We start from the raw sequence: 68,742 nt of genomic DNA on the forward strand, positions 1-68,742 counted from the left end.
ATGTTGACATTTCGCGAGCTTGCTTATTTGTTACAGACGCTGTGTGAGAGATTTTTTTCAATTACTTTTACCACCCATAAGCCTGTATCAGACTACGGAGTGGGGATTGAGATTAAATTGAATTTAGCCAATCAGTGTAAAGTTAACTCAAGTTTAGTGAAATTTGGTGAATTCTACACTGATTAGTCAAATTTCAATTCAATCTCAATCNCCATAGTCTGATAAGGGCTTTACGCTTTAGTGATCCATCGTGAAACAGCTGGTCGCGTGCTTCTACGGGGAGAATTACTAGATTCATTTAATTCGAAAAAAACGATCCAATCCCGTGCCGCAGTTCAAACTCTGCTATAACTCCCTGCAGCCGCCACTAGCCGGGACGTAACACAAGCAAGCAATCCAACACGAAAACAAGCATCGTGTGCCGCTGGCTTTAAGCGAAATTCTTCGATATCGCAGTCGATGTTGAAAAATTGATTTACCGACGGGCGCTAATCGACGATTTGACTCGAATCGTCTTCATAGATTGTATCGATACAAATTGTGCCAGTGTGGAACCTTTTCCTTCTATGAGTGATGAACCAATCTATTAACCAGTGTCTGTAATTTTGTAAGTGCTTATTGTTTCAGCGTTTTAATGCGTCGATCCCTCAAATAGTAGTAAGCTGCATATACGAACGCTGCTGAAATAACCCCGACTTTTTTCTCGGTGAAACGCACTCGATACTCGAATGACACGCTGAGGTTAGGTTGTTGGTTATGAGTTTGTTCCGTCAAAACGTTTAATGATGTCTTATAGTCGTAATAACAAGAGCGCATATTAAGAAACATTTATGTCACAATGAATAATCAGTAATTAATTAATAATTACCCATAAAAAACGTCACTATTATTCTCATATTTTCGTTCATTCTTGTGTTTGACTAAACTCTTAGCGCAAAAACAATTATTTGTATCTACGCATTGCTGTTGGCAGAATTACCAAATTAACTTTTTCTTGTAAGAATAACAGTCACTAAATATGGATCATTTGTTTCAGGAAATTAATAAGGAAAGGCAATGGGTACAACACCGAGTCGCTATGAAGAACTCTCCAAAAATGTGCACTTGGAGAAATTTTGTGGAAAGCAGCGCATACTCTTAACTGATCCATTTTGGGAGACATTTCTGTCTTATAATATGCGTCCACCTATCACCAGGAATGATCAAATAGAACTTGACTCTCGTTTGGATATATCATGTCAGCAGTTACTCGTTAATAATTTGACTACTGGCAACTTTGGTATTTTGATTCAGTTTGCTCTTATGCGCATTAATGATTTGCTTGCTCCTGTTCATAATCAAAAGTAAGTTTTAGCTGTTTTATCATAACAAGTTGTAGTCATATGATTAAACACATATATATATATGTGTGTATATTTATGTATATATATATATATATATATTAGAAACATAGTCTTTTATTGTGCACCTCAGTTTATAGTGTATTTTTGACTGTACATCAATTGTCTTTTTCTCTCCAGTATAATATCGGCGTGGCAAACGTACAACGTATTATTTGCTGTACGATGCATTTTAAAGTATTTAGTCGAGACAGTCGGTGAAGAACAAATGCTGATCCATATCGAAGCGCCACAAAATGTTACAATGAATGAACAATCGATGATGTCTTCCGATAGACTGGAAGAATTTTTCGAAACTTTGATAGAACTCATTACGGATGTACCTTTATGGTGAGTGACATACCATACATATTTATATCCTATGACATGTGACATATGTATGTACGTTTGCTTTTACAGTGAATTTACGTACATCGTTCACTTGGAAGCAATTAATTGTTTACTCGTGTTACTCTCGGTGCAGCTATTTTCCCAAACTGCAGCCGAATATAGCGCTGTATATAGGATAGCAATGCATGCGCATTCGAGTACCTGCAGTCAACATGCACCAGCTGTGGTGTGCACATTGTTGCACAATTTCATTCAACAAGAACACGCTCCTCCGGGATTGCTGACGCAACAACCCGGTGGTGGCATTGTATTCAGTATTGCTGGTAAATGCGACAATAAGACGCGAGTCTCTTTTAAGGCGTTAACGCATAAATCTCACTGGTTTTCAGCTGGTTTGTGGAACGTCATAAGAATGGGTATGGGCAGTGGTTCGAAGAATATACAGATTGCACATAATGGCGCTACCGAGGACGAAGAGAAGAAGCGGGATACAGAAACTCCGCTCGCTAGTCAATCCTTGCTGTTACTATTGGTTCTGACGAATCATTGTACTTCTATGGAAAATCCATACAGAAACGCACTTTTTTCTTTTATAGATATGCAAGGCGAGTATCATGCTGATTAATTAGTTTTCAGATGCGGATCGTTTTCAGAAAGAGAGAAATATTCTCGCAGAAACGTCGAGACGTAGCTTACAATTTATCGTTTAATGCCCATACATTTTATCCGAGAGACGTTTTGTGAACGTCTTTAACACGTAAAAACGTATTCAGGACGTTTTTAGGACATCTTTGCTATATGGGTAATAACGAGTGTTTCTCTGTTTCCACAGAAGATTATAATATGACGCAAACGAAAAGAGCTGATGCCTTCAAGTTTAATCTGAATAAAATGTACAATACTATTTGTAAGATACCAAATACGGACGAAGTCACGCTCTTACTCTATATGCTGTTACATAGAAACTCAAGTGTGAAACAGGACATAATGAGAAGACCCGACATACAATTATTGGTGGGTAATCGCCGAGTTCTTTTTTTACGATTGATTGTACGAATATCGTATATTTGCGAGTGTCTCGCATTAACATTACGTTTCATTCACATATTCAGGTAACGCCGATATTGCAAATTCTGTACCATGCTCCAAATAACACATCGCATCATATTTACATGTCTCTTATCATCCTCCTGATTTTAAGCGAAGATGAAACATTCAACAAACGGATACATGAAATTGTAAGTGAAATTGTGGGGGTCTCGTGACTATTCGGTCGCACGTTCCAACATTATAGTGAATAATTTTCCGTTTTGCTTTTTGCCTTAAGATGCTCAAGGGTGTCACATGGTACACCGAGAGATCTATAAGTGAAATATCACTAGGTGGTCTCTTGATCCTCGTCGTTATTCGCACAATACAGTATAACATGTTTAAAATGAGAGTAAGTAGCACACCGGTTATATATAATGTGGTATATGTAATGCGTATGTTAATTTAGAAACACATACCGAATAAAATTTGAAATTATTTCTTTCTCTTTTTTTTTTTTTCTTATCAGGACAAATATCTCCATACAAACTGTCTAGCAGCCTTGGCGAACATGTCTGCCCAATTCACGTCGCTGCACCCTTATGTCAGTCAAAGATTGCTGAGTCTGTTTGAAACGCTTGCTAAGAAGCATGCGCGATTAGAAGCAAAAATTCGAACGCAGCCGGCAATTTCCACCGACAGCAGCAGCACCGTTGTAACTGTTAATGGAGCTGTCGCAAACACAGATTTGGTAATTATACATGAAATCATCGCAATTTCGATGCAACGCGCGCGCGTGCACATATATATGCATACACACGTAGTCATTGTGTGAAACATTCCAGATTCAAGACCTGACCATATTAGAAGAAGTCTTACGGATGGTGTTGGAAATTATCAACAGCTGTCTAACCCATAGACTCGCGCATAATCCTAATTTAATTTATACCCTTCTGTACAAGAAAGACGTCTTTCAACCATTCAGGACGCATTCCGCTTTTCAAGATATCGTGCAAAATATCGATTCTGTAAGTTGCGTTCGATCCGATGCGGACGACACTTCCGTAACGTGTCGCAATTTTGATTGACGCGTGAAATGATTTTTAGGTAATAAACTTCTTCTCTTATAAATTGGAGCAAAAGGATCAATCGCAACTCGGCGTTAGTCAGGTATTAGCCACTATACAGCAAGGAACTTTGGAGTGGCCACGAGATCGCTTGAGAGTATGTAAAAATCGTTCATTTGCCCTGAATCATGAAAAATCAACAGTGCGATGACATTAATACTGCCGTATATGCTTTTTTTCTGTTGCATAGAAATTTCCAGAATTAAAGTTCAAATATGTGGAAGAAGAACAACCGGAAGAATTCTTCATTCCTTATGTATGGAGCGTCGTTTGTCAAGGAGCGTTATTACATTGGAGTGCAGAAAATATAAAATTGTTTTCCCCTAACAATGGCGAGACAACGATTATTGTTTGCTGATACTGAGACGAAGGGTGCGCTGTGCTGTAACAAGTATTGCTGAGCGATAATGTGTTTGAGATGATACGATTTGTCGGATATGTTAAAGTATAAGTTACATCATCTTTTTGATGCGAGAAGATATGGGAATTTTCACAACACGACTAAAACAACGTGAGAATCGTCAACGTATACGGCATATGCACAAGGAGAATATTTAACAACCAATGTGATATTTCACACAAAGTTCTGCGTTCCCACCCGAGTGCACTCGAGAGTATAATTCGTAATACTATACTCTTGGATGCTGGGTGGCGCCTCAAGATGAATATCGTCACACAGAAAGATCGCTGTAATCTGAATATTCAAAACGACCATATCATCCAATCTTTTGTGTTATTACTATTTTAATATTTATTATGAAAATATGACAGAGAGAAAGAGAGAGAGAGAGAGAGAATGAAACATGTGAAAATATTTATGTTTATTATAAAGGAAGGAACCTTTTCACCTTCCATTTTTCCATTCATGTTATATACTTTGTTCGATAAGATGGATGGATGAAGGTATGACTCGTTGTATAAAAGATAATACATCACACGATAGAGATAATATTATGCCAATGAGAGTGTGCGATTCATCGACGGGACAGGAGTATTATTGTAACATTTTCCATTGCGAACGCTATCATATAAGGAACGATAGAAAATATTAATCGATTCGATCGAATCGAATTAATCAATTCTCTATTAATGTACACATGAACAATTACAATGTTCGTAAGTGTTACGCAATTTACAAACGTCTGCGTAACTTTGATGTTACAACCGTTTCTTTTAGGACTTTTAGAGGGTCTTCTCTCTCTGTATACACAATGTAATCCTTTGACTAGATATATATATATATATATATATATACTGTTATATATATATATGTATGTATGTATGTATACTGTTTCGACGTATCGCATATATAGAGAGAGGAGAATATATCGCGAGTCTAATTTCTCTCATAATAGCCTAATCGCAATTCCATATGTATCGCGTTTTTGCAAACGCACCACTGTTTGTAAATAACTGTCGAGGTAGGAATTATAGAAAAAATTTCCATCAGTCTGATTACAGACTTTGCAACATAAGCATGATGTATAGCCCCGCAATTTCTCGCGCGCTGTATGTATATGTGCAAATATTATTTCTATTTAATATATATCAAAAAGAAAATAAAAATACACTTCTCTGTAAGTTACTCTGATACTTTCTGATCTATGTATCCCACTTTCACTTGACATGATTTACAAAACGGAGACTGATATAAGGAAAGAGAATAATAATAATTCACCGACCGCACATTCTCAACCAACGAGCCAGTTATACAACGCACAAAATATCGCGCGCACAACTGGCGCCAATCACCTCTATGATATGATTATATATAACATAATCATCGAGACTGAACGACTCGTCGGCTAAATCTGAATGGTCGATTTGCTCGAATCTCCAATGTACATCTTTATTAAACAAATACAGTTGACGTCTTAATGTTACTTATAATGTCGTAGATGTTATAGATAATATTTCATTTTCCTAGCCTGTGCAGCGTGTATATGCGGCCGCGCGTGATCTTGTATTGTGTACGTGTGTATAATTATCATACTATTGCTAATATTTCAGTTTTGTTGAACAATCTTTCAGTTTGCAGAGTAACAAGGTAATTTGACATTTCTGTGCGTCGCGGTGCAGACGCGCCGAGTAACTCAGTGTGTCACGTTAAATTTCAGACTCGTTCGAGTCATTGGGCTTGAAACGTGTGTGTGCTTAGCATACAGATAGTACAATATGTCTTTTTTTTTGTTATTTATCCATAATAATTTGATTCCTTAACTGTACTATATTGTTACTTAATCTTATTAGTTAACACACAATCAATCGGGAGGGAATTTAGTCGGCACGTAATATATTATTTCATTACGGCCTAGCGCTAATCAGTAGTTGAATATTTCATTCGCCGTGCAATTTACCGCTCGCCTTTTCGCCAGAATCACGCATGCAATTGTTTTTTTATTAGGGCAATGCACATGTAATTGGAAATAATAACGACACCCTATGCAATGAACGCTCGTAAAACTCGTTCGAACGTGGTACCTTGTGTGTGTGTGTGTTACATTCTTCTATATTGTGTATAATGTTATACCTTACGTTATATATACTGGGTAATCTTTTTTTCATCCTTACCATGCTTTAAGCATTCAATCTTTGAATTTCACTATGATATTCGTATAAATAAATCGATCGATACGCTGAGTTACGTTAACAAATTCTATCGTTATAGAAATTTATCGATACAACCGATTAACTCAACTTTATGACATTACCAAGTATCGTGCTTTCACAACAAGATATATATATTTGTCGAATTTCGAAGAATGAATATTGATTTTCTACATTTCTACTAATTCGGCCCGTTAAAAAGGCAATCGAGCGAATGCTACGAGCGTTTGCTTCATGAAGCGTTACAATTTCTCAAATTACACACGCACGCAATTACGCACGCACGGTTTGCTGTCGTCGAATGCGTAAGAATGTGTGTGTGTGTGTGTGTGTACACGCGCATGTTCTGTGTGTATGAGCACGTGTATATAATGTGAAAATCTATACGCATTGATAACGGGCGTGTAATAGTCGTCGAGCAGACGATGCCTTTTTGCAAAAATTTAAAAATTTTAATTTGCGTGTTATACTATTTAACTTACGACACATTTCCGCGAGCTCTAGCGTTCTTCATCAAATTTAAAATATTTCTCTGACCGTTAGGCAAATGGTGTGTGTGTGTGTGTGTGTGTGTGGTTCGCGCGCGCGCGCGCGCGCATGTAAGTGAGACGAGGGTGAGGAAGAGAAATATATATATTTATATACGTAACATACATACACGAGGGTACCTGTGCATATATATACGTACACGCTAGCTGCCTACAAAATACAATAGTACATTACAAATTCATACTGTCCTTTTTCTCTCTCTCTTCCTTCTTTTCCCTTATATCACTTGCAAACAGCTCATATTTTGTATGTATGTGTGTGTGTGTGTGTGTGTGTGTGTGTGTGTGTGTGTGTGTGTGTGTGTGTGTGTGTGTNATATATATATTATATATTATAGTATCATCTAGTTGGTTTGCATAGTTCTTTCCTTTCCCATTAATTAGTAATTAAGTACCTCTTTAGAACAAGTGCCACCCGATTACGTCTTATTATTTCTCAATTATCGGTCGACAGAGATTTTTTCACAATTTCTGTGTCACGATACGATAGCGAAGAAATATTCGCGTCAAGAGAACACTCTCCTTATTTTACATCATTTAAACATGTTGACACGTTTCATCGAGATATTTTCAATTCCAAACCATGATATCGTTTACTCGCGACCGAATAATTTTCTGATATCAAAATAAGCGTGAAAACGAAAGAGATGGCTATCAATTGTTGATGGCTATCAATTGTTGATCAATTGGGATCTTCTAGTAGTCGAGTTGTTTTCTACGAGATCCGTTGCGCTATCTTAATGTGCTCAACTTTAGCGCGCTCTCCCAACCCCTTTTTGTTCAACATCCGACATCGCGTTGGGTACTTACAAAAAAAGATGGGTAGGTAAGTAGATACGTCACAATGTCGCATATATCATTAAACGTCACGATATCAGGCAACGATCCAACAAATACTCACATATCTCACGAATTGCACGATTCATCACCTCGTGTGTGCTCACGCGCGAATGCTTATACTCGAAGAATAAGCGTACAAACGCGTGTGTACATCGACGTAAGCTAATTTAGACACACTGGCCAGATCCTTCGTTCGATCCAACTACTACCGAATTTCACGCCTCATTCAAGTCATTCTCTTGATTGATCGATCTACTACCTTCACTCTGCTGTGCTGCACGACGCTTATAAAATACGAGATTACAAGATTTAAATACAAGATTTGCTTTGCAATATAAATTTAGCGTCGGAGAAAACGCTACAGAGAAAAATGGTACAAAAGCAAGCGATATCAAGTGTATATTGATGTATTATATGATGGTGTCGAACGAATGATCGCCTCCCTCTATGTGTGCCTTTTCCTTACAAGGTTATATATAGTGTTGTCAACCTCTGTGTGATTCTTCGCGGACGATCAAAGCGTTTGTTTTTTCACGCGGGTCGGAGAAATAGATAAAAAGTATGTATATCGTTACAACGGTTTTCTTTCGAACGAAAGTAATTGAAGGAAAATAATAAGGAAATCATTTCTCGAGAATCGATGTGGGAAAAATTTTGCCCACTGTGGCGCAAGTAGTTTCGCGAGAGAGCACGGATGGTCATACGATGGTCATCGTTGACGAAAAGTTTCCGTTTCCGACAGACACCTTATAAAAATGATATGATATGCTCATTGAAAAAATAAATTTATAGTTTCCTATGAATATTATAGATATCCGTACGCAAGAGCTCTCGGTACTAAAGTGCCTCCGCCGAATAAACGGTCGGATTCGGTATAATTCTAGATACGCAGGACATACAGCAGCAGACATACAGCAGGCAGGCAGTCAGACACGCGCGCACACACACACACACACATCCACACGCACGCACGCATACACGCACACACACGAGGATCCGTTCATTACTTCGCGGCGAGTGACAGCGAATGCGCGCAGTTGTCGTGTCACCATTTCACGAGAGAGAGTGAGTGAAAGAGGAAGGAAGGGAGGGAGGAAAGAAGGGATGAAGGGAGAGAGAATGAGTGAGCGTGAATGACACCCTCCTAAGGGATCATTGCACGTATGTGACGAGCGCTTTTCCGACGACGAAGCTAGGCATCGACAGGCATTGTCGAGCAGGCTCGCGTGACAGCTTTCGTGTATCCCGCGACATTGCCCGATCGATTCTCAACTTCTAAAGCTGCTAACGGTTGATATCTATGATACATGTCTTGAATTGAACTTTTTGCAATAGAGAGCGCGCGCAACGTATCAAACGGCGTAAACGATGCTTCGAAATAGATTGTCATTCAACAGACATCACCGTATGTTTCGTTTGCAGTACGCTATTGCAAAAAGTTTCTAATAACGATACAGAGCCTGTTTAGCTCGATGTCGAGGTTAACGGGAAACGACGAAAACCGCAGCCTGTGAGAAATTCGCTATTAAAATATATGCATACGAGTGACGGGAATGCAACATACTACAGCTTAAAAGGCACGTAAAAATCAGTTTCTCCGTGAAAAGAGCGATTTACATACAGGGGGAAACAGAGGAGAAGCGCGCGATCCATCCACTGCGCACATATTGGGCATATACTTAGAATATAATAATCGCCACTACTCGAGACTCTCACCACGAAATAACGAATGGACGATATTGTATATATGCGTACGTAGAGCACATGTGTAGCGCGCACATATAACCGCGTAATATGCGCGATACCTATCGTTAATCTGCGCAAATATTTGTGGAGAATCGACGACAAATATCCCCATCGTTCATGTTTCGCATGCCGAATTGTTGGAAAAAAGAAATGCTCCTTTGTCAAATATTTCATTTTCAGTAAGAGCTTATTAACGACCGCTGATAGCGGCCGATTGCATCGCACGCATGCACGCACGCACACATATATACGGATATAACGCTACACCGGTGCTATATTACTGTTTCAACGATGAAGCGCTATCGTAAGCGATGATGCGACGTAGCAATGTCCACATCATCCTGCTATCCTTTTATTTTCTGCAGATTCATCGTGAAGGAACATTGTGCATAAAACGATCCGAGTAAAAAACAAAATTGGAAATATGAGCTAGTGTCTTAAATCTCCAGATTCGCGACAATAGCTTTCGCGACTCGATGTATTTGACACGCTACGCGCGCGTTCTGCCGGCACTGGTCAACGCCGGGGTATGTATTGGCTCGAGTGTTTTTCATACGAAAGACACGATTATTGCGACAGAATATATTTATGAAATCAAATGTGTGTGGGTAAAAGTTCAATCGAAAACAAGGAAGAGATTGATTCGTGTCGTATTTAAAACTACGTTTTACCATCCTACTTAACAATAAAACGTAAAACTAATTATTATTGCGATAAAGTGGTGAATAATAGTCGTAGTAGCATTTCGATCAAAATAGCGTTAATTATAGAATAGCGATAGAAAGGCGGATAAATAGTTAAAAGTATAAAAAGAAAAAAATAAGAGAAGGGAGAAAGAAAAAGAGAGTTTCCTATTATACTACTAGTGGTGTGTGTGTGTGTGTGTGTTGTGTGTGTGTGTGCGTGCGTGCGTGTGTGTGTATGTGTGTGTGTGTCAAAAGTATAAATTAACAACTACCGTAAATAGATATCTCCGGCGAGAAGCACTTCCCGGCGAAGCTTAAGTATCCCTTGCGTATATCCGATTCTACTAAACATCAACGCGACGTATTCGTAGGTAGAAAGATTGCAACTATTCGATAAAGCATCCCGCACTCTGTGTTACAGGCTCTTCTGGCGGCGCTCAAGACGAGTACTAACTGAATGCCGTTGTTGTTACTCGATCGTTGTGTACCGACATCGTACATCTACAGATGAGGGAACGGATGTAAATATAATAACGCACGCTTTCCCTCTCTCTCTCTCTCTCTCTCTCTCTCTCTCTCTCGCTCTTTCTCTTTCTCACGCAGTAAACGAAATAGTTGTTGAGAGAATCGAGAAGGCGATCGAGCGAGCAGTGTTCGGAGCAGCTTAAAATTTTATTACTCTATCAAGATTCGAGAACGCTGTAAATTTTCTAATCTCTCTCTCTCTCTCTCTCTCTCTCTCTCTCTCTCTCTCTCTCTTAATGACGTCAATCCAGCACGATAGTCGAGATGCGCGCGACAGATTTGAGTTTTCGCGGACGCTCGCGGACCGCTTTCCGCGGGATCGTTCGAAACGGAATCACGTTCGCCGATGAGATGATCGGTCGTATGGATAAATTTTGCAAAAAGAAGAAGCAGCACGAGCCAGTACTCCTCTCAACGCCACGTCAAGAAAGAGGGGCGAATGCAGCAACGCGAGGATCAAAAGCAACTTAAACATCGCGATGATCCCATTCCAAATCGTGCGGCGAATTGTGGCGACGGTGCCGGCCATTGCTGAGTTCGCAATCATTTTCGCAGTCGGAACTGTCGAGGTCGTCGTCTCTGAACGAGCCGTCCTCGGAGTCGGAACTGCCAGAGTCGTCGACGTCCTCGTCTCTCTCTCGACTCTGATGATGCTGGTCGGCCGTCAGCCTGTCCATCGGGTTCACGGTGATGGCGAGGGCCGAGTCGTCCCACGCCATCTCCGTTTCAGCGGCGAGCTCATCACCGGCGGATCGTCGTCGTTTAGCCGCTCCGCGAACCCGCGCAGCACCCACCACTCCCATCAGCAGCAGGAAGCCCATGCAGGCGGCGACGACGATGGTTACGGCGTGGCTGCGGCCGGCACCGCCGCCGATGGTCTTGCCGCCCTCGCGAAGCGCGGTGGTAGCGTACTCGTCCGTCAGATCGGCGTGATGCGGCGAGAGCTGCGCGTGACCCGGCGCCGGCTCGACGATTCTCGCAATGGGCGGTTGTTCTCCTTCGGGCGTTGTGTGCGGCGGAACAGTAGTCTTCTCCTTGGGATGAATCACAGCCAACGTTTGCACGTACTCGTTGCTGGCGAAACGGCCGCTCAACTCGGAACAGGTCAGCTTGAAAACGCGATCGAGATAGTAAGCCGGTTTGCGATTCGTGTACATGATGAGGCGAATGAGCTGCTGATAATTGTAAGGCGAATCCGCGCCCGAAAGGACGACGCCGTCGCGGTCGACGCGAGCGGAGATATCGTGGAAGGCTAGCAAGGCGTCGCCGGGTAATCCCAGGCTCTCGTGATCGGGATTGAGGCTCGGATAAACGCTAACGGCGCAGGCGTCCAGTCTGGCGGCCGAACCAGCGGTGACGCGCGCGTCCGGGAACACGCGAACACCCAGCCGGAAATCGGCGTACTCTCTGGCGACGTAGCCGGTACCGTTGACGGTGATACCCGGCCGAGGAGGTGGCAATACGGTGACGTATGACTGTACGGTCGGTACCGGCAGAGGCGTGCTCTCGCTACCCTCGCAGACGATCGTAGTGTCGAGACGGAAATTGCGACGGCCAGGTGTCGGGAATCGCCGAGAATTGGAGTAGCCGATGCGACGCAACAGGGTCTCGACGTTGGTACGATTGTCACCGTCGATACGCACTTCGGTCAGGTCAGAGTTGGTCAGCAGTTGGGTTCCTGGTTGCAGCAGGTCCATAGGCGGCACGTGAATACCCTCTTGGCAACGTCGCAGGCACGACAACACTTCCGGCTTCTCGTTGCGACCGACTAGGACGGAGAGGCCGGCAAGGTAGCCGCGGAAATGGTGTTTAGTCTTGTTCTCGGAGCCCTGCCAACATGCACCGACCACCAGGGTAGTGTTGACACCCTTGGCCGGGTGCAGAGGCCAATCGTCGATAACCTCGGGGTTCTTCTCGTCAGCGCGCCACTCCTCGCCGTCGACGTATAAACTGACATGCGGAAAGTCAACCTGGATCGCGTAGTGATGCCATTTGTCATCGCACACCTGACCGAGTTTCCAACGCCACTCGGCCGCGCGGAAAATGTTGGGGTCGCCTTCGGAGAAGTCGCGTCGCAGGAGCAGAATCAATCTGCAGTTCCTTATGAACAAGGCGTAGTGGTGTCTATTCATCTCTGTAATTGAAACGTGACGTTATTAGTTGCATCTTCTTCGACGTCTAATAGACGAATGTCATTCCTACGATAAATGTGGAGAGCAGGAGGGAGCGAAAAAAAAGAAAGAGACTCACCCGCATCGTCGTTGAGAACGGAAAGATTTTAGACCGGTGGGATGTATAACTCTGCGAGAGCGAGCCGTATAAGCGCGACCTGATTTCTTGCCAAAATTCATTCCGTGGAAGGATTAAGCCGCTTTGTTCGAAACTTGACGATAATACCTCCCGAGCGAACGTGTATATCATAACGCCTGAGCGCGCGCACTTTCAACGGCGCAATGTATTCCCCGCTAACAATATCGTCCAATGTTTGAACGTCGAAACTTATCGAAAGCGTCTCTCTCTCTCTCTCTCTCTTTCTTTCTCTCCTAGGTATTGAGCAGTCTCTGCAACCACGTTATATGCGACGTGTCGCGCAAAGGAAATCGTAAGAAACTTACTGTGATCATCGGCGGCGCAGAGTATATGCTCCTTGACATGCGGATCCTGTCGCGGACGCGGCCGATGCTTCACCCAGACGCCGATGGTGAATTTCTGCGCCAGGCTATGCTCCAGCACGTCATTCGGCACGATCGCGGCCGAGTCGACGCCGTCAAATTCGAAGATCTCATCGGCCTCTCTACCCTCGTCTCTGGACAGGGACGCCGTCCAGGACGTTGTAGGTCCGGGTGTAGGTAGCAAATCCACGCTGTCTCGCGACGCGCCGCACAATTTGCGCTGACTGCGAACGCCGTACGTGTCGCGATCGCAACCTTTGCCGATGTGATCGGTAACAAGGGTCAGCGTGGCGCGCACGTTGCGCAGAATACAGGGCGCATCGCAGAGATCGAGTCGTGCCGATGGTAGCAAAGGCTGCGAACCAACGCCGGCGGCGTAGTCGACTCTCTCGGGAATGCCTCGCCATCCGGGAGCGCACACACGGTTCACCTTGACCGTCACCATCGCCGGCGCGGATTGCTTCATGCCGCAATCGTACGCGACCACGCTAAGAATGTAGTTGTGCGATCGCTCATAATCCAGGGGCTCGGTGTTCCGAATGGCGCCCTCGTTGTCGATGATGAACGGCTGGTCGGCGGTAAGGATCTCATACTTGCAGACGTCGCCGAATTTCGGTGTGCAATCCCGGTCGGAGGCTTCGACGCGGACAACCTCTTCGTAGAGACGTCCCTCGTCCACCGTGCTGACATACGCTGGCTGGAGGAACTGCGGCGCGTACTCGTTGACGTCGACCACGGTAATATGAACCGTTGCGCTGGAATGAAATTTGAGTTTGTGTGTGTGTGTGTGTGTGTATCAATTGCGCGGAGGAGCGTGTGGATATGCGCGCCGAGTCCTTCGAATTCCTTCGTATCACCGCTGCCATTCTATTAGAAAACACTCGCTCACCTTAACAATAAATAAGCTCGGACGGAGAGACCTTGCAAAATTTTTTTTTCAATATCGCGTAAAACGGCCATCTGACATGTAAGAAAAAAAAAAACTTGCTCGCTGTGTTATTTCTCTTCTTCCGGAAAGGATCGAAAATGTTCGTCCTTTGCTTCAAATGACATTCTCTCTGACATGTGTAACGTCATTTGTACAGTCACTTTGACAAGTCACGCACGAGTCGCGTAAGTAATGTTGAATAACTCTCATGCACTCTTATCTTTGCAATGAATTTAAGAGGTTTTGATGAAACTTTACATCAGTTATTATAAATGTAAAAAGCGTGATAATGAACGACGCCGGGTGGTGTAATCGTGAATTTTAGTACTTCCGCGCTGACATAACAAAGAAATGTATTATTTCATATATGTGTGAGGTAAATTTAAAAGAATCACGCGGAGCGAATACTGTCGATATACTTAATATAAAATATTTGTATGGCAGCTTTGGAGCGGTATCGGAAATTTAATATGTGGCATATAACGGAAAAGTCAATAAAACGATACCGCAGAGATCGTACGAGTGAAAAGGATTGAATTTCTACTCGTTACCGAAAACACGCGCAAACAACGGTCCACTTGAAATCTATTTACGTTGGAAATTTTAGACGAATCAGTGCGTCGAAAATCCGCCAAATAGGCATGTAATGATAAATAATCGTCGATGGACGAAACTTTCTATCAGAAGAATAAACACACGTTGATATCCTAATTACAAGTCGACGTGCATTATCAGCGAGAGAACACTATTTGACCGCGCAATGTTTGATTATCCGTCGACCAATATCGTAATACGACGTATCTCTATAGTTATCGTTCAAGAAAAATTACATCGTGGAATTGTTATATATGAAAGATTCGCGAGAAAGATCTTTTTGTGTAAAAACATCAACACATGTGTATCACGCATTTCTTCGCTATTGATTTGTTCGTTGGCGGTGATTCGGGAGGTGAAGAGATCCCAGGCGTTTGGATGCGATCGTCGCACGCTCATATATTGCATTCGGACAAATGTTATTCCGACAAAAAGTCTCTTTCCATCTCTTTACACCTAGCGCGTTCCTGCTACTTGTAATATTTTGTTAGCTTTCGTGTATAACGCGTACGGAGAATTGTTTATTTCGTAACGAAATGATCGAATGGACGGTCTCTGCTGTCGTTATCGCTTTTCGACGTCGGAAAGTCTGAGCGCAAGCTGGTAATGAGAAAATTTGCGCACTCGGGAGAGTTATTTCCTCATTTAGTCGATACACGTCGTATACGTATATGCGATGCGACAACCCGGCCAGAAAAATTGGCATTGTACCGCGTGCGCGACACGATGACCCACATCCGCGAGATAATTCGTTACAGAGTGTGAATAAACGTGAGGTAAGATGAAATAACTTTCAATGAGTTCGCTCGCTTCGTCGAAAACATTCGCGCCATTATTTTCTCGCACATACAAAATTGATTAAACTCGACATTAAATATCTACAAACGGCACGACGACTCATTACTATCATTCGCGACTAAAAAATCATATACCTTAATCGCGCAATTTTATCTATATATGAAAAATGTATGCGATCCCAACGCAACGTATATGTGCGTGCGCGCGCGCTATATCTGTTATCCAAACACCTCTCGACGGAACTTTCCTTCCCGTTGTCCAAAAAAACAATAGGAAAAAGACTACGTTGCGTTAAGAGAGGAATAAAGGAGAGGGAAGAGAAGGAAGTCGCGTCCGACGAGCTAGAAGTGTAAATATCAAGTTAGCTTATCCGAGTGCACAGCATCGTGCGATAGGCAAGTTTTTTTTTTTTTTCATGCAGTCGCGAGCGACAATTATAAACTTGGATATAGTTCTATCGTATCGCCCATTCCGCTCTACTTTTGTTACGTTTACTTAATCTCCGAGAGTTTCCTCGGATAAACGCGAGCGAGCGAGCGAGTGCGCGCGCACACACTGCAAGTGACGTTCAGGCCGTTGTTACAGCTATAGTGGTGGTGTGTGCCGCGTAAAAATTCACGCGGAACCACACACAAGAGGACGTACTTTTCAGATTGCGCTCCGTTGCAGCCGACCGCAGCGATGTCAAACTTATAATTGCGTCGTTTTTCGCAATTCAGGACTCGAAACGCCCGCAGCTCGGCCATCCCCTTCTCCTTAAGGACGATCTCGAATGGTGCCTCGCCATGATGCTTATTGGCGATGCGGAAAGAGCAAACCTTGGTGCCCAAAGCTCGAATTTGCGGTGTGACTTCGACCAGAGTTTCGTTCTCCTTGACCAGACCGTGATATCCGCTCTCGAGGCTCTCCAAATCCAACCGTGGAGCTGCGAACACACACGTGCGATCAATCGCGACGTTTCTCGGTTGGTCACGGAAAGGAAAACAATTTCCGCTTTCGCTATCTCCGTGAAGAACGCCCTCGAGAATGCAGTCGTCGACGTTACCAGTTTTCCTCCATGTGAACGAATCCTTCTCGAATGAATGCGGCGGATCGTAGTTAAATACGGGGGCTGAAATCGCGGCGTTACTCGCGACCGATATCACCGTCCGTCGAGTGCGCGAATTTACATAACGGCGCAATATATGCCCGGCCGCACTATGCTACAGAGTTCCGCCGCAATACTTGTTTCACATTGCTGGTAAGAGAGAAACGTTTACATCGTTATGTATATTTATAAGGGCTATACTTGTTGCAAACATTATATGTATATATTTTTTTCTATCCAATTTGAACGAGACATGGAAAAATAGATTTCGCGAAACGTCATCGGATCTTTCGCGGAAGGGCTGGTGAAATCAAGCACCGCGTAACAAGCAAACTTTTTAATTAAGCGCTGGAGAATATATTCGACGTGCGTTCAATTCACGGTTTTTGGGGTCGGTTTAAGTTGAGAAAAACTTCAAATATAGAAATGGGTTAAGTGAAACAAGTCATTGACTCGTTGTCAGCTTCTTCCACATACGGATAATGAGAAAAACGTTCAAAAACAACTCTAGCGTATCGAGAAGCGTCCCCGTTCGCGGCTCGTAATCACACGCTGTTAATTACTAAAAACGTTGCCATTTTGAACCAGTAGGCAACCATCAATATACAAATTTGCCCGTGTAAACTCTTCATACGATAGTACAATATGATAACTAGAGCCATCAAGATTATTATATTCGTGGAATACAGATTATGTCGCCGATTTCGAATAGACTTTACCTAACGAATGAATTTTGTTGTTTTTAAGTAAACACGAATTTCGAACGTAAACATTTGCTTTGACGAAGTTCGCTAAGTAAAATCGATTGCATCAGATTTCTATATTTTCGCGATTGTATCATAATTTGTTGGAGATAACGCATATATTTTAAACAGGTTCAGAGTAATTACTTATGACAGAACAAACTTTCGGTCGTAACAAAAGTCAATTATGAAACGTATGCATAGTGTGCTTTTCGATTATCTCGCAATTACATGACCGTTAAATGCGACGTTGGAGGCATGTCAAAGTTGGCATTTTGTTTCGTAAAAAGTCTACGAAATATAATCACATTAACGAGAGTTATGGTTGCAATTATTATATTCCAATTATGTAATTCTTCGCGTATTTTTCTCTCTCTTTCTCTCTCTCTCTCTCTCTCTCTATCGCACGAGAAAGTACGTATTATAATGATATAGTATCAACAATGATTTTGATGTAAAGGATAACGTACAACAAATGATACCTGGCGAATGTCCTCCTCCCCTGTTATGCGATCGACTATTCGTTAGCGCGAATCGACAACTCGCGGTAAAGACTACCAACGCTCGTCACCGTCTCGCGGAAAGGTGCCAAATATGTTCAATGTATTACATCAATCCCCTGCGTTGTACTCTAGTCCGCCGAACAAGATATTCATCGCTAATAACGAAAGTTGACGGATACTTATGCGCTACAACTCAGATATCACTCGGTTGACAAAACATTCGGAACATGTAATATTTCAGCAGCTGATAATTATCTCCACATTATCGCAGTAATTAATTAACCGTTCACCTACACGAAATGTACTTTGACGTACGAAGGGGAGGGGCATTATCGCGTCGGAATATCAGAACTGACGTTATGATGCATTCAATTATCACGACATGCAAATGCGTCATACAGAACGCAAGTTATCGGGGGAAAGTATTCGAGGTATTGTGAATCACGATATTATTATACCGTGGGTAACGAAACCCTCTAATCTTAGCGACACGAGTGATCAGAGATAATTAACGATCGGCCCTACGCGCCCAAATATTTTTAACGCGTAACTCGATCCCCCCTCTCTCTCTCTCTCTCTCTCTCGACACGACAAGAATATTAGATTCACATCGCGCGCTTTACTTTCGTCCGGCTTTGCCCGAAATCGTCTAATTTTACCTCGACTCCCTTTTTCGTACGTGATTCACACTTAGTTTGTTATTCCGAACAGCGTGACTAATACCGTGTCTTTCGATGAACGATCGTAATCACGATTGTTGGGGGGACCGTACAAAAATGCTACATGTGACACGTTTCATTCAGCGACCGCGCTGTAGCCAAATATTCTTTAAAGAAATTTGTCGTTATGCAAAGTATACGCTATATAATAATTATACTGTAACGATCGATCGTTCTTTTATCCACATATTAATAGTATTATTTCTATCAATCACCGTGCATGTGTCGCATTCGACAACGTTCTAACGTTATTCATCTTTTTGTCCGTAACAGACGAGTAAGAGACTGCGAAGAAAACAACAATCTAGTAGTCGCGCCGCGAAAAAAGAGCTATGCGATAAAGGCAATGTCATTACTTTCACATACACACGCACACCTGTTTCGATTATGCGTCAACATACATGTAACCGGAGCATATCTAAACATTTTACCTATTTTACGTCCGCCAAATGCACAAATAACTTTCGGCAACAATGCAATATTAAGCGAATCGGCCATTCCGCAATGTGCATAAAATTTTACGTAAAATCGATTATTTCAAACTTCATTTCAAATATAACGCGCGCGCGCGCGTACATGTAAGATATTAATCAATTTTTCATTCAAACGGAATGAAATTGGAAAAGAGCACAAAGTGAACGATTCCAACAGTGTGACACCTCCTTCGTTACGTCATACAAAGGCTTCGTAAAATCTGTCAGAGAAGGGGACTCGATATCAACAACCAAATGTGTTTACGGCATCCTTTGCATTCCTCCGAAATTTCAGTGCCCATTTCTCGCTTTTCAAATTTCTCGGTGAAGAAAAAAGGGGAAAAATCGTGCGGTAACGGGGGTTAACAGCCGTGTCTCTTTCTTTCCTCGCCCGTTTCGCGCGGCGGCATATCGACCGCGGGTGGGCGCAGTGCAACACGCTCCATCGTACCGCCGTATCATCGTATATACGCGAGAGACAGGCCCCACACACACACGCGCGCACACGTCCAATGATAGCGCCATAACAGTTTCGGCAGCTCGCAGGTGCAACAGACGCGATGGTCGCACCTGCGAGCACGCATAGCGATCGCGCCACAGAGATATTATTTCCGAAAGAAAGAAAAATGCAAGCATATGCAACGACAATCGTCGGCAGTATATGTGATCAGCAATATATATATATATATATATATATACGATCAGCGGTGATGGTGGCGGCGGTCGCGGCGGCGGCCGCAGCCAGGTAAACGGACGCGCAAACGAATGTAGGGCACGGTGCGCGACAGGAGAGAGAGAGAGAGAGAGGAAATTATCACCTCCATGATCGTTGGCGAAGAAACTCGACGGCGGTGTCGACTCGAGAATACTCGCGTGGGAGAGGCCAACACACAGGGCCAGGCCGCAGAGTAGCACGCTCGTCGTCGCTGGCAGCATATTTGCTCCGCTGCGTATCGTTCTTCCGTTGCCCGTCGTTGTCTTTGTTGATCTTCTCGTCGGAATAACCGTCACCTACCTATTGGAGGCGCGCGACTTACGCACCTTACGCGTCCGTTTGTCGCACTCGACACTCCGCGGTGTCTCACTCGCACGCGCACTCAGGGAGCACTCGCTTTTTAAAGGAGCATCGCCGCCTAACTGCACAGACGGACGGACCTACTCTCTCTCGCGCGCGCTCGCTCGCTCGCTCGTTCGCTCGCTCGACACGGCACACACAATTGCGGAGTCAATATTTGAGTGGAATATCGATTCGCCAGTAGAGACGCCAATTTTCCTCAAACTGCCCCGGGGCGGCGCTACCGTCGCACGACATATTTGATGCCGTTCACATGTGCTCTGTTCTACCACGTCACTATGACCGGTATTCATAGGCTGCGATTCACTCTTATGGCTTCTGCCCATAAGACGCGGCAACGCTTGCCGGAAATTCGCGCGATAGCCAATCAACACGCCGTTTTTCGGTAAGAGCTAAAAGTTTATTGGCTACCGCGCGGCAAGTGTTGCCGCATCCTGTGAGTAGAAGCCATTATAGCTCAATGTTGATTGGACCACATGTTGTGTCAAGGTTCATCTTCAGATGCTGTACGGCTCATTGGCTACAAAAATATCTGATGATGAACTTTTGGACGACCTATGATATAAAATCCGAATGGATTCGGATAGTGATTCGCGCAATTTTCCTGCGCTTTTGTAAAATGATACTAATGATACAGATTTTCGATAGAGAAAAATCATTTAAAAGGTCCAATTTAACGCACAATTGATTCAATATTTTTATTGAAAATATATACATGTTTCGAAATGGAAAATATCAAGTATATCTATAAATATTAAATTTCTCACAGTGTGCATATAAATTATCAATAACCGAGTAATATATCATTTAGAGATTTTGATAAAAGAACATTGAATAAAAATGTTGAAATCTTCTTTATTGACTCTTACGTTGTACTGTTTTCAATCCTTAAAAATCGCTGTATCAAAAACTAAGCTTACATCCTAGCTGTTTGAAGTCCCGGAATAATAATAGTAGGACAATGCTAGTACTTATGTTTTATTTGAGGTTCTCCAGGTTTCGGTGATATACGGCCATCTGTAATTTGTACATCATCAATGTGTAGTATTGTCATTCGTACATCGAGAAATTCGATTCTATTTTTCAGTGGTGTCATCTCTCTAAATTCATCCATGCTAATATTCGATTTATCGATTATCAGTCTACAGTTTGGATCAATTTTCTTCGGATACATCGTGTCTCCAGGTAGGACATGCACAAAGCCATCCTTTAGATTCACACGCACCTGAAATTATTGCGCAGACAATATAGCAACAGATATTTTTACAATAGCCCTCTGTGTTTACATACCGGTAAATAACATTGCACACCCACTTTACCACGTTGTACAGCATAATCTAGTATATGATCTATATCTCTAAATGTAGCGAACTTGGTAATTTCGTACTGTTGAGGTGGTGGCAATATGATATCTGTTGTAGACCAAATATTCTCTGGCGTCTCCCACTAAATAGCGATTTCTAGCGGTTAATTCTCACGGAGGATAGTGTTAGTGAAAATGATCGTAAAATGTCTCACTATTAGATCCTCTATCTCGGTAACATCGTACTCAGTATCAGGGGTTGATTGTACACAAGCCAGATAAAAGACTGTGTTGTAACGTTTCTCAAGATATGTAGGCGTTAACCAGTTGTTCCATTCGTGCAATGCCCACAAGTCAGGATAACAATCAAACTTTTTACAAAATGTTAGAAATTCTGAAGCATTGTTGTGGATTTTTTTCTGCCATGTTTGCAACTCCTCTTTAGGAACTGAAAATTATGCGTTAATTTATTAATGTTGTTGCAAATTAACCTGCGAACTTACCTGACAAATATTGGGCCTCAACGGAAGGTTCTTCGCCTCTTTGCTTGCATATCAGCACTCCGCACTCCTCAAAAGTCTCGCGAATAGCTGTGATACGCAGCGAAATATCCCTGAGTAGTTCGTTCTGTTGTGCTTTAAAGATCTGTGGTCGAACCGTAGTTTTTGGAGTCAGAGATGTAAAACTATCATTGTCGAAACCAAAGGAAGCAAAGAGCTCGTACCACTTGAGATCAGAGTCAACTGGATCAATATTACCTCCAGGAAAAACATATGACCCTGGCATGAAACTCGACTTTTGATGACGTTTTAGGCACAACATATTGTAGTTTTGCTGAAAGCATACTTGCTGTTAAACAAAGTCTGTTTGACACACATAGATCCATTCCATTTGATTATTAAACCAACAGTGTGTTGATAACTCTCAACATTAATAAGTTGATAACAATCGATTAATTAAGCATTTTTCGGAAAGATTATGAGTCTATTATTTATTTACTGACTAATAAGATGTAAATAATATCTTGATAATATAGCAGTAATACTGCTAGTTTATGCACTTACAACCGAAGACGACACAGGGCTCCTGTACTTTTGTCCATGACGCGCAATTAATATTAAACTTGCCGCATACCGCCAAGCTGCCATCTTTGGTATTTTTTTACGATAAAATAAACGTGGATATTCAATTATCGTCGTAATGGGAACTTGCTACTCTGCTAACGAATAATTCACTTGATTTTTTTTCCAACCATGTTAAATATCGTTAAATATACGTCGTCAGTAGATAAGACATCGAAAACAATCACATTGCATATGTTACGTTACATCTCATCATATAATACATACGAAATACATGTGCCAGGAATTAAGTAATAATCGAAACTTTATTATAACTGACTTTTCAACGATAAATTACATCTTTATTCGCAACGTACAATTCCTTAAGAGATTCTTAAGTACTATCGAATTATTAGATAAATGAAACAATGTAAACAATATGCTACGTTTTCTCGTTTGTATTATCTTCTGTCTTTCCTCCCGTTGCCGCGATCATCAATTCGTACAATTGGCACACTTGCTCGTCTCGCAATTTCTCGAGATCCTTCTCCTTTAAATATTTGCCGAGCTGTTTCGCCGTATGAGGACCCCTTAACCCAAGCTGTTCGGCAAGACAGACCGCGTAATCCTGCGAAATCGATTAATTATTGTGTGCCTCGCGAGTTACGTCGACTAATATGTAGAAACTCGCGTCAACCTAACCTAATCTCCCCCCCCCCCCTACTTACAGTCCATTCGTGGAGAAAAGTTATCGCTTCGCTCTCGACGCACTTTTTGTGTCTTCTAAACTCGTCACGAACGTAATTATCACCTAGAGATTGAATCTCGGCCGGTAAACCGCGATGTAACCTCAAGATCGTCTTGTACAACATCCTGACACGCCGCACGTGCGTCCGGGAAGCCATGACGTGATTTTACGTGCTAGTTGCACATGGCTTTTATAAGTCTCTGTTTATTTCATCAAATCGCTTGTTCTCGAGATCGCGTCGGGTTGTCATCATCATCACATATAATCCCGCATCCCGTTGCATTATCGCGCTTGTTTCGTAGTTCCATCTAGTACCGTATCGATTTTCGATGCGCGAGCGACTTCGCGCACCTTGCGAGATCTTCACGTAGAGAAAGCCGTATCGGCTACAAATATGAATCGTCTATTACTGAAAATACATACGTGCAAGATCGTGTATCATGTAAATTGCTTCTATTGTTAACCTAAGAAAGAAATGGAGAAGAGAAGATGAGAATTTTGAGACGATAATTACCAGCTTAAATGCAAAGTATTTTTTTTTCGTTCACGTGTCTTTTATTTTTATTCGATAACATGTGTTAGGACAACTTGTTTCTGTAAAGAAAGTGGTGTAGTAAAGGCAATGGTTAATTTTACACCAAAATATTCAACAGAATTTCTTATGTCTATGCACACAAATAAACTTAAGCACTTAAAAATAATTAACGATATACGCGTGCACGCGATATAACTAAATTTTCTCCGTTAATATTTATTTTTATCCACAGAAATATTGTCAATGCTTATTTGAAACGAATCATGTCCATACGGATGCGCTTAATCGAAATATTGCCAGTAAATGAGTGGTCCGTCCTTGCTGATGTTAATTATCTTCTGGAGTTCTGGCGTCTTGAATTTCCTATAATTAGATCGTATTAATACTTTTGTAATTGTTGTAATTTACCAAGCGTGACTCACAACACCAAATTAAATCGCACAATTGAGAATCACACACAGACGGGCAATTTTTGACCCTCTCGTATAGGTATTTTTCTTACCCGATTCCTTCTTTCACCGTACTTTGACCAAAATGTGACCTTGCACGCCGACTTTTGTCCAGTTTGCTTGTTAAACACGGAACATGTCGAAAACGGTGGCGAATACAAGTGCAAGGAAACGGCAGGATTGGTTGCGCTTGGATTTTCAACACGATGCAAACCCATGGAATCTCAAACAAAAAGAAACACTAACAGTTCATTTTAAGTATATATATGCGTGCAAAACGTATTATACTGACTGTATATGGATTGATCGTTAACATGTATAAATTCCATTAAAAATTAATTATCGCGCAGTAATTTAACATTTGTAAAAATCAATAACCGTGCGCGATGGCCGCATGTGAGTTATGAAAAAACGTTGTGAAGGTTGCTTATGTTTCAAATAAAATTAATACATTAAACATTTGAAAACTTGACGAAAAATATTTGGGTACCATTGATATAACAGATCTCGTTCGTATCGAGGGTATTCCTTTCAAGTTCTCTCAACTCCTCCGATGAATGCGTACCATGTTCTGTTTTGGATGTATCAGGCCACGCGTATCTCGTCTAACGGGTAAAAACAAACGTAATTTTATATCTTAATTATATGCGTGCGTATATATTGTACGACACCATCGAGTTATCAATAGTGACACAAATAGTTCCAAAAATGGAAATCATCATTTTTTCACCTCGCACAATTGTCCTTGGAGAATTTTCATCACACAATGTGCGTTGGCATGATCGTGTATGGCCGATCCATGCCCTTCGCCCCAACATAGTACCATGAGATTAAACCTACCATTTCCTTCGTCAACAAGGTTCCTCGTATACCTGCGCACAAAACATCACATGATTACACGTGACGGATTTCATCACTTTGAAAATATTCCTTATCGAAATATTCGTTCCATACATATTTAGAATTTCTCATTGAATTTTCTCACATTGTTGTTTAATGATTTTGGCTTGAAATCTTAATATGCGAATATTTTTAATAATCCATAGATCTCGAACACATCGCGATATCATGCGCACCAATCAACTTGCCGAATTTCGTATATATATACATATATATATCACGACACTTCTTTCATATCAATGTTTATATCCACCGACACAAATATTAATCGTGATGATAGCGTGTGTGTATATAACCGCGAACTATTTTAATTACGTATTAATTATTTGTTATTTACATGCGTACATAACATCGCGTGCACGTTAAATGAAGAACGCTGTGAAACAATCGATTGTTGCCTTTTGCGCGCAACATGTGTTTGAAATTATTATTATGAATTTACCTGTATTCAATTCATTATCTCCGAGAGAAAAACATTATTTGTACGTTGTATTAATATATAAGTTGACCCGAATTTATGTATTGATGGTTTTCAATTTCCGTATATGCGAAGCAAATCGAAAGTTTCCGAACGCTTTACGAACCGGGAATATTATATTGCGTCGATATAGATATAAATTTTCTAGCTTCGACTACATCGATGCATACGGAGGAGGGAGACGTGCAAAGTGGAAAGTGTGTAACCAACTATTCATGAGTCGATCGTTCTTGTGTGTTCAGATTCTTCAATTTTTTAGTCTCTATGAAAAGCTACGAATCACAAATCCATAAGCGATATTCTGTTGAAATTTATCCTTCTAAAAATGATTTCGTTGCGAAATAATTTTGGCAAAAGGAATATTTATTATGCTCTACTTTGTGTTGACATATACACGGCAAAACCGGTAAAACGCTCGCAACAGTTTCCGTACTTTCCCGTGTCACGTCGATCTCGGCTACTGCGTATTCTAATCCCACCTGTATCCAAGGTGCTCGTTATCTCGCAAACTCGTTAACTCATTTTCATTTCTCATTTACGGTCGCTCGCCTAATCGGTCGAAAGAATTTGTCATACAATCGATGACTACGCAACGTCGCCGACAAGCACGCGACAAACACGGTTCTTCTCAAAGACTGTTATTTCCGCTAGTTTTATATAATTTTATTTTTCAAAGAACTTGCGACACAAAATCGTATATGCAAACGTTATTACGTAAACGTTACGTAAACGTTACTTAAACGTGTTAAGTATGAAAAATATCTGAGATGTGCGTCAAGAAGTATATTTTATTGAGAAACCGCTTTTTGTTGAGAGATTACAATACGTGCGGATGTCCCTTGAGTTAGGTAACAATAATAACTTAAAAGTATGTGCTTCAAGTAGATCGCTTCAAGTGATTTTTATTTATTTAAATACAATTCCGATAAATTTCTGCGATTAACCACATGGAACAGTTTGTTGTTAAAATGAGCAAGACAATATTCTCTCTCTCTCTCTCTCTTATATTTGAAATCTGGCAGAGTGGAGTATTATTGGCTCCAGTAATGTTGTTACAACATGTACATTGGTTTTTTTATCAGTACTGAAAGTAGCTAGGAATTGCAGTTGGCAATTCTGCCGATGAATCGATTAATTAAAATTTTGTATGAAAGTTACTCTGTATATATGAAAATACGAGTTAGATCGTGCGCGGTTCGTTGTAACGATAACATTGTTGGCGGTGCCTAATAATTCTAGAACTCTCTGTTCCTCTTATCGTGCGAATAAAGATACTTGGCGAGATCGTGCGTTAAACAAGCAATAAGTAAGTTCATCTTATGACTTGTAAGATTTGCGAACGAGAATAATGCCGCGGATATACGTAATTTTACTTTAGCCTGGAGCAGTTTAATCTACCGGCAGTGATTAATTATACTTACGAGATACTTACGAGATTAATTAATTACATGTAATTATCTTTCGAGCGCTCTAGAAAACAGCTCCATGAACCAGCTCTTATTTATAAACGAAATAATTATTTCTCGCGATTACATATATACACTCGGACTACATGTTACTACATATTGTCTGTAGACACATATTATTTGCATCAATCGTGTTGAGAAACGGAAAGAAAATTCAAGCCATGACCAAATTCAATTGCAACGATTTTCGTGTTTTTCACCGATCCACCATCCATATTAGGAACGTCACGGATCGTTTCGAAACAAGGTTACTAAAATCTGTTTACATTTACGCGAGACGAACGATTAGAAAGAGAGAGAGAGATGCCGCAACGGGGGCGAAAACAGATAACCCGGCCTGAACTTTGTCGTGTTAATTTCATTTTACGATTCCTAGTGGCGTGATGATGCGCATTCCACTTACGCTTATGAAAAATGCGTCATTCGCCGAAAATATTTATCCAGGCTTTAGTTTAGTAATGTGTCGGAGTACGTCGTTCCTCAAGTGACGACTACCGTTACATGTTATATCGAGTCATACAATAGTACCGTAATTGCGAGGTGCCGGTATTCAACTAGACGATAAATAGCCGAAATATATTACTGTATTCCTCGCGGAATAGCAGTATCTTGGCATCGACTGATCGAATGTACCAAAGAGCGTGTCGTGTCTAAGATATAATAGTCGAAATTGATTTTATGCGCATAATACATGCGTGCGTACGATGTATAGTATGGAAAATATTAGAGGCATGAAATATATTAGGTTAGACGTATGTGTACCTGTATCTATCAAACTTGCCGAATTTCTTCCAATCCACGGGATTGCTCTTGTAGCTCCTCATCAGATCTTGCACGTAATCAATATTCACGTGGTCCGTCTCGAAAGCTTCGTGTAGCGCATCGATGAGTTCCCGAAGGGTAGAAACTTCTCGATTCTCATGGAGAACCGGCGATTTTCCGACATAAGGTATATCGAGCAATCGATTGTTGGAAACGTCCATTTTTCCGCGACACTCTATTTACCCCACTGTTTTCGAATTTTTCGCGTTCACTAAATCACCGACGTAGGTGTGCAATGAGTTTCGAAAGGAATTTAGTTTAGCAGCAAAAAACGTACGCCGGGGAACGTTGAAACGTGGCTGACTCGTAGCCGTTTCGTGGTCGACTCTCGATTCGTCCCGTGAACCAACGAGAACCCACCTGTAGCGCCGGTACGAAGGTAAGGAAAAAAACTTACGCCCTTTCTCGCTGGATTTTGACCGTTAGTTTGACTAACCGCGAGAGATTGTATTAATCTCCGTATTCTATCTCGCTTAACTCTCTGTCTTTATCCGGCTACAGCTCGATCTAGTATGGAGTAGCCGCAGCGTCTTATATGTCGGTACGACGTGTCCCCTCCTCCCGGTCGACCGGGCAGCGAAGACGATATTTTCCAAATTTTCCATCTTGTCTTCTATCGCTCCTTCCCCTCCTCCCGTCATGTTCTCTCTCTCTCTCTCTCCCTCCCTCCCTCGCTCCCTCCCTCCCTCCCACTGTCTCCTTCCTTCCTTCCCTTCCTCACCCCTTTGTGCTTACTATAATATTTTATCATCGACATTACTTGTAAAAAGACGAATTTTTCTAACGCTCGATTTATCTCTTCCGAGTTACCTCCTTCATTCGTTTCGTGAACTGGAATGTTTACGAAACGTCGGAAACAAATCGATCGCAACCCAGAAGTCACACAAAGTGACAGTCGTCAAGTATTTCTCCGCAGCGCGGAAGCCTAAAGTATCACAAATTTCTAATGTTTGTTTTTCAATGATGAACCGATAGTACATTCTAAATAAAAACTAAACAAGTTCAACTTGCGGCTCATTAAAAAACATGCAAATAATATGCGACTTTTTCGGCTTTTCGTATGTTATGTAAAAATTACATTTTTAATATTATTTTTAATACACATACACAAACATAGTCAGCAGATTAAAGGTTGCAACACTTTGTCCACGATAAGTTTCTGCAACGCATCTCGTATCCAATGTAGAAAATCGTATCTTCTTCCCGAGCGTTACTAAAAACAAATTCTCCCATTACATGCGGAATGCGTGGCGAAATTCCTCGACAAAAAATATTGCATGCTTTTAATCTACCGGCTGCGCGCGCGCACGTGTGAGCGTGTAAAATAATTGACACACGATGGATGCTCCCACTTATGTCGAGTATTTAACGCAAGTGGAAAGAATGATTGAATATTGGACAAATGTGTCTTATATTCGTGCCATATTTGAGTTCCGATATTCATCAGCCGTTATCACATCATGTGACGATTACTGACGCGTTAATAATATGTTTTGAATTTCTCGATTCCTAAAAGTAATGAAATCTTTTGTGACGCACAAAATGTACAGAAATATATACGTACGTGCGTGTCCGAGTTTTTATCTCTTTATTTCCCGAAGAAAGATTAATATCGTATCAACATTAATATATCTCTTGCACATATCATACACGCAATTGACAAACATCTCGTATATTCGAGCGAGTATATTCTATATTTATATTTATCTCGAAAGAGAGAGAGTTCTCTCTTTACCGACCATTTCGATATTTCAGGGAGATATTGCGAGGAAAGTCGCAACCTTCCCAATTTGTTTTGTCAACTGTTTTACCGGGAATGTATATAAACGAATTAACAAAACGCTATTCATTGGCATAACACTCGGATTAAGAAAGCAAGCGATCGAGATAAAAAATGAATATACGTCGTTTTAGATTGTCTGGAATCTATTTAATCTATATCATAGGATTGATTCGACTAAATTAATAATTTACCTTTTTTCACCCACGGCGATAATATTTTCGTGTTCGCTCTTTGCCTCTCTCTCTCTCTCTCGCGTGTATAATTCGGTGAATCACCTGCGCGCAGCCTCCGTAACCAGGCTACCTCGCTAAGATGCAGCTGCAGAAAAGAATGCAATAAAACAGAAACAACAGGCAATACGAGGGCCTCGTGTACGAACCTCATTGATGAGATAAATAGCACGCCGTCGATATCTGTTGCTTAAAATTTGAAAAATCTTTATCGTTTCAACTAGATGTTGTTTATATCTTGAACGCATATATTTGATCGCGCGAAAAAACTTTATAATGAAAATTTATACGTACACACATCGCTAACAATTAGATCCTTGCATTCAAGGTGAGCTCTTGCAATAATAGCACTTTGCCAGTGGCCTCTCGTAGATAGCCATGCGGCTTTTCCCGCAGACCGACGAATCGCAAACACGACCGGTATGTCGAATCGGTATCAATGTTTCAACAATGCCTCCATCACGTTTGTCTCTTGACCCACCGCGACCGTCATTGGACGTTTTCCTTTTAGCTTCTCCCGCTTTGGTGCATCTACGCTTCGTAGTTGACGGTGTAAAAAATCCGCAAAGAAATTCAACAGGTATAATTATATTGATTACAGTGATGACATTGTGAAATGTTCGTCGAACAGATGGTAAAAATGTCTTAAGTTGATGAAAAAGAAATATATGTTTGAAAAATACAAAAAACATAGTTCGTACAGTTTGTCTCGACGGCTTTACTTTCCACTAGCTTTTCTCTTCCTTATCATCGAGACCGATCTCTCATCGTCGAGGAAAATCTTTGTTCCCGCGGTATATTTGCATACCTCACGTAACCCTCGACCCTCCTTCTTCCCTCATCCGAATTGACCTGCGAGCCACCGCAGGAATTCCTCCTGCATCGTGTGCAGCACACGGTCTCGCTCATCTTCCGTTGCAGTTCGTTCATCACATTCGAGAAGACGTCCAACCGCTGATAAGGTAGCTCTTCAAAGCGTTTCTCGTAACAATTGTCCGGCTCGTTTCTCGCGAAATATCGTCTGATTTCCCTCTTCGGCTTCCAACTGGTGACGCGAATCGTTCCACCTTTGTTCGCTCTTGCGCCAATATGTTCGCGAATTGCATGGTGGTCCTGAGAATCGCAGACATCCGATGGCAAGCCGCAGCTTGGACATTTGCCGATCGGTGCTGTACATGTGCACTCGCCTCGCGGATTGTCGCAATACAGACAAATCATCGGCTTCTTGCGACAACGCTCGTCTCTCTTTCGGCGATTAACGGCAATGCAACTCACCGGCAATGCTCCATTACTGTCTGGACTTTGCGTATGTGTTATTTTCATCTTAGCAAGCATCCGAATTGTGTGTACAGTGTAAAAAAAGCACTCTAACTTACCTATATCCGCACTTTCCGCATCCACCGGATCTTTCTCTGCGACAATGGGTCTTCTTACATTCCTCCCGTGCTCCCTCGCGACAATTGATGCAAACGCGCGATACACCATGAAATCTCAGTTCGTCAGTCTTGGAGCAACTCTTCAGATACTCGGTCGGCGCGCGCTCGTTTTCCGCATCCAGTTGTTTGTGCTTGCGAAAACAGTCCACGAGACTGAGGTCGTTGCACTTTGCGCGCTCGGTAACTAAGCGCAAACCACTCTGCGGCTCAAAGTGTATTTCGCGTTCACAAGAAATAGACTCTTCTTCCACTTTCTTCCTCGGGCACCGCACGTAGCGCACTGTTGTTTCACCTTTCGAGGCATCAACCGCATCTTCCGGTGTGTCACCCACATCTTGGACCGCGCTTACGATCGACTCCGTGATTTTGTCTGCCTCCATGACTTTTGATATAGAAATAGTCTCGTCCCGATCGACACGTTCGCTTCTGGTAATTTCATCGCTAATGGCTTTCCTCTCGGTCTCTCGAGGTTCCGTTGTTTTAATTGGTCGAAAATCCGATCTTTTCGCCGCAATGATGCGCAATAATTTAGACTTTGAAGATACTGTTTGATTTGTACTATCCACTTTCTCATTGGTGAGTGTAGTTACGTCTGTTACAAGTGCAGTCGGTTTTGGACTTTCGACGAACGCACCATTCCCAGCTGTTTCTGCGAACATAATCATGACACGATATATCGATGCAACGTCGAATCAGCCAATAACAGCTTAATATTTTTACATATATATACTACATTAAATATTTATCGACATTAAAATTAAAATGTCGCATCGTTATGCGAGCACATATATAGTTATAGTTGTACTTCTATTTGCACACACACACAATTATATATTCGCGTAATATGATTTAGCGTCGTACGTGCAAGATAAAATTTAACGCTGTGCGCGTAGGGGCTCTACGGTAATTAAATACCAAATTACAAATTAATTTAGAATTCACCGTGCTTGTTTGCAAGCAGAAGTCTCGGCGATCTACGCGCTCTTTCACCAATATCTCGTCGGTCTTTCTCGTCGTCGTTAATTCGATTCAACGGAACCCTCGTCATTTTCATCGAATCATCCCGCCTCGTTTCCTTTCCATCTTTAGATCGCCCTATGGCTTTACGGCGCCGAATTACATCTAACAATTTTTCCAGAGATCGATGTAGCAGCGTATTCTTCTTCTCTAACGGTTCTATTGTTTTCGAATTCTTATTGTCCTCTTCTTTTGACTTTTCCACTTTCTTCTCTTTCATCTCTTGTTTACTTTCAATTGACGTAAAATCTCCCTCAACAGGATTCCTCGGTACTGATTGAAAATGGCTCGGTCGAAGCAGAGGCATCTTTAATCGCGTCCTTAGATTTTTTTTTCGATCAACAAGATTCTTCACACTTGGGATTTCCATCGTATTGCTATTCGAGGAATAATCAGGCCGACCGCTAAGCTCGTTTGAAAACGTTGCGGAATCTCGATCTAATGGTTTCAAATCCCTGATTACGGGCCAAACAACCTTTTTCTTTTTATGTTCGACAAAATGATCGTGGACAATATTGTTATCCTCATCGGACTGTATCGTCGCTCTTTCAGCATTTAGCACGACATTCCCCTTCCGGTTGTTTAAATCGTTTGTGCTATCCTTTATCCTCTCTTTCGCGAGTTTATCTTTTGCATCTTTCGCGGTTGGTTTGCCCTCGTCTCGGTTGGCAAAGTCCAAGTCAATAATCTTACAAATTGTATCCTTTGGATCTTCGTTTGGGACTTTGGGCTTCTCTCGCAAACCGGCCGTTTTTTCTTCCGGAAGATCTTTCGGTTCTATCGTCTCGTGTATGATATCTCGTGAAAGCTCTTCAGAGAGCAACTTCTTACAGACTCTCGTTACTTTCAGAGGTTCTTGCGAATTTTCAAGCGTCGTCCCGCACATTCGAGCTTCCTCGAAACAAGTTGCTCCAACATTGTTAAGCGAGATCGCATTCCGCTCAGTCGACTCGCCGCAAATTACTCGGCATACATTTTCAGAGGGCTCGACGTTCGTCAACGTTTCGTCAACGTTTGTGCAGTAATCTTCTTCCTTCTCCTCCGCGATGCAGCTACAGGTGGACCATCGCAACTTTGGCTGCTGCTGTCTTCCGCTTCGACGTTCGATCGGTCGTTGCGGCAGCTCGTAGCTCAGTTTCTCCCAAGAGTTTTTACGATTTAGTACCCGAAACTTCTTATTTCGTATATAGTTGGAATCGTCTGCGAAACACGCGGTGCGATCCGTGTAAATCGATTTTAGTAACCATCCATCGATCGCGTCGCGCACACCGATACGTGTCGGCAGTTTATACGTTGTTCTTCCGCAAACACAGTCATTCCTGCGATCCTTCCGTTCGCTCGGTAATCTTACTTCCGAGGGATAAGACGACTGAAAATCGTCGCACGGGAATATAACAGAATCGTCCTGATTCGCGCTGCTACTGAAATTCGTATTTTCGCGACAACGAGCATCTTGAGTCGATGAGATCGTATCTTTGCATTCCCCTTGATCGCTAACTTGGGTGCCCACCTGACATCCATCATCCCTGTCGCTCGACTTCGTTCTATGGCAGATCTCAGGCCACGTTTCAATACTATCGCGGACGATGCTATCGTCGCTTCTCTCTCGCTTTTCTTGCTGGATGGAATTGGGCGGTTGCTGCGCTTGTATTTTCTTCCGTTTCTCTCGTATACCATTTATCAATTTACACGATGACGCGTTGCTGACACTGACGCGTCTCGAGTTGATACTTGCGTTGGAAGTTACGTCGATTTGAGCTCCCAATTTTTTCCTGTCCTATATATACACGCATGTGTAAAATGATCGATTGTGACTACGATTGTGACTTGCTGTCATATATTCATCGGTGTCATTGTATATATATATACAATAGAAAATAATAAATTTCTCTCGCGAGAAATGTGTGTGTCGTTTCTTGATATTTTACATTTAGCAGAGAAAGATAATCAACTTACCTGACTGTTGTCATTAGTCTCCGAGCAGATATATATGTTGACATTTCCGGTCATTCTACGATTGTCAGCGTTAACGCCGTTATTCGCCGAATTCGAGTACCTTTTATTCTTACTTTTCACAGACACAGACGGTGTCGTACGTTGGTGCGTTTCGACATATGGATCGCCATAGGCGAGTAAACTGTCACATTGGTGTGAAAAGTAACGCGTTCTTGTTGCGCCTCGATTGTCGCGAACATTGGACGGATTCTTGCAACATTGCTTCTCTTCTTCTTCCTCTTTCTCCCCCTCCTCCTCTACTCTAGATTGAAACTCGCGACTTTTCTCTTTGGACTCTTTCGAAGATGGAAAAGTCAATTTGTTTTTCTCCTGTTTCAAACAAATCTTTACTTGTCAACCCCGACTCGACTTCATAGCTACGTAATTTACGATTGATTGTAACGCTTTTAAATAAATTTAAGAGCTTTTTAACTTTCAAGTAATATTTTCCGGGATGTTACCATCTTTTTTCAGTTTGCTTTTAAATGCATCGTGGATGTTTGCATCTTAGTAAATACCATTGAGTAGTGTTTCGCGATACTTTGCATGGCTTCTTTAACAGAATTGTTAATCATCTCTGTTAACTTGGATGAACTGATCTTTTCGTTGACTCGGAGCAACTGATTTTTCGTCGTCTTTTCTATACTACATGTTTCTTTCGCCATCTTTCCCTTTCCAAGTGTTCCCAAAATACAGACATCGCTTGGCGTCTTCTCGCAACCACATTTATCTTCCTCTATCTTTACTTTTTGTCCCTTTGCGTTATTTTCTTTCTGCTTTTCTTCAACCATAGCTAAAGCAAAAGGTTTCAAAGTAATCAATCATCACACACAGTAACGATGGAAAAACGATAATCTTTACGAAAAGGAGGAAAAATATTGTGTAAAAATGGCAAGTCCAAAATTACGATTGAGAATCTTACGAACCAAACAGATCTTTGCTCTCGTCGGTTTTTGAACTAAGTTTCTGTGATGGAACAAATTCAACAGGCTAATCCCATTATCGTTTTTCATGATGTGAATCTTTTTTCAAATTTTATACGACTATCGATATTAAATTCGCGACGCACGTGTTCTCCTTGCATATCATATCTTTATAAATACTTGGCAATTTTAGCTACTTGGTTAACCTGCCATACTGGCAGCAAACGACGATATTTTACAATGACAGAATAAAACAAATTACTATTGCTAACGCGCTCTATGTATGTACATGCATATATATGTTTTCTTTTCGCAATCGATTGGTTACTTTCTCAACTATCGAGAAACGTTCGCCTGCTGAGTCACTGCTGCTGACCCGATAATAGTAAACGATGCAATTTAAAAAGAAGGAAAATAGTAGAACTGAATCTCTAAAACCTCGACTCGCATGCTTCATCTTTTCAATTAGAGACGTCATATCTGCAGAGATAACGGAAAAATTGTCCAACCTTTTTGCTGCATCGGTAAATCAATTTTCGCACGGCATCCTTGACTACGCCAATTTGCAGGTCCAGTGCACCAATCAATCTCTCGAATATCGGCATCGCAACGGTCGGCACCAACGATAACGAATCTGTTGTTTGCCTCTGAGCCGACCGTTGCGGTTGTTTTCACAGAGATACGTCAGCGAAACTGCATATTGCTCATTTGCGCGCATGTAATCATATGATATGAATTTTTTAAAATGCTGTTTATTCCGACAAATATTTAATATTCGTATACACTCACTTATATACACAGAGGCACATAGGAGAAAATGATTTTGCCGATTGCATATCTTATTATCTCTCTTTATTTCATAATATTTCAGTATGCAATTGTTATTTTACTACGTACAACATCTTACACGTCCCCTTGTTATACACCCTTTTTATCATGGAATAATATTATTTGCGCTTTCATCGGCCGAAGTTGAATCACCAGATCGATAATTCTCGCAAAAGTAACTAGAAAACGAAGCCGTTTCACTGAACGATTCGCCTTGAAATCTTTGTCCTTTCTGATAACTTGTATCGCATATTTCCTTGTACTGGTTATACGTTGGCTGAAGATAAATATTATAATATTAATTACATGTTAACAAACGGTGTGGAAAGGCGGAACGTAAAGAGTGATTCACTTTAACTTCTATACGTTAGTTGCCAATGTATCGGATTAATTCGGTATTCCGATATTTAAGTAATGATTATATAAAAGTATAATTTGCGCACATTTCTTTCAACTTGTGAATCAATCCCTGTTAAATTTCTCGCGAGTTCGTAATTGATTAAAAATTGATTCACCTCTAGCCTATTAACAACTTTATCAATCTTTGACATCGTTGTTGCAACTCTTCTACAACCTTCACTTTCGGAAGGAAATAATTGTTTCAAGTCTTTGCGCCGAGATAACGATATTAGAGGTCTTTCAGGAGCTTCCGTCATCTTGTCTCGAAATTCACGTAGTACATCCTTAAAAGTTTGCGTATCTTGATACGGGAGTGCATGGACACTAGCTCCCTCGGTTAACCTCATTGCAGAGACCTTGTGACAAAAAGTAAGGAAAGAGTCAAAAACGTATTGTCATTCACCTGTCGTTCAATCACGCACGCGGTCAATCCAAGAAGAGTCTATTAAAAAGATTTTATTAATTCTCAACGATCGTTCATCTTTTAGATAATATGATAGCAAAAAAATGCCTTACCAAAGTATCGCTGGTTGTTCGATCTCTCGATTCGGCGCTAAACCGAGGAGAGGTATCTCGAAGAACGCTCAGAGCTGTCCACCTTCTAGCCTCACGTTCTCGAATCAATTTCATTCTGTCATGCTCCTTCAGCTCTTCCATTAACTCTGGCCTTTGATACGCAGGTAGATATTTCTTCAGCATAGGTATTTCCGGTCTCTTCCGAGCAGCCGTGTCATATTTTCTCCTTCCTGTTTGCCGCAACTTCCTCCGCGGTGGACTACAATAATGGTAATATATTTCCTATCCTTTATCGGAAAGCGTGCGTTCTGCATCGAGTACCTCGTTTTCGTAGGCCGCGATGAACAAACATCACTTGAAACACTACACGAAACTTGGATTTCATACGTATTGCTTTCTCCGCGACATCTGTAAAGAGCGCGTCAAATGTTTACTCGTTGCGTGGAATATTCGAATGAAATGAATAGTTATGGTATTTGATGGTTTGTTGAAACTCTTTAAAAAACCGAAGACAACGAGACCAGACCTCGTTTGTAAATTTGAAATCGCCATCGGCGATTATTATTCCGAATGTGATAATATTCACTTAACGCGATGAGCGTGACGCTCTCCTCGAACACGAGTCTCGTTTCTTCTTTCCGCAGTATCGCTGTTTCTTTAACTAACGTTGCCTCGTCGTCGCAAAATATTGGAGCAGCAATGTCCGATGAAGCGTCGTTACGCTCTTCTGCGCGAACGCATGTCCGCATCGAGTCTCTGATCTCGTCCACTTCGAAATACACTGTATCTTTCGACTGCAAATATCTGTAACAGAAGCACTTGAGTAAATAAAATATCGAGTCTATGCACAATTCCGACAGATGTCGTTCGCAGTTGTTTTTCCGCTCGCACATATGTCAAATATATGAAGTATCGTACATTAAGTGAAAGCTGAAATTTGTGCCATTTTAAGAAAGTACTCATCGAGATCCGTGACATATACGAAGTTTAATTATATTTTAAACATGGAAGGAAAAAACGTGAATTTTCGGTGCCTTTCGCTTTTTTATTTCCGAAAAGGTAAACTCACAAAAAGATATGTACGGAGAGAATGCCGTAAACGAAAGTGGTATCGGAAGTGGTTTGCGAAATTTCGTTGCGGAGATTTTGATCTCTAAGATGCTCCTCGTTCCGGCCAGCCAGTCACTACTGATGTCGATCAAATCAAGACTTTAATCGACTCCGACCGGCATTTGACGACTACGAAGACCGGACATAACCTCAACAATCAACTGTTTCGAGACATTTACGGAAGCTTGGAATGGCAGACAACACTTGATGTTTGGATGCCACACAAACCGAGCAAAAAGAATGTAATGGACCGAATTTCAGCTTGCAATTCGCTGCTCAAACGCCATCAAAACGGACCAGTTTTAAAGCGGATGATCAGTGGATTGTCTACAATGTCAATCGAAAAAGGTCGAAGCGCGAGGAGGCTGCTCAAACGGTTGCTGGATTACACCCGAAGAAAGTCATGCTTAGTATCTGGTGGGATTGGAAAGGAATCGTCTATTATAAGCTGCTGCCACCCAACAAAACGATTGATTCGACCAAGTACTGCTCACAACTGGCCAAATTAAAGCGAGCAATCCATCAGAAGCGAATTGGCGCACAGAAAGGGCGTTGTGTTCCACTAAGACCACACGTTTCTCTGATGACCCGGCAAAAGTTATTGCGGCTGATATGTTTTGGCGCACCCACCGTATAGTCCGAACCTTGCATCTTCCGACTATCACTTGTTCCAGGCGCTACAGAACAATTTGAATAACAAAACCTTCAGTTCCCTGGACGTTCTCAAAAAACACTTGGATGACTTCTTTGCCCAAAAATCTCAGGACTTCTATGAAAAAGGGATAATGAAGCTCGAGGAGAGATGGCAGAAAGTCATTGAACAGAATGGAACATATTTAGTTGATTAAAATCGCTTTTTTTGCAAAATATTTTGCGTTTGAAATTTACTCAATTTTTGCTACGGAATTATGCATAAACCCAATAATTGTGTCACACAATAATCGCACATATACGTGCGCACATTTCTTTCGTTCCTTGACATTTCTTTTGACATACATTATCAGGAATACCTTTATCTTACCTTGGTGATTGTTTCGTTGTTAGTTTCTTCTCGTAAGGATATTTCACATCGTCGATTCTCGCATGAAGATCCGATCGGCGACAAATCGTTCTACGTCGTGCACGATGCGAATCATAATTTCTGCTGTAAATATTATCTTGAAAATCGTCCCGATCTGAAATTTGCAAACGATCTACTTGCCGATCGTGCGCCTTTAAGAGCGCGCTCTGTTCGCTCTCTTTGTCGGAGGAAGACGTAGTGGAAGAATCGTCACGCTTTGTGTCCTTTTTAATGCAGATTCGTCTGTACGTTCGACCAGACGAGATGGATCGATCTCTCGCCCCGACTACTTTGTCGATGGCAGGCGATTTTCTCGCTCGCCATTCTGCGTTCTCGTTATTTCGATCGATCTTACAAAAAGGAAGAAAAACTATGCATGAACGCGCGACCAGAGAGCGCGCAAATAATTGATTAAAAGTTCAATGTACAGGTATGTATCATCGAAGTGAGAGAGAATGTCCGCGCTTGCCCGCGTACCGATTTCCTCCCGAGCCAAGGAATCTTCACGAACGCAGCAAAGACTTTTCTTACGCGACTTGGTCTCTTCCCTCGGACAATGCCATCTTTTAAGAGTAATTCCTCCGAACTATCATCCACCTCGATATGAACCCTTTCATCCACTTCCTCCGTCGGCCAGGATTCGGTATTCGCTATCGACGTAGACGAGCTGAAATGATCCGAACAAGATTTCCTCTTCGCAAGCGACTTCCTACGAGCTTTCACCATGAAACAGGACGTTGAATCCTCGCTACTCAAAGTCTCTTTCGTCATTGAGTCGTTGAAAATCTGTATTGAACGTTTACCGCTGTGATTATCGATTGGTTGGAGATTGTATGATCGAGGACATCAAGTCTCCCTCATTAGCATCAGTGATATTCAAGTTTGAATTCAAGTACTTCGATCGTTTGTTTCTTTCCTTATTAATTTATAGCGACCGACGTGCACACTTGCAGCAGTTAAAGACAATGTCGATGGAAAAATCTCACCTGTATAGTGACATCTTCTCGTATCTTTTGTGCTTCGATGTCTCTGAAGGATGCTTTACATTGACACTCGACTCGAATCTTTCGCGGCGATTCGTCTTGATAAGCTGCTCTCACGTAAGAGAATATCGATAATTACTCTCGTCAGCAAACCTCGTGAACAATTTCTGAGGTAAATGACGCTTTGGAAATTCGATTGGCACAAACCGACATTTAGATAGAGACACCGCGTCGTACGTACTGTAACTATAAAGCGAACTACTGCTATCCTCGACGTCATCGTCCCTCTGCACGACTTGATCTTTTTTTTCCACGTCTATACTCTTGTCTTTTTCCTTCTCGTCCTCTCCGGATAATCGTTCCACAGCTGGCTCCTCACCTTTTACCAATGATATTTCTGCAGCTAGTTCCTCTTGCTTGACTCTTGGTGCCAATTCTTTCTTCATAATCGTTGGATCGTCCGATGAATCTCTGTTATTCGTAAGTAATATTTTCTGCGCAAATGGTCTCAATATTTTCACTCTCAGAATAATTCAACTCGTAATTATCAAAATTTACCTTTCCTCGCTGATGTCCGACAAATCGCCGTATTCGATGGGCGACCGACAAATCGTGCAAAAATTCTGCAAATCTACGAAGCACCGTGTGCAAAAGAGACCGACGCAGCCGGGCGTAGAGCATTTAATATGCGGTTCGGAGCGTTCCACAGCACCACATAGCAGACACATGTTCTGCCTCTGAGGGAACAACTTGTTCAAGATCGGGCACATCGCCAGGCATCGCTCTCGAAACGTGACCTTCTCGATTCTCTGGTCGGTCATGCCGAACTTGCGGCGCAATTGGCGCCGCGCAAACTTGAGGAAACTTGCTCTCGATCTACACGAGTTCGAACGAGTCTAGATACGATTTGCACGTAGGAAATGTGCTTTACCAAAAATCGAACGCGTCAAATTGGAGAGAAGAGCTATTTATCCGCCTATTCGACGGCCGTGTCGTGCGCGTGTGTATGTGTGTGTGTGTGTCAGCCGCTCGTCGTTATCCGATCGATGATGCGATACCTAATAATATGATTATACAGCCAAGCGGCTCTTTGCTTGGCTCTATCCGGATGATATTTGCACATGACAACATGCCGCAGTCTCAATCCGTAAGGTTCGAATACCGCCATGATCCAACAGAGAACAATCAGCGTCGCAATCTGCGTATACCTGTCTAGATCGGGTGGTATGGGATCTGGCAGACAGGGTGTCGCGTCGATCTCTGTATCCTTGATACGCGGTGCAAAGGCTCTTACAATACTCTTGTAAAGATCGGCGAGATAGCCGTTGCCAGACACGTAGACGCCCACGGAATTGGGTCGTTGGACCTAGAGATCGATATACGTTCTGCCGTCATCGCGCGATACTTTTTCTTATCGTGATTATTCTACGTCGAAATATATCCGACTACTCTCTCGCTCGCGGCCCGACAGTCGATATTTCCGACTGCCGCTTTTCTCACGCCAAACTTGACTTTACTTTTCCTTACTTCCCCTTGTTCTAGTGTTAGCTCTCTCTCTCTCTCTCTCTCTCTCTCTCTTCTTCAGTAATACCAATATCATTTATTTAGAAATTATTTTTTGTTACGCCACGTCTAATATAGAAAGTAAATGGCGAAAATCTTCGGACAATCATTCGCGAATTTTTCGCAACGAATGAAAACTTGAAGAAAAATCATCAAAACAGAATCACTTCGTTTATAAAGTAATATCTAGAATACCTTTGTTTCGATCCGTCCGTGACGCCTGATGGTGTTGAGAATCCAATAAAGACTATAGTCTGCCATTATATACATGCAAATTTTCAAAGTCGCCAAACCCAAAAAGACGGCTGATTTGACGAGTTTTACCTTTTCCACTTTGATCAATGCGACGGACGTCAGTGTAATGTATTGATTTCTCTCGCGAGCGTTTAACGGTAGGACAGTTTCCTTGTCCTGACGCGTCCTTATTAAATCGATAGTGCGCAAATCATCGGTCAAGTATCGATTGTCGAATCGTTCGCTCGTTAGCCACTTGTATCGATAACGTATGATCCTGCGGAATGTTTCAATTTTGCCCAATACACGCTGTCTATAGTCGTGCGTTGTCGAAGGGATTGGTGGAGCGGGATTTTACCTTAGCAACATGAGTAAAATAAAAAATGTCGTGAAGAGACTCATCCAATCAAAAACGGCTAAAAACTTGTCGGTTCTTGATCGAACCTCACTGATTATATCGGTCGATATATCTTCGATGGTTTTACTTTGGTTCGTTTCCAAGTGGAAAGAGTGCGAAAATTTCACTTTGACATAGAACATCGCTCTTACATGGAGAGTAAACCTCTTGATTTCTGCGCGCACGCGCGAGAGAGAGAGAGGTGAGTAAAAATTTGTCGAATATATTATTCGCGATATTTTTCAAAGCACACTATATGAGCGTGTATAACGTACTTTTGCGCACAGCGTCGACTATAGTATCGGCTATGTAAGACACCATCATACAGATCAGGTCCAGAGGCTTCACTATATAACACAAGGCACCAACGATATACGCCAAATTGCAGATCCCACCGAAGAAAGGGCCAAGTTTCGCCTTGCAATCGGCTACTGCACCTTCGAAGACTCTCTGACACCTGTCGAACGGCGTGCCAAGTTTCTTGTTGCAAATATTCACGATACTGCCGAGCCATTGGAAAACCGACATGATCACTCTCACTGCGGAAAAATTCGGAAAACAGAGAGTCGATAATCGTTCGTAAACACGAGAGATATCTATTAGGTGTATAAATTAATTCGTAGTGCTACCAAACATCAAGATTTATTTATTAATGGTGTATAATTATCGAAATAATTTCCGTTATTATCAATGGTTTTCGCAGCTGTCAATAAAGTCATTGATAGATTTCCGAACGTCTTCTATAGTTTTAAAATGTTTGCCGATGAAATAATGTTACAACGACCGAAACAAGTAAAAATGTCCAAAGTCTGAAGTTTATAAACCGGATGTAACTTCCAAGCTCATATTAAAAATAGCATCTTTTATTCCTCTTGCCAGGTGGTGTGTTGTCGTGGAGCAAGTCTTCTCAAAATCTTCTCGAAATCGCTGATATCATTTTTTGCGCCGAACACATGTGGTTCAGCAACATTTTTTAAAATGCAAAACAGAGCACCAAATATGAACCGGCAACGGTGCTGCTAAAGTTATTATTGGTCATTTCTACGTGGTGTTTTGTAAACACAGCTCTTTTGAGCCACAACTGACCGGGAAAATATTTTGTATAATAATTTAGATGTAAAATGCTCATTATAGAAACGAGTAAGGGTACCGATTTGCACATTTAATAGTTGTTGTTGCACTCACATATACTGAACACGAGTCGTTTGATAGCCAGGAGAGTCCGCTTAATCTTCTTCACGACCACCTTTACCGTCTTTATCACTTTCGATATCGCGTCTCTCAGAGCGTAGAATGGCTGTTTTATCAAGTCGACTACGCTCTTTACGGCTTGCTTCAATTGCTCCTGCATACGAGCGTCAGTAAACGCGACAGATTAAAATAAATGTAGATATCGAAAGGCACTTATACAAGCAAGATTTTGCGGCGGTGGAGCTAACGATGATTCGGAGATCCACCGACGCCTGTATATCTCACATCGAATATGCGAATCCATCCGCGAAAACTCACCTGTCCGCAAGCCAAAGATTCCGACAGAACACTTATGTTGTGCAAGGTATTCTTCGCCGGTCCGGTGAGCGTTAAAATAAAAGCATAAGCCAGCAAGGCTTGTCTGCCACGTTTGGAAAAGAACTGTGGCAGTAATAGAAAGACGACGCATCTGCAGACGAGAAATATGACGGTTGTATTGTGTACAAATATTTTCGTTACTCCTCCATTGGAGCGGAGATATTCGAATTGCCAACGACGATTCGCGTCGTATGTTGTCGCAGAAATTCGCGAGATATTACCTTACGCGATAAGAAAATGCCAATCCAAGCGTGAGAATCATTCCAAGGACCGAGCAAAACATTGTGGCGGACGTGAGAGTAAAGTTCAGTTGAAATACAAAAAATATAAAAAATATATATGTGAGAAATATACCGCTCAAAAACCCGAAAGCACTCTTCAAAATGTAATTCTCGAGCGAACCGTCGGTACGAATCAGCCTTGCCTTTTTGTACACCCAAGTATACTTTATGGAGGAGATGATTCTGCTCCAAAAATGTTCAATCTTCTTTTTGTATCTGTGAAATTGCGGATAAAGATAACGGCGAAAGAGCGTGAATGAGTTGAGATAATGCGTGCAGAACACTGATTGTTAAATGGCGAGAGATTGGAGAAGAATTGTAACAGAGCTTTAGCGAGAGATTATAGGTATTCTTGGAAAGAGAATGAAGAGAAAGTTTCTCGAGAGATGTAATCTCGACGTCAGAATTGCAAAAAGTAAATATCGATTCGATGACAATTGTGAAAAATTAACGGCAGGCTCACTTTAATCTCTTTCGTCGGAGATGTTGTTTCAAGGTGACAGGCGGCTTGCCACCTCTGAAGATCTCGATCGATTTCAATTTCTCATCTTCATATATCAATCTATTCTTTTCGAGTTTCCTAGCTTTCAGGATCAATTGAAAAAACGCCATATTCTCAAGGACCAAACTATCCGCTTACGAACTACATATTAATTACGCTTCAACGTAACTTAAACAAAACTGAAATTCGCCTCAACAAATTGCTTTCGCTCGCGGAGATGTTGCGTTGTTTTTGCATCTTTGCGTCTCTTAGGTAAGGTTAACATAAGGTCTGTTCGTTTTCTCTACACCGTTGAACTAGTGCAATAAGTTGAAGTGGGAAAACATATACTTATTGCATTAGTTCAGCGAAAACGAACAGACCTATACACGTGAAAGGAAAGAAACCTCCTCCTTTCGCGCGTTCAGGAGAAGAGGTGACGCGATTTAAAGCATAGGCAGGTACAGTTTCGGGAACAGTTACCAGCAAATGATCACAGAGACGAACGTCGGCAGTTGAGCGGTCGACGATACCATGGTAATTCGCGTGCAAACACGCGCGCGAATAAGGGAGTTTATCTGCCGTGAATATATATCGTTAAAATTATGCAGGCATAGAGATTTTCGGGGTGCGTAAGAAGAACGGTGTATTGCTTCGTTTCTTCTCTTTTTATTTTTTCTTTCTTTCAAAAATTTCCAAAGAGCACAGGCTGAAGTAGCGGATTGTAGTTGCAAACTGGAGGTGCGCTCTTGTCGTAACGTTCTCAGTTACAAGCTGATTGCACGGAGGCTACCATGGATAGGTACATCTCGCACACGTTCCAGCGGATCCCGTTCGACGTAAAACGTCGCCAGTATCGATTCTTCAAAGAGGACCGCCTAATACTGGCGATATGTGTTGAAGCGAGACATCGATGTCACCCGCGCCACGACGAAGGTGGGCGTCGAGGTCGCCGGAGAGGGGCGGGCCGTATCTGAACCCGCGATAACGAACCAGCTGGCGGCAGTGCCGTCGTTTACGTGGAGGTGCGCTCGCTGCTGGTCGGATTCCGTGAAAGAACCGAAACTACGGCTCCGTGACCGCGGTATAAGCGCTCTTCCAAGAGAACGTTCTTCCCTCCCGCGAATATACACCCCGAAGAGGAAAAGAAAGAGAGAAGAAGGAAAGAAGAGAAAGGGAGGAAGAAAGGGGAAGAAAAAAGGGAAATAAACATGTCGTGAACGTCCCCAGATGACGTCCGAGATGTATACAAGCCGACCGAGTCGCTTATAACGTGTGCGGCTTTCGATCGGGCGACCAATGCCGTAGACGCTTCGTCGGCGTCATCGTCGTGGTCGCCGCCGTGGTCGGTGTGTGTGTGTGTGTGCGCGCATGTGTATACATGTGTGTGGTGTGCGACATACGCGTGTAATCGTGTGCTCGCTCCTGACCTATTCTACCTGATTCTGGACCGCTCGCGATGACTACGAGGGAGCTCTACGTTAAGGTATCGCGCGATCATTGCCGTGGTACCAGGTGGGCATCCCCGAAGAAGATGGCAGGTCGTTCCTATCGCGAAAACGCATGCGAGAACACTGTTCGAAAGCTTCGTTTTTCAGATCGGATCGACGCTGTATTTCAAGGGGATGTTTCGAAATACAATACGGTCGTTTGCTGCGAGTCACTGCGCTCGTTATGATGATCCTCTCTCGAAAAAATGCTTCGATTATATATTATATTATCGTGAAATGAAAAATTTGCAGGAACGATCGTTATAAGTTGCGCCGTGCGTAATTCAACACCGTTTTTACACAGTCGCTAAGCGTTAAGCGTGTAAACCTTTGACATTTCGAGTGAATGTATCTTTCTCGGGGTGTCACCAGGAACAACTCGGTCGGGAGAGTTGTCAACCCGTTTGAATTTCACGATCAATTCTTTTTTTTTTAGAAATGTGGACAAACAAATCTTCAACGAAATTTTGACGATGCAAGTTTCGATAGTAGATTCGGTTATGCAACAACAGAACCAAGCGCGAATTTTGCACTTATTATTTTATTTTAGCCATAATTGTGTCACACACATGTCGCATAAATGTACACATCTCGCAAATTAATTAATAAAAATTAATTGTTCGTTTATCGCGTGCTTGATTTTTATAATATTCTGAACTTGCGTGGAGCATAATCCATTTCACTCTTTCCACCTTTCTCTTCTTTTACGATAATGAATGTTTTCCCATATAACATTGAATTGTGTAGATTATTCTTCTCACTTGTAAAAAAAGAATGTTCTCTTCGATAAATCTCTCGCGCATCTTGATTTCGAGCACTGTCTTGATTGTCTTCCCGAAAGTATTTCATTGGAAATGTATATCATCCTCTCGAGTTGTTTCATTTTATCCCAGAATTATCCCAAGTTTCACGCGTTTGAACAGATACATTCTTAAATCTTGCCAAATGACAGCGCCTTTACACGCTATCGTGCGACAACATTAAGCCGCGCTATTGTTATTTAAAGCATTCTCCGAGTTGAATCGACCGAGCTTCGTACGATCGAGTGTGTACGCACAATTCATATAATGTCTTTCTCCGAAAATTTTCTGAAAAATTCTGCAAACTTTTCCTAGAAGGAATAATTCAAATTTGAATACAACTAGCACAAACTGAAGCAATTCATTCTTTCTCCATTTTCATATTTGTCCAAGTCAAAATATAGTTGACGCTTTGCCTTGGATTATTAAACAAGTCATATCAGCGCACGGCAGTTATAGAATGAAAGAGAATAAATACCGCTTTCTGCATACGCGTAAAGCGACACGGAGCGATTGTCGATTCTTTGGGATTTTTTTTCGAATCTAAAGTCAATAACTACCAAAGGGAGAGACCTCCATTACCGAAGGTACTTTGCTTCTGGCCTATACCAGATGATGATCGACCATAGAAACAGCAGGTTGTTTAGTGGCGATATGTTTTCCGATTGACGCATCTTTTCGAAACGTCTTTCCAAAATAACGAGGTGCAATCGAACTTTTATTTCATTAATAGTCCAAAACCCTTTAAAATAAAATGACTTAAGTAACATGGGACCCCACGCTGTAGTAGCAGCTACCTTCGTGTAGCAGCTGTCAACTGAGAATGATCGCTCATCGTTAATTTACTCGGGTCGTGAAACTGAAACAAATATCCAGTGAACGGTAATGGCTTTCGACATTCAAACGCAAAAAATAGAAAATGAAATTTTATCGCTAATGAAATAACGCTGCGAAGAGAGGCACAACTATCGGGATATAGCAGCAGCGCGTGTGATCGGGATTAGAAAGCGGTGACGAGCTTTGATTAGTGCGATAGAGTCTGCCTTTGGTTTATGCTATTCCCTTTAATCTTAAGCTCATGACGTTTCTCCACGCGTTGGTGGTTGATTCATCGATGTGACCGGATGAGGGTTGCCCGAGATCTGTTATAACAGGTTTTCGCTTCTTCGTGTCCGAGGGCGTCCACGCGGATATTGCGTATGTCTCTCTCTCGCACGTGTGTCACGTTGATCGCGCCAATTTCAACGAATCTATTTAGATTTTTTAAATCCCATGTCATCGACGACACGCTTTAAAGCAAGAAATTTATATAATCTGGAATATAAAAGACCTTCGCATCTATCTAGGAGAAAGAATAATATGAAACATATTCGTTACAAATGTCAAATGTTCCGTAGAGAGAGAGAGAGAGAGATAAAGAAATATTATGTTACCTGGAAGTAATTGCTAGAGTTTCGCAGAAAGTTGACTTTTAACCCGAGAAATCGAGTGCAGTGAGATTGTCTAAGATGCGCGATGTTTTCGAGATTACGATGGATCTCTCCCCTCTCCTTCGATCGGTCGTGACGGGTGAAATGTACACTCGGCCACGAGGCCGATCTTCTGGTCTCGATGGTGACGATGGAGGACAAAGAATGTGCAGCGCGAGATATCTTCGTATACGTTGGCTTTTCTGTAGCGAGAGAAAGGGATCGGCCGTAAGCGTAGTTTGCGCGATCGCGCCGATCGTTCCTCGAGTTGATCAGTCGAAAATATAAATCCCAGTTTACTTTTTAACGCGCAATACAAGTTTCTCGATTTTTCTTTCCATAAAGCAACGTGCAGAATGACATCGAATGAAATTTTCGTCGATAGCTCCGAGTGAAGTGATTTATTAGGTATCGTTGCTCGCTCGCTCGATGTGTTAAAAGAAGTCTAGGATGTCTAGGAATCATCCAAAACTATGCCTTTCTAACTAATCGCACCCACGCAAGTCTACCCCTTATCGGCGAGATTAGCACCGAATTTCGCGATGACGTTTTTCAGATGAGAGAAATTTGTATGCGATCGAGCGCATTTCGTAAGAGAAACGTCTCCTCTGTCGCGAAGAAACGTTTCCTGTATTAAATAATGCATTGCGTTGATCCTTAGTGGTCTCTCTCTCTCGCTCTTTCCATCCACGAGAGACGAAAGCTCCTCGCGGCAATATCCCACGAAAACATTCCGCCTTGCAAACGCGCGAATAACATCGCGCTCGAACCGGAAAGTTACGTTCTCACGGCCTTTCCTTTACGGAAATTCAACAAATAGAAATTTACCTCTGTTTTATCGAGAGAGCAGATTAATATGAAATACTAGATATATTTGCGTTTGAAATCGGACCGATACAACTAAGTTACATTTTGCACCGGAGAAATCCGTGACACAACGTGAATCACGCATTCCGGGACGGCTTCGCAGTGATAAGATTGCGATGCCCCCTCCATTTGCCTCTACCTAGGCTGAAATCGTATGAAATTGTCCACGACTTGAACTTGAGTCGCGGAACAAGTCGCCACATACTACGAATAAACATGTCGACAACACTCGTCCTGATAATATCCGGCGCACGATAATATCCGAACGATTAGTATCGAGGTCGCACACCGAGTAATTTGTCAAACAGGTGCACGTTTCTTTCTGCGCTATATTACTTCTTGGTGAAGTCATGACCAGGTGAAAAGAAAAGAAAAGGATAAACATACAGAGAAATGTTAACGCATAATCACATGCGAGAGAAGAGCCTCGTGTGTCTGAAATGCAACGGAAGCCTCAGTAGTTCGGTGATGAAGCTCAGATATTGCAACATACAGAGAGAGAGGGATCGCCACCCCAGTCAGAGGCGTTCGAGCTACCCTGTACGTTTGCATGTAAGAGACTTGCATTAAGTTTCGAAGAAATTACGTCGCCAACCTTTGTGTAATTGGAACATCATTAATTAATAATGAAAATGCGAGTGAGTGATAAAAGCGTGCATGTGATAAAAACTTTCTCGTTTTTCATAAGCAATATTTATTTACACCAATGAGTAACATAATAAGAAAAGATAATAAGAAAGGAGGCAATTGTGTTTTAAATTTATTCGTGTTAATTTCAAAGTGTTGAAACGTATGTATTGAAAAAGTTGTTTGTAAATCGTTATGCTGTAATGTTATTCCACACATGGAATGATGCTTATTCGCGAAAAAAACGAGACAACAAGTCTGTAGACTCGTGCTTCGCTCGGGAATATCGGATTACGAATGACGTAATTGCGCGCAATACACAATTTTCCGAGACGCGAACTCACGTCTTCGGTAAAAGATGTGGGAACCCGGTAGAGCTCGCGAGCGCTTTTTTTGTTCTTCCCGCGTGCGAGCTCGCTCGATGATAATTGCCGCCACTGCGCGGTATAGCTGCTGCAGATTACTCACATATATAACGTAGAAAGTATGGGAACGCCTTTCTAGATGGTTATGTCGCAACGAAACGAGAGAGCTAGCAGAGATGCGTATATTAATTCGTGTAACGACGAAGGAAGAATCGGAAATTTGCAATTTCAGCAAATACTCGCCATGGAATAATGGAGAACGAGTGAAAGGCCGTATCTCCAGCCAAATTAAGCGTATAGTTGATCGCGAGGTTGAATTGATCCTGGGATACCTCGGCATACTTTTATGCCGATGCATCCGTCTATTTTTTTTTTTCTCGAGCACTCCTCGTTTCGGCAAAAAATGATTATGTAATTAGTCGGTACAACATTGTTCTTTGGAGAGATCTTCTCGTCGGAAATGTTTTCACTGGCTTAAATCTATTCATCGTTCATACGACACAAATCGCCGTTTCTTGCACTTAATTGATTCTGTTGCAACTCTCTAACCGCCAATATAATCCGCAACTGTCTCATACCTCCAAATAGTACGTGTATTACATAAAAAAGGATGTCGCAATCTTTAGAAGCTCGATTACTCTGCCGATTTGATTGATATTAGGAATGATCGCACTTGAGTGGCTGATAGATTGACAATTTTAGTGGGAGTACCGGCAATACGTAAAATATGCCACGAGATATAACGCACATACGGTGTAATATTTCGCACATGTCGCAAGAATGCTTGGTGTTGATATACGGCGGTGTAAACACGCGTTACGAAACGTAAGAAACGAATCGATAGAGAAGACAGAGAAGAGATAAGAATTATATCGCGACGACAATTGCACCTTACCTGCTTACCATCGTTTTTACTCTTTTTTTCAAGCCGGTAAGCTCGCTGAAGCGGTATCTTGCGTAACTGAGCCAACGACACGCGTTCCGTAGGAGTGAAGTTCAAGGTTCTCGTATTTCGCCACTTTCTAAACGGCGGTTAATTGATTCGCGAGAAATTCGACTGTATTGCTACAATAACGTTAAAGTAAGAGGATAGAGCATTAAAATGTTTCACGCCTATTTCGTGTCGCCCGATGCGAATGAGGAGACAGAAGAATGACTTTGAGACCATAGGAAAAGATTTTGCGATCCAGTGGACCGCGCGCGCGCGCGCGCCGCGACTTAGAATAATACGTAGAGCGGCGAACAGAAAGAGTACTTTACCGTTGCTCAGCGTTTCTCGAGACGGGACATATTCGTAATCGTAGTTCACTGCTGATGTGAACGCCCGGTTTTGGCGGAAACGCCTTTACCGGATGTGGGCGCGAAAATATTTCTCAGACACATTTCGATAGACGATCAAGTTAGAAAGAAGAATCGTTAGCCGCGTTGCGAGACCGTGAATGAAACGTGATTACACGAGCCGGTGATTTGTGTACGAAGTTAAATGGCGCACATCCACCGTATAAATAGCGTACGAAATGATTATATTACGCGGCGAATTGGAGCGACCGTTTCTGTCGTCATTTCTGCTCTCGAAAAGACAGTCATCATCAGCCGCTACGAAGCGAAAAAAGAAAAGAACGAAGGGAATAAAAGATTCGAACGATGTCGCAACGATGATTTTCCACAATTCTCCCGAGGACAGTAATAAAATTGTTAACGAGAAATATCCGCGTTTACCCGTAGGGTGGCAGAGTATGGGTGCCGCATCCGGAAAGGATATGGGAAGGCGCCGTACTCCTGGAGAACTACAGGCAGAAACAGCCGAGCCTGAAGGTACTGACGGATGAGTCGAATGAAACGAAAACGCTGGAGATTCGATCGGACGTCGATCTGCCGCCGCTCCGAAATCCCGACATCTTGATAGGAGAGAACAATCTCACGTCGTTGTCGTTTCTTCACGAGCCCGCCGTCCTCTACAATCTTCAGGTTCGCTTTCAGCGGCACTCCATCTACACTTACTGCGGCATCGTACTGGTGGCTTTTAACCCGTACAACGAATTACCCATCTACGGTAATGACACGATATGGGCCTACAGGGGCCAGGCGATGGGCGACCTGGAACCCCACATATTCGCGGTGGCGGAGGAAGCCTATACGAAATTGGAGAGGTGATTAATTTAAAGATCTCGTGTGTGCGTGCGTGCGTGCGAAACTGTTAAATCCGTCTCTTCTCTAGAGAAAACCACGATCAGTCCATCATCGTTTCCGGTGAATCCGGCGCCGGCAAAACCGTCTCCGCAAAGTACACCATGCGGTACTTCGCGACCGTCGGCGGATCGGCAACGGAAACGCAGATCGAGAAGAAGGTCCTGGCCTCGTCGCCCATCATGGAGGCGATCGGCAACGCGAAGACCACCAGGAACGACAACTCTTCCAGATTCGGCAAGTTCATCGAGATCCAGTTCAACAAGAGCTACCACATCACCGGCGCCAGCATGAGGACCTACCTGCTGGAGAAGTCGCGGGTGGTGTTTCAAGCGAGCGAGGAACGAAACTATCACATTTTCTATCAGATGTGCTCGGCGGCGCGACGCCTCCCTCAGCTGCATCTGTCCGACGGACAGATGGGATTCCACTACCTGAATCAGGGCAAGAACCCCAGGATCGACGGTGTGGACGATCTCGCGTACTTCAACGAGACCGTGACGGCGCTGACGATGCTCGGCTTCACGTCCAGGCAGCAGGACGACATGCTGCGCATACTGGCGGCCATACTGCACCTGGGCAACGTGGAGATAGGCAGCCGCGCGAGCAAGGACGCGGAGGGCGAGGTCGACACCGAGTCGAGCTACATCTCGCGCTCGGACCGGCACCTGCTCACCATCTCCGAGCTGCTGGGCGTCGACATGAGCGCGATGCGAAAGTGGCTGTGCCATCGCAAGATCGTCTCGACCAGGGAGGTCTTCCTCAAGCCGATGAACGTGGAACAGGCGATCGGGGCCCGGGACGCCCTGGCGAAGCACATCTACGCCGAGCTCTTCAGCTGGATCGTCGCCGGCATCAACGAGTCGCTGCACTCGCAGCCGAGCCAGGCGCAACGCTTCATCGGTGTGCTGGACATCTACGGCTTCGAGACGTTCGAGGTGAACTCGTTCGAGCAGTTCTGCATCAATTACGCCAACGAGAAGCTGCAGCAGCAATTCAATCAGCACGTCTTCAAGCTGGAGCAGGAGGAGTATCTCAAGGAGGACATCGAGTGGACCTTCATCGACTTTTACGACAATCAGCCGTGCATCGACCTGATCGAGACCAAGCTCGGTATCCTGGATCTCCTGGACGAGGAGTGCCGGATGCCGAAGGGCTCGGACGCCTCCTGGGCGGAGAAGTTGTACGCGAAGTGCGGCAAGTCGAGGCACTTCGAGAAGCCGCGCTTCGGCACCACCGCCTTCCTCATCCATCATTTCGCCGACCTCGTGCGCTACGAGAGCGTCGGCTTCCTCGAGAAGAACCGCGACACCGTGATCGAGGAGCAAGTGGACGTGCTCAGATCCGGCGAGAACAAGCTGCTGAGGAGACTGTTCAGCGACGAGGATCCCAAGCTGATGGTGCCGCACGGCCACCGTGTCAGGGTGTCGGCCGCGCAGAGGTACAGCGAGCCGCCGAGCAGGCAGAGCAGGCGGAACAAGAAGACGGTCGGCTCGCAGTTCCGCGACTCGCTCAACATGCTGATGGCGACGCTGAACGCCACGACGCCGCATTACGTGCGCTGCATCAAGCCGAACGACGCGAAGGAGGCCTTCGAGTACAGTCCGGTACGGGCGGTGCAGCAGCTGCGCGCGTGCGGCGTCCTCGAGACCATCAGGATCTCCGCCGCCGGCTTCCCGAGCCAGAGGACCTACGGCGACTTCTTCCAGCGGTATCGCTGCCTCTGCCGCTTCAAGGAGATACGTCGGGACGACCTGAGGGAGACCTGCCGTCGGATCCTCGCCAGGTACATCAACGACGAGGACAAGTTCAAGTTCGGCAAGACCAAGGTGCTCTTCAGAGCCGGACAAGTGGCGTATCTGGAGAAGTTGCGGGCGGAGCGGCAGAAGGACGCTTGCGTCACGATACAAAAGACTGTGCGCGGCCTCATCCACCGCAAGAGGTACGGCAAGATACGCAGATCGGTCCTCGGGCTGCAGCGATACGGCAGGGGTTGCATCGCGCGACGGAAGGCCGAGGCGGTCAGGAGGGAGAGAGCCGCCGTCAAGATTCAGGCGCGCGTCAAAGCCTGGCTGCAGAGGCGGTGGTACCTGCGGCTCCGCCGCGCCGTTCTCGCCGTTCAGACGCGCGGCAGAGGCAACATCGCTCGCGCCAGGTACGGGATCATGAAGGACCACGCCGCCGCGACGGTGATCCAGAGGTTCGCCCGCGGACACCTCGTGAGAATCGCGTGCAGGAAGAGACTGCGGGACATCGTCGTCGTGCAGTCGTGCATCAGGAAGTACCGGGCGAAGAAGGTGTTCAGGCGGCTGAAAGCCGAGGCCAGGAGCGTCGAGCACGTCAAGTCGCTCAACAAGGGACTCGAGATGAAGATCATCACGTTGCAGCAGAGGATTGACGATCTGGTGAGTCGAACGAGCTGCGCGCGCGCCGCACACTCACACACACACACACTCTCTCTCGTTTCAGGCGAAGGAGAACCAGCTGCTGAAGAACGTTCAACACGAAATGGCGGACCTCAGGTGCAGGCTGGACCTTTTGAAGTCCGTCGACGTCGAGAACAAGAAATTGAACGGAGCGGTGCAGGACAGGGAGAAAGAGTTGAGCGAGATGCGAGGCGTCTTGCGACAGGAGAGGGACGAAAAGATGGATCTGTTGCAAGACAGAGAAAGGACCGTTCGGCAGAAGGACGAGGAGAACAAGAAGCTGCAGGAGGACAACGAGAGGCTGCGCAAGGAGCTCTCGCTGGCGACGGAGAAACTCAAGAGCAACCAGCGCGGCGCCGAAGAGAATCTCAAGTACCGGCTCGAGCAGGAGAAAGACCTGCTGTTGCTCGAGCAGGATCAGGATCGCGGCGCCTATCAGAGACTGCTCAAGGACTATCACGATTTGGAGCAACACGCGGAGTTGCTGGAGCAAAAGCTGGCGGTGCCGGGACACTCGCGTTCCTTGAGCAACGCTTCCAGCGGCAGCGGCCAGATCGCGTCCGCCGAACTCCCGCAAGATGATCAAAACGTCGTAAGAGCACTTCGCTTCTCGGTAATAATGCAATCGATCACACCCGTTCTCCTTTCCGCAGGATTTCGGCTACGGTTCCGTAAGATCCACGGCTTCCTCGTCGACGCTGTACTCTCGAGTGGAAACCATCGACTGGAATCAGCAACGGTCGGATAGTCCGCCAGACGGGGAATCGAACAAATCGATGATCGAAACGAACGACACCACGCATGCACGCGTCGACATCGGTCTTGTTCTCAAGCTGCAACAGAAATTGAGGGACGTCGAGAAGGAGAAAAGCAGACTGATCAGAACGGTCGAGGATCTGGAACGCGATGGTTGCGAGGAGTCTAGCAGAACGCAGGATTCGTTCAAGGTATTGTCTCACCTCGATGATGTTTCGGGCGTTTTCAGAAAAATATGTCTTGCTTCGCAGCTGCAGGAACTGGAAATGGAGAATGCGCAGCTTAAGAAAAATTTGACCTCGCTGCGGAAGACCGTGTCAGCCGGCCCAGCGTCCGCGCAGCAAAATCTTATGAGTAATTAATTCACCAACGTATCTCATTACCTCGCTTCTGCGTTATGAGCGTCCTCGACGCGATATCTTCTCTATATAGTCAGACACACGACGATATCGATAAACACCAGCGACATTTTTACTCGACGAACCTCCCTAAGTAGTTTAATCGCTACGTAATCAGTAATTGTCCAGGGCTTGACAAGTTTCTCGTACCTGTCCGCGTTGCACGCTCGACAACAGCGATAAGAGACAAACTAACGATGTTGTAGCGCAATTCGAAGCGCTGCAAGAAGAACTGGAAAGAAGGAGAGAGGAGTGCATTCAGCTGCACAGCGTGCTGGCCGACCATACGCGTAGGATGAAGAGCCTGGGTGCCAATTACGGACGCGACGTGGACATTATAAATGAGGACGGCGAGTTGGTGCTCGCCTTCGAGGCGCAGAAGAAGATCAATAGGTAATGTGGGACGCTTGCTTAACTGTACGAGTGACTACTAACAAAATCTAACAGCAGTCTTTTGTCGTTTGTGCATGCACTTCGATTTTCACAGTAAACTTAAGCGAAAGGCATCGAGAGGAGAGTGAGTTGAGCGGAGCCATTCGTTCAAACGGCTCGTTGAACTGTTCAATCGAATCGGGAGAGAGGATCACCACAACATCGCGTTTAGTAACATACGCGACTTTTCACAATTTCGTGAAACGATTGATTGAACAATTCAAGGTGTTAGTTGTGCGAATAATCTCACAAAGAGTGACGAGTCTCTGTCGTTTGTTCTCAAGACAACTGGAGGATGAACTGCAGGCCAAGGAGAAAGGTTGGCGATCGCAAAGGGACAAATGGAGAAACGAGATAGACAGATTGCAAGAGGAGATAGAGAGGCAACAAAAGCTGCTTTCCATTAACCTGAGCAAATCGCCGCAGACTCAGACGGAACTCTACATGCAACACGAGATTGCCAGGCTAACGTCCGAAAATCTGGTAAAACAGCACACCCTCTCTCTTATGTCGGCAGTTAAAAGGGAAGAAAATTATTGATCCCCTTTTCGTTCAAATAATCCTTCATATAAAACGTGTGTTGAAGGATCTTCAGGAGAAGTACGATAGAGTGGCGGAAGAGTGCCGACGCTACAAGAAGCAATGCAGAATCCTGGCGAAACGACTCAAGGATGCTGGCTGTAAGTAGCACACACGATCTCTTCCACCGCGGAAAATCAAAATATCGCGATATTTGGCGCGCGATCAGAAACGCGCCAATCGTCGAGTATTGCTTTGTTATTATTATTATTACATCGAGTGTCGTTTTAACAATGCTTTCAAAGACGAAGGAGACGATATCAAGGAACGTCCATACGTGTTGAGAGGTGCCGGTGAGTCTTAACGATCATCGTCTCATTGGGCTATCTGAGAAATGTGCTCGTGTTGGACGGCGAAAGATATACGCGCAAATTTCTCGGATAGTTGGTGACGTCGGCTGGCATCATCGTTTGTGCCAAGCACGCAAATTGTGCATTGCACCGAACATACAACACCGTGAATACAATTCGGATATATATACACGTATGTAAACGTTGCAGTGCCTAATCCGGTAGAGTGCACGAGTAGTGCCGTTTCCACCGCTTACGGCGACGGTGCGAGCAACATGCCTGTCATTCGGAAGAAAGAAAGGGATTACGAAGGAATGTTCGAATTCCGAAAAGAGGACATCAACGTGATAATACGTCACCTGGTGATCGGTGAGTGTATTTCTCGAGATTCCAACGTTTCTCTCTGTTCGTTCTTGTTAAAAGCGCGAATATTCGGCCGTTCCAGACTTGAAGCCCCAAATAGCGGTGAGGCTGCTGCCAGGCTTACCGGCCTACATCCTTTTCATGTGCATCAGGCACACGGACTGCGTCAACGACGAAGACAAGGTCCGGTCGCTACTGACCGAGTACCTGGGTGCGGTAAAGCGCGTGCTGAAGAAACGCGACGACTTCGATACCAGGGTACTCTGGCTGAGCAACATCCTGAGACTGTTGCACAACATGAAACAATATTCCGGTGAAAAGCCGTTCCAGATCGAGAACACGCCCAGACAGAACGACCAGTGCCTAAGGAATTTCGATCTCAAAGAGTATCACGACGTGCTGAGCAACGTCGCGCAGTGGGCCTTCAACAACATCGTGACGGGTCTCAAAGAGAGAATCCAGGCCCTGACGGTGCCGGCGTTGCTCGAGCACGAAGCTATATCCGTTTCCCAGTCCAACAAAGCCGGCCGACCCCGCTCGTCGTCCATGGGCGGCGAGCCGGACTCGACGCAACAGAAATTAGACAAGCTGCTCGATGAGCTCACGTCGGTACACAAGACTCTGCAGTATCACGGCATGGACCCCAAGATGGTGGTGCAACTATTCAAGCAACTCTTTTACTTCATGTGCGCGAGCGCTCTCAACAATCTGCTGCTGAGGAACGAGCTCTGTCGATGGACGAAGGGCATGCAGATAAGGTACTTTCCTACTTTAGTTTGCCCAACGATCGAGAGACTCAAACATTGAATTTCAGGTATAACATGAGTCATTTGGAACAATGGGGCAGAGACCGACGATTGGAGGTTGCATCGGAAGCGTTACAGCCCATCATACAGGCGTCGCAACTTCTACAGGCGCGCAAGACGGACGAGGACGTCAATTCCGTCTGCGAAATGTGCAACAAATTGACAGCCAACCAAATAGTAAAGATTTTAAATCTATACACGCCCGCGGATGACTACGAGAGCCGAGTTCCAGTCTCGTTTATCAAGAAAGTACAGGACAAACTGAAGGAACGCGATGAAAACAACGAACAAGTGAGTATCCTTTGTAAGCCAACTCGGACGATCCTCGGACGATCCACTGTAACACTGTGCTTCTTTCATTTTCAGCTGCTGATGGATGTAATGTTCTCCTATCCGGTGAGATTCCCGTTCAATCCATCGAACATTCGACTGGAAAATATCGATATACCTGAGGTGCTTCATTTGCCTATGCTCAAGAAGGTGTAACGAAATTCTACCATACCGTCTTTAGTTCTTTTCCTTATTTGCGAATGTCTAAACTTGCGCTTAATCCTCTCATTCTTAAACTTGAGAGAAAACTCGGCGATATCGATCGTTCAGCAAAGTTTCGTGTAGTAAACGCATCGAGCGATGTATATCACGTTTTATACGTTTCTTTTTTACTCGGCTGATTTATGATACGTTTATGATACGTCTCTCTCCGAATCGCGTTCACGCGTTTCGAGTCAATTTCGTTGCATAGGTAAACCATTGAAATGATTGAAAAAATATATTTTTCGTTATTGTTAATAGTACAATGTTGTACGTTGAAACGCGCGGAAGAAAGAGAGAGAGAGACAGAGAGAGCTACAAGTACAAAGTTCCTACAAGGATTTTCATATATGTTGTGTCAGATATTTCGCTCGTCAATGACATAATGCAACAGAATAGATTCAGAAAAGCGATCGATCACTTCCCATCCTATCTTGATCATTTTAATCATGATTGAAACATTTTGTAAATTTCTACTCGTTTAGTCGCCTATCGTGAACTCTTATGAGCACGTACATATATATATATCCATGAATCTGCTTTTCTTTCAATTAAATAAAAACGTGTTTGACCAAAATTGAAAATCACTTATCTCGTGTTTGCACATGTAATGCAAAGCAATTCTTGTAACAATTAAAAAAGTAACAACATTAAACAAACATCGATACTAGTCTAAGTTAAACTGTCGATTTATTTGTCCAACTGTCTATGTTACAACTGTAAATCCCTGTAAGAACTTGATATGTACGATAAAAGAGATTGTTGAAGATATGTAATTAATATGTAAAAAGAAAAGGCATGCAAAAAAGAGAAAAGATATAATGTTATATTGGAATAGAGATCGTATATTTTGTGATACGAGAGAGAAAAAGAGAGAGAGAGAGAGAGAAAACTATTAATAACAATTGGGTCCGGTACAGACAGAGATGGAAGAATGAAGAGAAAACGAAGGTGATCGAAAGAAATAGAAATATATATTGTTGTTNTATGTATGTATATATATATATATATATATATATATATATATATATATATACATGCGATTGTGTATTTTGTGCCATTTTACGAGTAGATTGTAACGATATCCGTTTGTTATTTCGTTCGGTCTGCGATCGATTTTGCGCATTACGAACACACTCCATAGAATGGTATCCGAAGAGATACCCTTCCCTTAAGAGATATAGGCAGAATATATTTACACAATTACACACACACCTTGACTCGATGTGACATATTTATTTGTTCCTACAGTGAGAATAAAATCGAAATAATGATACTTTTTATCCTATTTTTAATCGTAGTCGCAAAAGATTGGAATTTTACGATTAACGCCATACAGTCAACCAATAGGGGAGCAGTTTCGTTGGCCAATAAGAAATCAGTAGAAAGTGGGTTCTATGTCCCACGTGATGACAGTGCTGCTAAGAATGGACATCAAATTTTATTATGGCCTTACGATTACGGCATTTTTATATGCAAAGGTCTTTATTTTACTGGCCAGCCGACCAATCAACCGGTCATTTAGCGCAGATTTGGCGCAGAATAGTGCCAGAGCGAAGCAACAATGCTTCCCCCCTTTCGCGAAAGCATTTAATACCGGTGTATTTTCTCAGGGAGCGTATCGAAAAGACGGTGCCTATTTGAGTTCTTCAAGTAAGAGTTAAGGCTTACGCACAATGAAAAACAACAGGCAATAGTAGGGATGAGCCAAATCATCGATGTTTGAAAAACATCAAGGTTCGCTCATTGAGGATACGAGTTTGTCGGATAGAGAATTTATAGAGTCTTTAACAGTTTCTCTAGATGTAATAACATCCCCAATGAGCGAATATCGGTATTTTAAACATCGATGACTTTGCCCATCCTTAAGTAACAGAGAATGACACAGGCAATAGATTTCCAACCTATTATGTGCATTGTGATATTACGTTTACCCGATATTTAATAACAACCGTAGTTAAAACAGAATATTACAATGGATTTCCTGTGTGGAAATGCGCGCGAAAGATATGAAAGAAACAAAAGAGGTAGGTGTCAGATGTACTTTGACGCAAAGATCAAAGATAATATTTTAGGTATCACAAAATGTATATCCGTTTTATGAGTTACAAAGTTAGATTATAGCAAATCAAGTGAAACAATGCGATTCAACTAAATTCAAATTTTACCATTAAATTAAAATACAAGGTGTTAGAAATGCAGTACGTAGAAAGAATATGCGATATAACTTAAAACGAAATATTTCGTACAATGAAACATGTACGTAATAGGAATTACATAGCTCGTTTAGCTCGTTAGGACATGTCGCCGGCATCACTGGGCGAACGTATATCGTCAATTTTCAGGATCATTTTAACCAGCTGCGTGGCTAACAAAATTTGTTGAGTCTTGCTGGTCAGTGTTTCAATGACATTCTGCCTCTTCATATCTGCAACGCAAGTCGTGATCATTTCTATACAATGTACGAAACGTCTTGCGTGCGCGCGCGCACGTAAAAATCATTATACATACTCGCTGTGCCTCGATTTAAGCAATCAATACCGAGAGAGGGATTTCTCTCGTACAATTGACGCGCCTTGATTTCCGCAATGGTATCTACCGGCGAGAGACCAGCGTTCTCCGCAAGCGCCATAGGAACACTCTCCAAAGCTTCTGCAAAAGCACGAAAGGCGTACTGCTCGAGAGTGCTGATTTTGTCAGCCTGTGCCGCGCACGCCACCGCGCAAGATATTTCAGCCGCACCTCCGCCGTATAGGATTCTATTGTCCTTGACAACATTGCGCACGGTGCACAATGCGTCATGTATCGATCGTTTCGCCTCTTCGATGATCTATAGACGTAAAAAAAAAAAAAAAATTAACAATTACGATGCACACTGGAAAGTCTTGATTTGCTTAATCACTTGCGCTGGCAAGAAATTCACAGACGCGTGTGCCAGAACGGTCCAGTGTAACTCGCTGGGAGGCGTCACACAGTGTTCGATGCCTTAGAGAAATCGGAGAAAGACTTGTATCTTCTAAACTAATTTAGAATATAGGTTATATATTGACAACTGTACGCTATGCAGTGCAATGAGAATCAGGGCTCTGGCAAAGATGCTCAGCAGACGTGCCACGCACGTCGTTTCTGTGACAATTGCCTGACGACGTGTATACCACCATCGTTGGCGATTTTGCGACAAAAGCATTACGACGTGCGTAGCACGTTTTTCCAGCGCAAGTGGTTAACGGTAAATGAACGTATGTCGCATTGCAAAAAGATTCAGTTCGAACAAAGAGAGTCGAACATAGATGTGTATGTAAACACATTTCTGATAATTGCGATGCATTAATGTCGCAAGGTGTCTGATCAGTCTGCACATTATAAACGGTACAACTGAAATTCTCCTTGCACACACAAACATTATTTTTATAGTAGCGATCGTTACCATTTTGTTGCCACCGCGAATAAAGATTGTGACGGCACGTGAATTTTTGCATTCTTCGATCACCAACATTCGATCCTTCGTCGTACCGAACGTTAATTCCCTAACAACACCAGCATGACCAAGCTTTTCCGGCGTCAGCTCCTCGAAGCGCGGCACAATGCGACCACCGGTCGCAATGGCGATTAGCTAAGAAAAAAATCCAATTTCAATCCCTCCTATAAATGTTAGTTGAAGATCCTCAATTTGAGCAACAAAGTTACTTCAGATCTCATAATCTTTGAATCATTGGAGCCACCGCGAAAGATAAATCACTGGCGCGCGATCTAATCTCGAAAATATTTTTACCATTTCTTCCGCAAATTAGCGTAACGTTAAACTTGCGAAGAAAGATGGAATACTGTCGAGATTGAGACGAACCAATTCCTCAAGCTCTCGCACCTCCTCTGGCATTTTGTGTCATCATTAGAGAGAACATGACAATTGTACAACTATAAGATTGCACACACTAACTTCGATCTCCGGGCCGCCAACCCATCTTACGGCTGGCAAATTGTTCTGCAGCAGAAGATGATTGGCTTCGTCGTCGAATCCCCATTGACAAATAGCCAACGTCGCACCTGCCTCTTTCACCTGCTTCACCATTTCCGTAAACTTCTCGCGCTCATAATCGCGCAACGCTCGATAATCATCGACCGAAGTAACATCCAACTTGTGCTTCGTCTTAGGTTTCGGCGGTTCAAACGGACAAGTTAGGATGGCCAATTTCACATCTTCCAGCCTCTACAATGATGTTAGGTGATTAAAAGTTGACGTTCATTTAATGTAAAATAAATGTTTGCAACGTTTGCAAACCTTTGGCATCTGAGGATGACTGAAATCCTTGTCGATGACAACACCGCGCACCAACACGGTATCTTCCAACCTACCGCCAACTTTTCCCTCTATTTTGATCAGCTCGAAATTAACATCGCGCTTGACAGGATCCATAACTGCTAGTACAGCTTGCACTGCAATTTCTGCCATTTGCCTGTGATACTTGTTAATGCTACAAAATAAATGAAATTAATAAAATTAATGAAATGTAAGTGCAAATAAATAATGTATATGACTTTCTCGCAAAGTTTGTGTTTGTTACATTTTTGAGCCGAGTGATGTCATAGCGATGTCGATATAAGGCTCCAGATTATCCGGTGTTCCTTTGAAATTATCTACAATTGTCTTGAGATGATCGGTAGCACACTTGGCAGCCAATTCAAAGCCATCCGCTATCCTAATTGGATGGACTCCCTTATCCAATAGTTGTTCAGCCTGCTCCAAAAGTGCGCCAGCTAAAACCACTACTCCGGTAGTGCCATCGCCGATCTCATCGTCTTGAGATTGCGACAGTTGTACCATCAACTTGGCAATCTCATGATCCACATCCATATTCTTCAGGATTGTAGCACCATCATTGGTTACAGTAACATCTCCATCGGAACTGACCATCAATTTATCCAGGCCCTTAGGGCCCAGAGATGTTCTAAGGATATTAGCCACGTTACGAGCTGCCAAAATATGCGACTGCAATCGAAATACTTTTCATGTATGAAACTCGATGTATCAATTTATTACTTAATTAACACGTTCCGTATCAGACTAGATTTTATTTCAAACAACATTTATGATGATTATGTCTCGATTTGTAATTAAAATATCAAATAGCCTGAATGCAGAAAGATCAACGTGAACTACTTCTGGTGGGCTTGCTTAGCAAAGAATGCATTAAACATTTTATACTTGTTCACAATGTATAGCAAGTATGTATGTCTAAACAGTATTTAAATATATACTAATTTTTTCTTTTTGCTTTGCAATCTTAAAACTACTTAAAATATTTATTTTGCAATCAAACAATGGAAAAATATATAAGAATCCAGAAGGATAAGTATAATGTCAGAAAACTAATTGATAATTGTACCGCATTTGATACTAGCAATGCGCACAGCCATATATATTGCCTTATATGGTCACAAATTACGACTTGAAATAATGAGTCCGTCAAACGTACTATTTGTAAAAAATAAGAATCACTTATCACGGATTTCAGTATTTCTACATATTTTAGGCAACATTATAACGAAAACCTTTCCACCTTTCCTCGAAACTTATCCCGAATCTTTTTGCCCATAGCTGAGCACTATGCGCCGCCATTAAGTTGCAGTTTCACGTGGTCGACCTTTGAAGAACTATAAAATGATCAGTAATAAGGAGATCGAGAAAACATTTCAAATGTCATTCACGTGAGAAACTCTACAAGGCGATTCGGGAGGACGTACGATGTGAGGCGGTCGAAATTATTAGCGCTTGCCTTACCTTAATCGCATCGTGACCGGTGAGGCGTTGCTGCTTCTCCTGGTTGCGGATGATAATGAAAGGCCGGCCGTATTCGTCAAACGCCATCGTTCCCGGTATCGCAGTCATTTTTGCTAGTTGTGTATCAACAACGGACTCTGTGATCGGTCAACGAGAAACAAATCTAGTCGGATCGATCGTTCGTTAATCTCACGTTATTCTACGCAACCATGATTGTTACTCGCCTGGCGACCAAACGAAGAGGAACAGGAGGACGATATGAAAATTCAACAATCGAGATTGGCCAAAACGGTCACGGCAGCGTCATCTTTACCGTTCGAAACAAAAGGTGGAGCCTGCGTCACGCTGCTCCGGAACGCGTAAAGATAGAACATGATTGGTCTATATGCGCTTCGGAGCATTTGCAACGTCAAATGGATCGCATCCATAAGATGCGTTCCACTTAACGCTCGCAACGATCGCGAGCATCATTCTATTCTTGTTTCCCTTGGATATTCATATGACGAATACTAGAACTACACACACGTATGACTGGCACGCTCTCGTTGCAAATTGCCTTCGAGTTTGTTCCCTTCGGATTTTCTTTTTTTATGGTATATAATTCCACGTCAAGTCGGATAAATTTTTATTTGTGACTCAGGTTGAAAATAATAATAATACTTGATCATATCCGAATAAGTATTGCTAAAACATAATGCCTCATCAGCCGTTAAGCTGTAACACGATTTTCATCGAAAACGATTAGTGAAGCAGCGGTCATAGCGGAGATTTTGGAACTACATTTTAAGATGATTTTTTGGGAGTCGCTGATTCGTTATAAAGACCGTACAAGATACGCCATCTGGTTTAACGAGTTGAAATTTCGCTCAAATCTGACCTGTTACGATTAGACCCGTTACTTTCATCACTTGAAAAAATTTCCGCTACGAGCCGCCACCATTCCTACTGCGCCGTGATCATTTTCGAGAATACGATTCAACACGATGAACGAGTATGACGAATCTGCTGTTTGGCGATATCGATGAATTAACGACAGGTGAGCGTTGGTCATTCGGTTGTATTCATTTTGTCTGCGCGCAGTAACAAGATGCAGTTGAGGAACGCACAGTACGCGGACCCAGCTGATCTAACGGTATTTATTACTACGAATACTCGGGTAATATAAACTTTGACACCGCGGGGTATTGCGCAGGACGATAATTAAACGAACCGTCGGTTGTTCGCCGGCAGAGAAGGAAACTGTGGAAACTGCTTCGGAACGAGAGCGGGCAAGCGTACGTGCACTTCTCGACGTGCATTATCTCACTCTTTCCCTCCCTCCCCGCCCCTCTCTCTCTCACTCTTTCTCCTCTCTCTCATTGCGCCTCCGCGCTCTACTTTCTCGCCCCAACTCGCACTAAAAGGCTCCGTAACGCGGGTTATGGCTTCAATATGCAGTAAAACCAGGATAGCCGGTACGTACGTACAGCTGCATGCCCGTGCTTAAAGCGCCCCTTTCGCTCTCCTCGTCCTACGTAATACTATGTAGCATTGTATCCCGGGCGGACGCGACGCTCGCGGACCGCGTGCCCGGCTGGCGAAATAAACTGATGAATAAAAAAGGAAATAGGTACTACGTGTGCGTGAGGGGCGATCGAGGAGCGGAATGACGCGCGCAAGGAGAGGATCGCGTGTCCGATAAGAAACATCTCGCGAACAATCGGTCGATTAGATTACAATTTGGCGCGACTGAACCTGTCGTTATGAGCGACGCGACGAGATGCCCAAGATGATAATCTACTGGCGAGAAACGTCGCCGAATTTCCGGTAACTGTGTGATGTGTAACATATGCGATCGTTCAAGGAAGCGTGACTTTGGTGGTCGAAATATTGGTCGCGCGTGTGCAGCATACCAAGAAAGAGTTTCTCCTTCTCGATGTGTGTGTAAAGACTGTCTCGCCGGTTTCTCGGAAGCAATTTCGCCACTGGAAAAGCGTAATTACCGGTTAGATAAACCGACGTCGTCGGAAACGCGCAAGTGAACATTGTTCGATGAGCAACGAATCCCGCATCCTGTTGAAGCTAAACAAAAAGTCGCGTCCTACAAAAGCTCCGCGAAATGTTGTGGAAAATAACGATGACGAGCAATAAAGAACAAAACGTCGCGCATATGTGATTATAAAGTTCAATGAATACATTAGCGGAAAAATGCATAAATTACAATTACTACACAATCGTGTGTACTTTTCTATTGCCCGATTTCAGCCGTGGAGTTTTAGACGTAACTCGACAGATGGCGAACTGATATTGTAAACTGTTTAACATATTTTCGAGTATTTGTATTTTTTTTATATTTCGTTTTGTACAATCTCGATATTTTTCCGGCTCGTTTTGATGGAGGTTTCCGTCAAAAAAAAAAAAAGTCAATTCTGTGCGCACGATCTCTCGTGGAGGACAAATTTTCCATAAAAAGTTTTGATACACACACAACAAGTTTAATGAAATATACTTTACATAAAGATATGTATAGCACGATTTTTCGCATCGGCGTTATCAGTGGGTTCGTCTGGAAAATGTAAAATCTAAATAAAACTCAGTCGGAGATGGTTTTATCAAGCGACAGACAGCTACAACTGGTAGTCTCGCGAGAAATGATAGCGAAGAACGATAGCATTTGCGCTCGGCGACAAATATTAAGTAATAGTAAATCTCTCTCTCTCTCTCTCTCTCATCTTGAGAAGGGCGACTGATAAAGAAGTATTGATAATCGATACAAATGGTACCGCGGCAATGTTTGAGCGATCCTGTGATTCATTCAAAAATCACGCCTGATTAAATTCGACCTCACCCTCCGTTATGATACGTTATGGGAAAGGAAAGATGGATAAACCGGTTAGAGATGAGAGAAAGCTCCGTCGATACTTTCTCGAATGAAGCGATTAGAGACCTTTTTGTTCGTTCAAGCTCACGTAAATTAATAATACGACACGTTTCAATTGAAGGAAGGTCCAATTGTCAATATATTTGCCGAATAAACATTTAAATGCATGGAGTTTTGCAAACGAGTCACGGAATTGCGATTAAATGACAAATCTGATCGTTATCACTCCGCCACTGGCCACGATCTTGCCCTAATCAACTGCAACGAAAGTCAACCAGTGTTTTCGACATTTCGACTCCACTTACTTTGTCCCCGTTATCTTATCTTATCGAAGCGACAGGCCTTGAAACGTTTCTATTCAGAAAATTCTTATGCATCGAGCGTACAATTTCGCACGTCGCGAAAGAATACATCGATGGCGATTATTTCCGCCTCACTCGCTGCCGTTTGTCTGCTTTTTAACCTTTTCCTTTTTTCTCCTTTTTTTTTTCAGAGAATCGAAGCTAAATATTTATATGAAAAAGTGTGTTTCAATATTTATACGCGCGTGGATATAAATATCGTTACATATTTATATCTACCGCACGTCCCACGCTCTTCGCGAGCGCGCTCGATTATCATTTCATTTGGTCGCAACGCGATCGCAGCGACCGCGTTACTCTTTGCGCCACGTTGTTTTGTTCGCTGAACACAAACATGTCTTATGGTCAATGCGATACA

General features: G+C 43.1%; 9 protein-coding genes across 13 annotated transcripts; 2 read left to right on the forward strand and 7 right to left on the reverse strand.

The window, feature by feature from the left end:
• The first annotated feature begins 310 nt into the window (after positions 1-310).
• On the forward strand, positions 311-8,195 carry LOC106752324 (dymeclin). Of its 3 annotated transcripts, none has more exons than XM_014633942.1 (12): positions 311-607; positions 1,037-1,343; positions 1,521-1,730; positions 1,800-2,053; positions 2,120-2,335; positions 2,563-2,744; positions 2,843-2,968; positions 3,058-3,171; positions 3,289-3,510; positions 3,605-3,787; positions 3,867-3,983; positions 4,077-4,244. In XM_014633942.1, exons 2-12 carry the CDS (start codon positions 1,057-1,059, stop codon positions 4,242-4,244), a joined length of 2,079 nt encoding a protein of 692 aa, XP_014489428.1. In that variant the 5' UTR covers positions 311-607; positions 1,037-1,056. The 3 variants fall into 3 exon arrangements, with proteins under 3 accessions (XP_014489428.1, XP_014489429.1, XP_014489430.1); XM_014633943.1 differs by lacking the exon at positions 311-607 and adding an exon at positions 625-741; XM_014633944.1 differs by lacking the exon at positions 311-607 and having other exon boundaries at positions 1,057-1,343; positions 4,077-8,195.
• LOC106752323 (calsyntenin-1) lies at positions 5,722-20,593 on the reverse strand. The gene is made up of 4 exons (XM_014633940.1): positions 20,174-20,593; positions 16,476-16,755; positions 13,454-14,265; positions 5,722-12,972 (listed from the first exon to the last, which is right to left on the reverse strand). Exons 1-4 carry the CDS (start codon positions 20,289-20,291, stop codon positions 11,306-11,308), a joined length of 2,877 nt encoding a protein of 958 aa, XP_014489426.1. The 5' UTR covers positions 20,292-20,593; the 3' UTR covers positions 5,722-11,305.
• Positions 20,594-21,173: 580 nt separating this feature from the next.
• Positions 21,174-23,392, reverse strand: LOC106752366 (nucleoside diphosphate-linked moiety X motif 19, mitochondrial). Of its 2 annotated transcripts, none has more exons than XM_014634025.1 (6): positions 23,301-23,392; positions 22,798-22,952; positions 22,237-22,567; positions 21,949-22,181; positions 21,721-21,876; positions 21,174-21,655 (listed from the first exon to the last, which is right to left on the reverse strand). In XM_014634025.1, the coding sequence occupies exons 2-6, from the start codon at positions 22,879-22,881 to the stop codon at positions 21,395-21,397; spliced, it is 1,065 nt and encodes a 354-aa protein (XP_014489511.1). In that variant the 5' UTR covers positions 22,882-22,952; positions 23,301-23,392; the 3' UTR covers positions 21,174-21,394. The 2 variants fall into 2 exon arrangements, with proteins under 2 accessions (XP_014489511.1, XP_014489510.1); XM_014634024.1 differs by having other exon boundaries at positions 22,798-22,949; positions 23,301-23,390.
• Positions 23,102-23,903, reverse strand: LOC106752368 (succinate dehydrogenase assembly factor 3, mitochondrial). The gene is made up of 2 exons (XM_014634027.1): positions 23,523-23,903; positions 23,102-23,422 (listed from the first exon to the last, which is right to left on the reverse strand). Exons 1-2 carry the CDS (start codon positions 23,697-23,699, stop codon positions 23,237-23,239), a joined length of 363 nt encoding a protein of 120 aa, XP_014489513.1. The 5' UTR covers positions 23,700-23,903; the 3' UTR covers positions 23,102-23,236.
• A 179-nt stretch (positions 23,904-24,082) lies between these two features.
• Positions 24,083-28,718, reverse strand: LOC106752367 (cysteine dioxygenase type 1). Its single transcript, XM_014634026.1, has 5 exons — positions 28,133-28,718; positions 25,257-25,398; positions 25,017-25,131; positions 24,580-24,749; positions 24,083-24,440 (listed from the first exon to the last, which is right to left on the reverse strand). The coding sequence occupies exons 1-5, from the start codon at positions 28,351-28,353 to the stop codon at positions 24,405-24,407; spliced, it is 684 nt and encodes a 227-aa protein (XP_014489512.1). The 5' UTR covers positions 28,354-28,718; the 3' UTR covers positions 24,083-24,404.
• Positions 28,719-30,246: 1,528 nt separating this feature from the next.
• Positions 30,247-36,483, reverse strand: LOC106752277. The gene is made up of 4 exons (XM_014633854.1): positions 36,086-36,483; positions 31,582-32,290; positions 31,014-31,505; positions 30,247-30,736 (listed from the first exon to the last, which is right to left on the reverse strand). The coding sequence occupies exons 1-4, from the start codon at positions 36,096-36,098 to the stop codon at positions 30,529-30,531; spliced, it is 1,422 nt and encodes a 473-aa protein (XP_014489340.1). The 5' UTR covers positions 36,099-36,483; the 3' UTR covers positions 30,247-30,528.
• A 3,010-nt stretch (positions 36,484-39,493) lies between these two features.
• Positions 39,494-45,128, reverse strand: LOC106752263 (DC-STAMP domain-containing protein 2-like). Its single transcript, XM_014633833.1, has 13 exons — positions 44,980-45,128; positions 44,457-44,732; positions 44,176-44,326; positions 43,852-44,011; positions 42,942-43,205; positions 42,628-42,841; positions 42,231-42,546; positions 41,531-41,838; positions 41,031-41,348; positions 40,714-40,943; positions 40,476-40,579; positions 39,967-40,275; positions 39,494-39,604 (listed from the first exon to the last, which is right to left on the reverse strand). The coding sequence occupies exons 1-13, from the start codon at positions 45,126-45,128 to the stop codon at positions 39,494-39,496; spliced, it is 2,910 nt and encodes a 969-aa protein (XP_014489319.1).
• An 878-nt stretch (positions 45,129-46,006) lies between these two features.
• Positions 46,007-60,664, forward strand: LOC106752334 (unconventional myosin-Va). 2 transcript variants are annotated; one of them, XM_014633960.1, is made up of 14 exons: positions 46,007-46,483; positions 52,341-52,765; positions 52,834-55,207; positions 55,272-55,820; positions 55,882-56,175; positions 56,236-56,338; positions 56,589-56,775; positions 57,099-57,297; positions 57,401-57,494; positions 57,639-57,686; positions 57,894-58,052; positions 58,129-58,804; positions 58,861-59,143; positions 59,219-60,664. In XM_014633960.1, exons 1-14 carry the CDS (start codon positions 46,457-46,459, stop codon positions 59,336-59,338), a joined length of 5,538 nt encoding a protein of 1,845 aa, XP_014489446.1. In that variant the 5' UTR covers positions 46,007-46,456; the 3' UTR covers positions 59,339-60,664. The 2 variants fall into 2 exon arrangements, with proteins under 2 accessions (XP_014489446.1, XP_014489447.1); XM_014633961.1 differs by lacking the exon at positions 57,639-57,686.
• Positions 60,600-65,405, reverse strand: LOC106752335 (T-complex protein 1 subunit epsilon). The gene is made up of 7 exons (XM_014633963.1): positions 65,163-65,405; positions 63,946-64,370; positions 63,663-63,855; positions 63,321-63,590; positions 62,811-62,996; positions 61,895-62,213; positions 60,600-61,811 (listed from the first exon to the last, which is right to left on the reverse strand). The coding sequence occupies exons 1-7, from the start codon at positions 65,268-65,270 to the stop codon at positions 61,678-61,680; spliced, it is 1,635 nt and encodes a 544-aa protein (XP_014489449.1). The 5' UTR covers positions 65,271-65,405; the 3' UTR covers positions 60,600-61,677.
• Positions 65,406-68,742: the final 3,337 nt, after the last annotated feature.

The sequence above is a fragment of the Dinoponera quadriceps genome, unplaced genomic scaffold, assembly GCF_001313825.1.
Source record: "Dinoponera quadriceps isolate SergipeBrazil2010 unplaced genomic scaffold, ASM131382v1 scaffold248, whole genome shotgun sequence".
Lineage (NCBI taxonomy): Eukaryota > Metazoa > Arthropoda > Insecta > Hymenoptera > Formicidae > Dinoponera > Dinoponera quadriceps.

Bases quoted from the DNA above. Each gene is read 5' to 3' on its own strand.
- LOC106752324 (XM_014633942.1), top strand. From the start codon at position 1,057: ATGGGTACAACACCGAGTCGCTATGAAGAACTCTCCAAAAATGTGCAC. The intron at 3,172-3,288 runs GTAAGTAGCACA...TTTTCTTATCAG, and splicing joins ATAACATGTTTAAAATGAGA to GACAAATATCTCCATACAAA. The intron at 3,984-4,076 runs GTATGTAAAAAT...TCTGTTGCATAG, and splicing joins GGCCACGAGATCGCTTGAGA to AAATTTCCAGAATTAAAGTT.
- LOC106752323 (XM_014633940.1), bottom strand. From the start codon at position 20,291: ATGCTGCCAGCGACGACGAGCGTGCTACTCTGCGGCCTGGCCCTGTGT. The intron at 16,756-20,173 runs GTGATAATTTCC...GTGTGTTCGCAG, and splicing joins CTTCGCCAACGATCATGGAG to CTCCACGGTTGGATTTGGAG. The intron at 14,266-16,475 runs GTACGTCCTCTT...ATTTCATTCCAG, and splicing joins AACGGAGCGCAATCTGAAAA to CGCAACGGTTCATATTACCG.
- LOC106752366 (XM_014634025.1), bottom strand. From the start codon at position 22,881: ATGGCAGCTTGGCGGTATGCGGCAAGTTTAATATTAATTGCGCGTCAT. The intron at 21,877-21,948 runs GTGAGACATTTT...ATCGCTATTTAG, and splicing joins CCGAGATAGAGGATCTAATA to TGGGAGACGCCAGAGAATAT. The intron at 21,656-21,720 runs GTATGTAAACAC...CAATAATTTCAG, and splicing joins GTGTGCAATGTTATTTACCG to GTGCGTGTGAATCTAAAGGA.
- LOC106752368 (XM_014634027.1), bottom strand. From the start codon at position 23,699: ATGGCTTCCCGGACGCACGTGCGGCGTGTCAGGATGTTGTACAAGACG. The intron at 23,423-23,522 runs GTAAGTAGGGGG...TCGATTTCGCAG, and splicing joins CTTTTCTCCACGAATGGACT to GATTACGCGGTCTGTCTTGC.
- LOC106752367 (XM_014634026.1), bottom strand. From the start codon at position 28,353: ATGGACGTTTCCAACAATCGATTGCTCGATATACCTTATGTCGGAAAA. The intron at 25,132-25,256 runs GTGAAAAAATGA...TTTACCCGTTAG, and splicing joins TCCAAGGACAATTGTGCGAG to ACGAGATACGCGTGGCCTGA. The intron at 24,441-24,579 runs GTAAGAAAAATA...ATCTAATTATAG, and splicing joins ACGGTGAAAGAAGGAATCGG to GAAATTCAAGACGCCAGAAC.
- LOC106752277 (XM_014633854.1), bottom strand. The intron at 31,506-31,581 runs GTAAGTTAGAGT...ACATACGCAAAG, and splicing joins TGCGGAAAGTGCGGATATAG to TCCAGACAGTAATGGAGCAT. The intron at 30,737-31,013 runs GTATGCAAATAT...TACGAAGCGTAG, and splicing joins AGGGTCGAGGGTTACGTGAG to ATGCACCAAAGCGGGAGAAG.
- LOC106752263 (XM_014633833.1), bottom strand. From the start codon at position 45,128: ATGGCGTTTTTTCAATTGATCCTGAAAGCTAGGAAACTCGAAAAGAAT. The intron at 42,547-42,627 runs GTAAAATCCCGC...AACATTCCGCAG, and splicing joins ATTTTACTCATGTTGCTAAG to GATCATACGTTATCGATACA. The intron at 40,944-41,030 runs GTAAATTTTGAT...TACGAATAACAG, and splicing joins TCGGACATCAGCGAGGAAAG to AGATTCATCGGACGATCCAA.
- LOC106752334 (XM_014633960.1), top strand. From the start codon at position 46,457: ATGACTACGAGGGAGCTCTACGTTAAG. The intron at 56,339-56,588 runs GTAATTAATTCA...ACGATGTTGTAG, and splicing joins CGCGCAGCAAAATCTTATGA to CGCAATTCGAAGCGCTGCAA. The intron at 58,805-58,860 runs GTACTTTCCTAC...ATTGAATTTCAG, and splicing joins ACGAAGGGCATGCAGATAAG to GTATAACATGAGTCATTTGG.
- LOC106752335 (XM_014633963.1), bottom strand. From the start codon at position 65,270: ATGACTGCGATACCGGGAACGATGGCGTTTGACGAATACGGCCGGCCT. The intron at 63,591-63,662 runs GTTTGCAAACGT...ACATCATTGTAG, and splicing joins GTCATCCTCAGATGCCAAAG to AGGCTGGAAGATGTGAAATT. The intron at 62,997-63,320 runs GTTAGTGTGTGC...TTTTTTTCTTAG, and splicing joins TTGGCGGCCCGGAGATCGAA to CTAATCGCCATTGCGACCGG.